This window comes from Cottoperca gobio, chromosome 21 (genome assembly GCF_900634415.1).
Source record: "Cottoperca gobio chromosome 21, fCotGob3.1, whole genome shotgun sequence".
Classification (NCBI taxonomy): domain Eukaryota; kingdom Metazoa; phylum Chordata; class Actinopteri; order Perciformes; family Bovichtidae; genus Cottoperca; species Cottoperca gobio.
This window is the reverse complement of record NC_041375.1, coordinates 6,996,951-7,057,898: the sequence shown is the minus strand read 5'-3', so window position 1 is coordinate 7,057,898 and position 60,948 is coordinate 6,996,951. Positions and strand designations below refer to the sequence as shown.

General features: G+C 40.4%; 1 protein-coding gene across 1 annotated transcript; it reads right to left on the bottom strand.

Annotated features, from left to right (window-relative positions):
- Window positions 1–651: 651 nt before the first annotated feature.
- slc39a10 (solute carrier family 39 member 10) lies at window positions 652–28,212 on the bottom strand. Its single transcript, XM_029459838.1, has 10 exons — window positions 28,187–28,212; window positions 14,786–16,061; window positions 13,627–13,804; window positions 5,819–5,994; window positions 4,560–4,724; window positions 4,314–4,422; window positions 3,497–3,805; window positions 3,093–3,173; window positions 954–1,144; window positions 652–812 (listed from the first exon to the last, which is right to left on the bottom strand). Coding segments are annotated over exons 1-10 (2,640 nt in total). The 5' UTR covers window positions 28,189–28,212; the 3' UTR covers window positions 652–659.
- Window positions 28,213–60,948: the final 32,736 nt, after the last annotated feature.

Sequence of the window (60,948 nt, the reverse complement as noted above, 5' to 3'; positions counted from 1 at the left end):
GATGTAGTAGCCAGTTAAACTCTGTCACTGTGACGCCGTGTGGAGCTGCTGCTCCAGTGGCCAGGGCTTGAGAGACAGAATGTTTGACACACAGCGTGATGACATCAGAAGCTGATGATGGATGGCGGGGTGGAACACACGCCACAGATGTACGAGGCATGGATGATGGGAGACAGCACAGGGTGGATAAGACACAACAACCCACTAACAACAGGTGATGATGCATAGGCGATGAGCTGCTGGGCTGTGACAGCTGCCTCTCTGCGGGAACGCACTTTTCCTGCGCCAGCTCTATTTTAGATGGAGGTTACTGGTTCGGAGCAGAAGAGGCGTTCTCCGGTCGCGCTTCTTTCATTGGGCCTTTTTTTTTTTTTTGCTTCATAGGGAGCAGACAGATTGGAGCCGACAGAGGAGAGGTAATGGAGGAGCAGAGTGTAAACATCACTGGCAGAGTCATGAGATATGCATAAGCTACCGCTGCATGTTTGGAATGGAGGCACTGGCCGTGAACGAGACCCACACTGCATGCAAGACAGGGCCGTCATGTCGCAAACAAAGCATGTTAAGGCCAAGAAGAACAATATTGATACATCCAGCTCTCCCCTCCTTCACTTCCCATCACCCCCCGCCCCCCCCCCCACCCCACGCTCCTAAAAAGACTAAAAGCCAAAATTGAAAACGATGCGGTCCTCGAAGATAGCGATGAGCAGCATGATGCCGAACCCGGTCAGCAAGCCCAGGTTCTGCAGGATAAAGTGTCCCAGCTGGCAGCGCTTGTGGTCCTCGCTGTCCCCGTGCAGCATTTCTGGCAGCTGTGAAAGAGACAAAGTTGGTGTCAGAAAGTGACATTCTGGGATTAGCATTGCAGATCAGAGAAGAGCGCTGACTGCCCGTGCGGGGGAGTGGAGACGGTGAAAGTTAAACCGGACAATTATCACTCTGGGGCAACTTACCATATCCACCAGCGCCACGTACAGGAACATGCCAGCCGTGATGGCGAAGATCCAGCTGGTTACACTGTGTGTGTACTGGCCCACAGCCGTGCCAATCACCATGCCAACGTAGGCCATGAGGGCAGACAGCAGATTGTAGAAGATGGCCTGCTTCACCGACATCCCCGCTTTCAGCAGCACCGCAAAGTCGCCTGTCAGCCAGGAGAGACGCACCCATTTAAACAACATTAAAGCAATTCCCACGCATCCGTATCCCAACATGCATCACTTTGACTTCTGATTCAGTTCGTTCAAGTTGTTTATGAAAGTAACAGAAAGTGTAATGCTGCAGCAGTGACTCCAATGTTTTGTTTACGCTCTGCAGAGTGACGTGCACTTTGATGCGCGTGAACCCCTCTGTGGATAGCTCGGCATTCGTCACGCTGCAATTCACTTTACTCGCTCCATCCTCCTTCAGTGATGAGGTGAACTCGCTAAAAGCAAACTCCCTCCGTACATCTGCCTCCGCTATCCGTCTTCCAGCAGGTGGAAAACAAACCAGGAGCTGCTCTTTCCACAAAATATGTCTTTAACTCCCTTCTGATACACTTATGATTACACATGCACGCCGTAGCCTCTCTACCCTCTTCAATCATTGCCGGGCCGAATGTAGGAAGAGGCCCAAGTCTCAGCGGAAACGCCCTGGATTTCGGGGAGAGAGATGAATACTGAGAAGGGGGTGGCCTACATTTCCTGCGCCGTGTAACAAGCGGCCTCTTTTCCTTGCTAATTATCCTCAATGAATATATTACCACTGTGCACTCAGCCATCAATCAAACCCAGAGGAAAAAAGGGGGAGAAGTTAAAGAGAGACATACACCTCACTTCAATGGCCCTTTTTTTTGTACTCGTTTCCTGCCTCCCCGGTTCCAATCTGTCCGACAGTCAGACACGCCCGCCGCCACCTCATCTTCCGCAATTAACACACCCATCACTGCCAATTAGCTTCACTCCGGGTGGTTAAAGAACTCTCATAATCATCATCTTTGCCATCCAGCTGCCTGGCGGGGGACGGCTTTTGTGTTCAGGAGGAGCCGAGAAGTGCACTTGTCAAACCACTGGTTTGTCTGACAAGTGGCCCTACGGGGCGGAGGCTTCAGGCGAGACGTGTGCGGCACTCGACCATCTGGAAACTTCAGTATGACGGAGTCAAAATAGAGACAAAAATGTTGGGCCGGAAGCTCAAGCTCTTCTGTACTGAAGCCTCAGACACAGCCAGAGACTGCACTGATACACATTACCCTATGCACCTGCAGCGTTAGTTAAAGCCAAATGTGTCTCACCCCCCCTTTTCTCAACAGAGATGCTTTCAACAGAGGCGAGGTTTTCCTCTAATTTGCCCATAAACACAACAACACCAGTCGGACAGGATGCTGCTAGTCAACACAAGGAGGAGCAGGCAGACAAACGCAGGCTATTATTCACTGGCTCACACTCGTAATTGACACGGCTCTATTCATCAAGCACACAAACGAGGCATGGCGACTGCACCGCCATGAGACACGTCATTAGTACTGATCAGCTGTGGATGGTCCCTATTTTCAGGGTTTTTTTCACCCCGCTCTCGCTGCTGTAAAACAAACAGGCAGAGGGGAGGTATAAAAATAAATAAAAAACACCACTCGGAACAAAAATGTTCACTGTTGCTGAGTCAAAGTAAATCAAATGTAGCCTCGGGAAAACAGATCTGAATGCAAATGAAGGCACCGGCAGCTGTACCGTCTTTGAGGCTGACTGTATTGAACAATGTGTGCCAGGCACGGTACATCATCTTCACTGACAGACAGTGACAAGCCATTTCACTGCTGTCAGACAAAAGACATTCATCGGGAAAAGGTACATTTTTCTGGAGTAAGGGGAAGAGTGATGATATTTGACACCACTTGTGTTTTTTTAACAAGTTCCAGGGGAGCGAGGGGCGTGACGTTTCAGTCCAAGAAAGAAAAAAAGAGGCGTTTTGCATGGTGCAGTGATTTAGACACTGGATGTCATTATGTGAGCTAACTGAACACCAAAGTGTGCAGTTTCTGGCGTGTAATGGGAAAATTAATTGTTTCGTTGAGTTTTTTTTGACACTTTCTCTTTTTGCACGCTACTTACCGAGTTCATGAGGTAATTCGTGGCAGAAAACAGCCACTGACGTACTGATGCCTCCTGTCAGGTTTGCACTGAATGCTGCGCCTGTGGAGACAAAAAGGTCAGGAAATGTTAGGAGGGGAAATACACGTGTTCGCTTTTGTGCTGAGAGTTGAGAAGATTGGAACCACTCACTGTACACTAAATGTGATGATGAGTCAATTAGCTTAGCATAACGACTGGGAACAGGTGGACACAGCTAGCCTTGCCCCACCAAAAATAACATACCACCCCATAACACCACAACGCTTCGGAATAATTCCAGTAAATGAAATAAATAAAACAAAATACAGTTTTGTCAAACATCTGCTAGTGGAGTAACACAGGAGTGGACCCTGCAGATAAAACACAGAAGCAGATCCTCTTACCTATAGCCAGGCCGTCACTGAAGTTATGCATGCCGTCGCCCATGATGACCATCCACGCGATGCTGGCTATCCCAGCGTCCTTCATCTCCTGGTCAGAGTGGCAGTTCCCGCCATGGGAGTGGCCGTGGCCGTGCGAGTGACCCTGCTGCTTGGCCTTGCCTCCGTTCTCCTTGGTGGGTGACTGGTGGTCTGGTTGGGGGTTTGTCGGTGCCAGTGGCGTCTTGTTGGTGGGGGAGTCGGGCGTCTGGAGCTCTGTGAGCTGCGTGTCGTTGTGACCGTTGTCACAGGAGATGGCGGTGCCGTCAGGGTCTGAGGAGAGGAGATGTTACACAAAGTGCTGTGGGCCAGAGTCCTGCATCGGATCGCGTACCCCAAAAATATATACATGTATAAATGAACGTGTGTGTGTGTCCGAGTGAAGAGGAAATAAATGCAGACCGGCAGCTAGTGAGAACACAAATAAGTTTGTTTGTTTGAGAGAAATCACAAATCAAAATTATTGTCCCGCAGTTGAACATCTAAATCCGCTCATGTTATCAAGCAGAAGCAGCCTCCGGGGCTTTTTCATTTGTGAAAGCACGGCACGTAATGTGCTCACATCCCGGCATCCAGCGCAGACAGTGAAAGAGACTTTTCCTCAGCTGGATTTGTGATTGAAGAACGTTAATAAAAAGCTAAATAAAACACTTTGCAGCGTGTACCTCGGGTAGGGGGACTTATAGTGACGGGTCGGCTCTGGGTTTGACTCGGTTTCAGAACTGGACCTGTGCAGGACTCTGCCGTTAGCGGTTGAACAGCATGACTGAACACTGCTTACCTTCACTGAGAGGCTTCAGGTGCAGCCACTCTGCATCCGAGCGCCGATTTAATTTGTGATCTGACAACTTCCTGCCAATCTTGCCCTCCTCAATTGCCTTCTTCATGCGCTGTGAGCAGAGACACACTTTTATAATTATCCACGGAAATTCAACACGAGACCAAACTGAAGGCAAATAGCAGACAGACGCTGCTTGTGAGTGTTCAGCCGAGTCCATCGTCTGCAGCCGGGTCATGTTTATCTTACCCTGTGGTCTTTGTAGTGCTTAAACATGCCGATGCAGTGTTCAATGATGAAGAGGAGATAGATGCCGGCCAGCGCCGTGAGACCTTTCCACACTCCATCAAATTTTGTTACCAGGTCAGTGTCGTCGCTCGTCGCCGGCTCGCCGTGGTCATGCTGCCCTTGAGACTGTAGACGGGAAGAGGAACAGAGGACGACTGAGAGAAGGAGGGTCACACATTCATCACTACGTAGATTTCATTTCCAAGAGTCACACACATCTAATCCCCGACGCCTCTTACTGTTGAGAGGAAGGAGGCTGGACAAAAACGTTGCTCTTGTTCTTACATCTAAGAACAAATGTCATACATAAATGTTAAAGCTTGGTCTCAGCTCCAAAAGCAAGTTGCACCGGTCAGTTAGGAGTGACCAGCAGCTATGATAAGCAGGAAAACAATTACAAGTTTGCACATTGCGTGAATTCAGGAGAGTTTAAAGACAATGAAACTAAACTAAATACAAAAACCTGCCAGAAACCTTTTGAAGGAAATCTTTTAGTTTTAGGTTTCCCCTGTTTGATTGACAGGACAGAGAAGTAAACATTCTTTATTTAACCAGGTAAAGGTCTCATGGAGTTTAACATCTCCTTTTCAAGTGTGACCTGGCTAAGAGCCCATCTTAAAGTCATTACATGTGTATGAATAATATATCAAACAGCAAATCTGATATTGTAATCATGACATGCATGAAGCTGTGATGAGCCCCGACAGGTCGCCTCTGCTGGCCGGCTATTGGCCGTTAGAGTGCATGAGAAGGCATTTTGGATTCAATTGCAGTCTTTAATTTACGAGTTGGCACTGATGAACCTTAAGACTTTAGCTTCTTTATTCAAAGTCTTACTTTTTATTTAAAAACAACTGTTTTGACTTATAATTTAAGTTTCGGGCCATTTTAAGTGTGAAGTTGTTTAGTCAACGTGTACATGTGAGTATAAATGCATGAGTCCATGTGTGTATGTAGATAAATGTATACATTTTATATTTTTATGTACAATCATGTACAGATACATTTAAAACAAATAATTCTTCATGTAAATTCTTCTTCTATTCTGTTAACTGTGAGCATGATACTACTAAACTCAAACTAGTTATCCTAAATGTATTGATACCATCCATCCTCATGGGTACAGGAGCATTTCATGGTGTAAAAGACTCTGCTGCTCTGCACAAAGGCCGTTACTCCCTGTACACACGCTGCGTTCTGGCCGTGTGCGGCGTACTCACGTGGGGCAGCAGATGAAGGAGAGCGTCGCCGCTGAGCGTGCCCACTGCCAGCGCCACCAGGAAGGTGAGCAGGAACTTGAAGCAGGATTGTTTGAGGATGGGTACGAGCACCACGCCCAGCAGAGACAGCAGGCTGATGATGGTGATGGACACAAAACCCCACAGCCACACCCACACTGGAGGAAGAGACAGACGGGGAGACGGATGTAAGACAATGTATCAGGAGCCCAGAGGTTCCAATGTGTTGTACTTTGACTCTTTAATTGGGAAAACGCATTTAAAAAAGTGACGAACAGCCTCAGCTTCACCATCATTTAACTGCTGGCTTAAGATATGTTTACCCATCGTGTTCCCATGTGAAGGAAACCCTCCTCCAGTGTCCTTGTGATGACACATGATGCCGAAAGCAAGAAATGTGAAGTGACATTTCAGCAGAATTCTACTCTCCCCATTCTTTATTCAAGGCCACAGACGTGAAGCAGAAGAGAAAAGAGTCAGGAAGGTACACTATCATTTAAACTGTCAGTCCGCCTGCCAGCCCAGGACAACGTTTCAAAACATGAGCGAGTGCGAAATACTTCACGACTCTTTTGTCACAGAGGACAAAATGTTTAATGTCGTATGAAATTCAATGCCACACCAAAGCCGGTGGTGTGTTTGCTAAAGTGGCGCTGAGTCCCTCATTGCTGACATTCAGCTACAGGACTATTGACTAGAACAGCGTGTGCATGTAATGCACATCTTACAGACGATTGACTTCAGTGAGGCCTTTCAGGAGATTCTGTAGATCTAGTGTTGAAGGTTAGGCTGGACCAAATACAGTTGTTACATTCAAAGCTTCTATTAAAGGTTTTTCAATTAAGCTTCGAATGTCTGTCGTCATATTTAGTGACAGGGGTCGGGAACCTTTTTGGCATGGAGAGCCATAAAAGCCAAATATTTTTAAATGTATTTCCTTGAGAGCCATATATTTAATAAAATTGAGTTTTAAGTATATCACGTCTCCGAGTACTAAAAGCGGCATCAGTGTTTCCCCTACCATCGTCTGTAGCGACAACGAGCAGACTGATTTTTGACCGCAGTGGAAATTTTACTTTTGAAAGATTAAATGCCAAAAAATCCTACGCAGCCGCCACTGGATGCTACAGATGCAGAACACTAATAATATTAGTGTAGCTTAATCTTTACCTGCTACTTTGCAGAAACACTGGCTTTAAAACACAATGAGTAGAATTCAAAAAGAAAACAACAGAAAGTTGATTTAGAATTCAAATATTTAGTTTATTACGGTCGTAACTTATACAACTCAAAAGAAACATATAAAAAATATGAAATAAACGATAATAAGTCTTTACTTTTGAAATGGTGACGAACCAAAGCAAGTTTATACTCACCGAAGAAGGTGTTGCTGAAGCCTTAGCTTATTACACCCAAACTTTCAATTGTATTTTTTGTGCAATTCTCATTAAATGTATAGACTGTAAATGTAATCACAAGTAAACAATATGTATATTATACATTACAAAATAACAGCCAATATATTTTGTCCCAGCTGGTCAGCATATTCCAAACTATTGGACACTGATGGAGCTTAATTAATCCAAACGAATCAACGCTGCCATCCAGCCAGAGGGAGGAAGTGACAGCAGAAACATCACGCTGGCAGACGCACTTCCTCTCCTCAACTAAATCGGCCCCAGGTGGTGTCGCTTGTGAAGAGATGATCTGAAACATGTCTTACGCCTGACAGAGCGGTCTTTAGAGAGACTTAATCAAGCTGTTACTGTCCCCATTACCCAGCTGTAGGATTCAAAAATATTACAAAAAAAACATCCGAACAGGAGGCTGGAGTTCCTCCTGGGGGAAATATCTCATCTGAAGAGGACGGCCCTGATGCTGATTACAGCCACTTGTCATTAGCTTTGGGGAAGCTTGCTACTCAAACCCCGACGCTCAACGTAGGTTTACTTGTAAAAAATACGGGAGGCATTTGGTGTTTTGATGAGGGTGTGCATCGCTCCAAAAATCTCCCATAACTGTGAAGGCCATAGCTTACTGTCCGACTCGTATAATGTCCATATTCATAAAACCATTCAGGGAGCCCCGTGTCCTGTATGGAAGCATCCACATTAGTTTGGTTTCTCCACTCATTTATTCAGGATGTTCCCGTCACTTGTATCTATGTTGCATTTAGTTTCTGGTGAAGGAGTCTGGGGCCACGACAGACCCTGACTATGCATCAAGTGACAGCTTTTTAAGAGCAACATTCAAGCACTTTCAAGGTACCTAAACAAGAATGTCCAAACTCTCAAAGCCTTTATCATCACATCTAAATTGTTACTATAAATGCAATTGCAAAAAAATAAGTTTACAGAATTCCTTTATATCCACAGCAATCAATGTATGCTGTCACTTTGTTGTTTTACCAGCTGTTCATATTTACTTTGATTGTTTTGATCAGGATTATTTCATGCTTAGCTAGCTCTGGTCCGCTCCGCGTCTGGTGAGAGACGCCAGCAGTGTTTGTGTAGATGAAACACCAGATTATGTTGAAAATCCCATTCATTCAAATTCAAGTTCATTCTTTACCGTAAAAACGTAACGGTAAGCATTTTCAAAACTTTCAAGACTTTGTACAAACCCCGTCTGTGTTACGGACGCCCACTGAGAACCACTCACTCGGGACTCTTTCAGCGGTTTCAATTTAAAGCATGAACTATAATATTTCAACACGACCGACCGCTTTCTCAAGCTCCATTTATGTGTACCTGCAGAACCGGGCAAGCATGCACACATGCACAAAACACTCAAATTACATATCCATGCTGAGTATTCATGTAGATTATATTTGCAGTATTGTCTGACATTTATTAAGGTTGGATATATACATTCGTAAACACTGAGTAACAGGTGGCTCACAGTGTGTAGTGTTAGAGAGCCGGTTAATAGAACGGTTAAATGTTGGAGACCACATCTTGATAACAATAATGTCACAGCATTTTTGCTATTACATGTCCTTTTTTTCCCTTCCCTCATTTGCTGAAAGCCTTGTTTTCTTTCCTTCATGAGTTCATGAGTAGAGCGGTGGACCACACCCACCAGTGTAACGTGTGCAGCAGCAGTTAACCACGGTACGTATTGTGGAGAGAACCTCATCATTAGTAAGGACACACTGGACACGCTGAAGTCGTTTCCTCGTCATACTGTATATGAAAATGTCTTTAACAACCTTCACTTTCTTCTTCTATTCCCGCCGACTTCAATGTGCCTTACAACAGTAAAAGTTGCCGTGGTTGACTGCTTTCTTATTTGTGGCATCGAGCGGAACTGCGTGTAACCCTGAGAGGCGACTGTACATCACCTTCACACTTGCACAGCTCATCTACTTCTCTATCTCATTACCCTTATGCAGCGGTGGTTTTGTGTGTAGACGTGAAGGTGTGCGGGGGGGAGGGGGGTTGCGACAGGGCGGTGATAAGGGAACAGAAGAGAGGAGAAGGAGACCCACTGGTCTTTGTCTTCTCTCCAATTACGCATCTCCTGTGAGCCATGGCTGAGAATAATGGCCCAGGGTGTCGCTTAGGTTCTCCTAATTGGCACAGTGCAAAAAAACAGAGGGGAGTGGGGAACGGAGAGGAACCAACTGCAAATTTTCCGAGCTCCCCCATGGATGCCGACAGGAGGTAAACGAGAGGCAGCTCCGCAGCGCGTGGCGATGCCTATGGTTGACTCTTCGAGCACAATAGCAGACAATCTAGCGGCTCTAGTTTTCCACTAATGAGGAGCCAGTCCTGGCCTTTTGACTTGTTCGTGCTGCGTGCCTCGTCGTCATTACCATTGTTATGACTCTTTTCAGCACATGTGATACAGGTGTCTCCGGAGGGGAGCATGTGTTTAATAATTAAAGATTTAAGAGGGCGTAAAGTTTGGGAATTCGTCCAATCTCACGGTTGAACCTAAGTACCCGCTGCTTTGACAGAGTCCTGAAGGGTTCACAAAAACCTTTGCAGCTTCAATATTTTTTTTGTCATAAAAGTGCTACTTTCTACCTCTCATTAAAAAATAAATTGGGTTGTGCAAGAACATCTTGTGACCCCAGACTTGCCATGTTGTTTACAGTGACAGCTCCCAAACGTTGTGCCTGTTTTTTGCATGACGTAAATAAAAACTAAAATCCAATTATAATAAAGAACGTGAGAACAAATGTACCAGGTGTAAATGCAGTGTGGTCAGATTGATTATCATACAGTGTTCACAAAGCATTTTCATTTCCAGGTGGTCATGTATTCCTAGAGATTTAATACACAGACAGAGCCATAACACTTAAATCCTAAGAAAGAGCGGCCTCTTCTATGGTTCGGTGCAGAAACTGTGATTCCTTGTTTGACTTGAGCTTTTATGGCTTTATGACCTTTATTTCACAAACCTGTAACTTATTAACTTTAAAACACTGTGATTTTATACTTTGCATTCTCATAAACTGAGAAACAGTGAAAGGTCCCAGAGAACATGGCTTTGCACCTTCATTCTTTTAAAGCTGATCTTTCAGCCTCTTGCTCAGTCGCTGGGATTTCGAAGACAAACTGAACGACGAGAGATCAGATGTCAGATATTAAAACTATTTTTGTGTGATGTCATACATATAATAGGACACCTCGATTGCTGCCATGGCAACTATAATTATTAATAACAAGGGTCCACAAAGTGCTGCAGTCGTGGTTAGTCAATGATCCGGATTCAGAGAGTATTACATGATGAGCAGGATGTGATATGGCAAACACCACATTTGCCTATTCACTCAAAACATTAACGTGAATCTGGCCCGAGAAGCACATTCCTGGCAGACCACAGCTCCGTTAACCCTTGTGCCTCACTTCGATCATTTTGCTTGTGTTAATGCATATGGCATACATTTTTGGCAAGGAGTGGGGGGTTTGTTTCTCTTCAAAATTTTGGAAGTGTAAACTCGTAAAATAAACTGTGTGTCCAAAATACAGACACTCAAAATGTCCCCATTGAAATCATCATTTTTGATTCCACTGCCATCGAAGCATACAATCATGCTCTCTTTTTTAACAGGCTTTGGATAGAGAGCAATATATACTTTAAGATGTTCCACCAGAATCAGCTATTCTTTCTCTTGTTTGCCCAGTGGGCCAAAATATTTCCAGGTTTCCTCCACAAAAATAAAAATGCATCAAAATCAATGTTGTTGCTAAATCACTGACAAATGTCCCGAGTATTTAGTCTTTAGTATTCAAAAATATAATTACATTTGTCTTTTCTTTCATAAAAAATATGAATTAAAAAAACGGAATATTAGAAGATTGAACTTAGTGAAAGTAGGAAATAATATTAATATATATAATAACTTTATTGCAGATCTTTTGACACGGACATTTTTGTAATCTAAAGGACATCAGAGTTGTTTTACAGTGAGGCACGAGGGTTTAATATATTCACTCCTGCTGATGGCCATTAGTCATGCATGTGCTCACTGGGACTTGTGATTGACCGAAAGAATTAATCAAGTCATGATTATGCTAAATACTTGCTGCATCCACAACCACATCTTAAAAATAGCCAACATAGTTTCCCTGCTCGTGATATGGTTGATACAGTAACTAGCACAATCACTCTAATAAAAGTGGCGGCTATAAAAGGGTTAAGGGGTGATTCACAGTCCAGAGTCGTGCTGGTGTTTTTCCATGATACATCCAACTGCAACTCTCAGAAGTGTGCAGATATGATTAAGAAGCAGACAAACTGAGGGTTTTGAGAAACTTTTCCGAGAACAAATAAACGTTAAACAATTGGTGATTGTGCCGAGTCTGTGGTGGTGTCGTTTCATACTTGGCAAAGTGTTATCAAGACCAAAGAGCACGGTTAACAACAAACATGAAAAACACCTCTTTTATTACGAGGTTTAGTGCGACTGTAAAACTCAAAAGCTAATTCTCTAACCAACATTTCCCTTCTGCCTGCTGCCTTACATCAAAGCCGTTAGACATTATGCTTTCTTTATCTGCTTAAAGTTAATTAAGTCAGTGTTGTAGAAATACAAGAGGCTTGAGATGTGTCAGCAACAACCTACTCATCGAGTCTGTGAGCTCTGAAAGAAGGAAAAATTCAATATCCTGTGTGTTAAAAAAAGAAAACTAATGTCAGTGTTCAATGTACGCTGTGGTGAGCGTTCACTGCTGCTCTGGATGGCAGAAAATGAGAGAAGAAACTGCCCGATCAAAGTACTGAAAATGAGAAAGGATTGGGCAAACAATAGCTGGGATACTCAGGGGATTCCTGGTTCACTTCAAATATTATCATAAAATATGTCTCGGTTATTTCAATAAACATTTCTATTATGCAGGTCTGCCACTCCTCCCCTCGAGAGGAGCTCCAGGTTATTTATCCTGATAGCATCACATTATGAACCTAATGGTTTACAGTGATGTCCCCGTGGTTTCCTGCTAAACAGCTGATCAGATTTACAGCAGACTTCTTTTTCACTCTCATAGACACAATTCTTAACACATGCTAATCTAACATTAAATGTTTTGTAAACTAATCCATTATTTCATTCCACCTTCAGGCTTGTTTTTTCTTTTTGAGGCAAAGTCACAGTTTGGGGCTCGCTCAGTCAGGATGATGTCACTGTATTATCGGGTTCTGACTAAAATATCGGGGAGAAGATCGCATGATTTTCTAAGGCTGTACCAAATAGTTCAAAACTTCATTCATAACATTGACATTCAAATTCAAATTCAACATTTGAATGCTGTGCGGTCTTTTACACGTCTATTCATTCTGTTTAAACCAGGGGTGGGGAACCTCCGGCCATTTGATCCGGCCCTCGAGGTAATTCATAAACTAGAAAAACAAATAAGAAAATCTAGACCGTTCAAGACTGTTTTTTCTGGCCACGGTCAGGGTCCTTGAACACAACACAAGCAGAACATGTCATCACGTGGTCACGTCATGTCAAAAAACTTAAATATTAAACGAGACTGTCGTTTTGTCTATTTTGACTGTCTATTTAATTATTGTGTACTGCCTTTTTACTTCATATGTTCTTTTGTTGTGACAAGATACATTTCCCCGTTGTGGGACTAATAAAGGATTGCTGATAAAACAGAAAGTTGCTTTTTTACATTTAGCATAAAAGAAAGGTGAAATGAATGGGCGGTCTCTTAAAACCTTTGCAGAGGTTATGAGATCAATAATTAGTACGGCCCTCCAAGGATGACCCAGTATTTCTGCACAGTTGCTGATAAAGATGACGCTACACTAATATCAATAGTATTATACTATTACGAGAATTAGTGTGGAGGATTGTACGGTTTTTCATAAAATATGACATCCAGAGCTTCGTTCGAAAACCTCGAAAGAAGCTTCAAATGTGAAAAAGTGAGATTCGGTACAGCCCGTATCATTTTAAAGACTGAACACCAACAATATTTAATCATTACATGTGTGTTGCTTTGAAATCTCCCATACCTCAGGATGTTGTTCAGCAATAACAGAGCTTTCAAATCTAAACTAATGGCAGCCCGGCTACACAATTGTTGCTTTTACAGTGAAAGAATAACTACATTGGGCTTTAAACATCACAGGAAAACGGTGTTGCTGAGGAAACGTGGACTGATGTTTGAAGGCTGTTAATGCAATTTATTTGTAGTTTTATGCAGAACCGTGTCAGGGATCCTATCAGTGTTGAGGTCGACACATGCTGAAATGATTGTTTCTTTCTTTCTACATCACTGTGTTTTTCAGTTACATTGGACTGGATCAATAAGATACTCGGCTCTTACCAGAACTGACGGGCTCCAAGGCTTCCTGCTCCACATCCATATGGTGGTAATGGCGGATGCAGACACGTCTATCTATCTGGTAGAGCAGGGCGGGACACAGGTAGGTGAACTGGCTGGGGGAGATGAGCGATTCAGGATTCAGGCCGTAGTAGGTGAGGAGCTGAGTCAGGTTCAAACACTGGGAGCAGAATGAGATAGTAAAGAAACAAGTAACAACTGAAATAATTCAACACAATTTGTCAACACTGATATAAAAACCAATAAGCTCCAGGCAAAATGTAGCCTTTGACTATGAAATACTCACTTCTGTCAACTTGAAAGGTGGCTGTAAAAGCAAAGTATTTGAGCTAATGCATGGCTGTGGGCTGACAACCTTTAGTGTTAATTCCATTACAACAGCCTTTAAAAAGCTATTTTCTATTAAACCCAATACATTAAACAAAAACATTTTTAAAGTCAGTAGTAGAAACAAGAAATAATCAATATTTCTATTTCACAATTCTGTGTAAAAACAAAAGCGCACTGACAAAAAAAGACAAACCCCAGTACCTGTGGCAGTACCTGTGGCTGTCCCAGGACTGTACAAAGTTCTTTCAATCATTTTATCGGGCCGAATGAAATGATTGGCCTACCTGCGCACATTCTTCCTGTGCACTTATTAAGCGTCACCGGAGTCTTCCACAAGCTGCTAGCTTGACAGCTGCTGTATAAATGTAATAGTTCACCATTTTGAGAAGTATACCTATTCTCTTTCTGAGGGTTTTAAAATGCATTTCAAATATTAAGACTATGTACAAAATATACGCGCAGACGGTAGAGAAATGGCGGCCACCGGTGAAAATATTTCCGGTAACGCATCAACTTGAGTGAAAACAGCATCGATCGGTGGCCACAAAAGTTAATTCACCACACTGGACGTGTTGTTGCGTTCTTCACACCTTTTGGATTTCAATGTGTCAGAGACAAAGGCAGCACCACTGGCTGTGCTCTGCTCAGGTCATCAACAGGACACCACACATCTAAAACACATTTCAGATGTTTCTCCTATATCAGATAATCATTTCTATGAATCTATTTCATATTTGACACACAAGCTCTTGAAGTGGAGTTTCTGTTGTGTCAAAGCTAACATCAGTCAGTGAGTTCAAACAAGTCCTACCTCCTCGTGCTGGTGAGACAATCCTTCTGGGTGGCCAGACATTCCAGGGACTGGCAAAGCGGAGGTGGCAGGCCCTCCTGGTGCTTCTCTCTTGTCTTTATGAGAATGGCTGTGACTGTGATCGTGATCATGTTGATGGTCATGGTCATGGTCATGGTCATCAGACTGCGGCGTGAGAGAAGGGGTTTTGTTTCGCCCTCGCTGTCCTCTGACCCTGGCTGGCTTTCTCTGCTTCTTGGTCGAACTTTCTGTGTAGGCGGGAGAGGTCTGTGGCACCTGAGGAGCTGGAGACGGCTCCGGCTGGGCAGAGGGCAGCTGCTCCTGGCTGAGGGGAGGAACGCCTGTGCCCGTCTGCACTTTGGGGACATGGTTGTGATCGTGGTTGTGATTGGCGTGGTCATGATCGGCGTGGTCACGATCGGCGTGGCCTTGATTGCTGTGCTCGCCATGGTCGTGATCTCTGTGCTCATGATCCCCGTGTTCATGATCCCCGTGTGGTTGGGAAGACGCGTCCTTGTGGCTAGAGTGCACCTGTACCTGCTCATGTTTGTGCTCATTGTCATGTGCGGGATCATGGTTGTGGACACGGCCATGTGTGTCCTTCACATGTCCATCAGAATGTTTATGGTCACTATCCTCTGTGATGGTGTGATCATGAGTATGTTCTGCATCATGATTGTGGTCATGTCCTGTAGGTGCACCAGCAGCTGGACTGGCAGCAGTGGTCTGAGTGCACTTTGTGGGATTCTTTTCCGTGGGTGGATGGTGGGGGCTGGGCTTGTGGTGTGGATGACCGTGCCCGTGACCCTGGCCTTCATTGGTGGATACATGCGAGTGATGCCCCTCCATCATATCCACCAGGTCGAGGTGAGCCACGTGGTCATGGCCTAGCTCCTCGTGATCCGTGTCTACCACCTTTACTTCACCCAGACCCAAGCTGAAAAGCAAACTCTGAAATCCCTGGAAATCGAGCCGGTCTTTCTGGCCGTAGTGCCTGAACAGCTGCTGGATGTAGAAGCGCTGCTCCTCCTCTAGAGTGGGCACTTGAGGACTCTTGGACACCGGAGACAAAGTGGCTCCTCTCACGTACGGCGCTTCGGAAATCTGCAGGTCGCTGTGGACGTGGTCGTGGTCGGCGTGGGGATGTCCACCGCGCTGATGGTTGTGCCCTTCTCCATGGCAAGTGGTTACACTGATGGAAGAGGAAGGTGAGCACACACAGGAAACAGAACTTGGTGTGCACGTGGACTCGCATTGTCCCCGTACTTCTGGTCCCCTGCCAAAACAGAAAAGTAACAGTATCAGAATTGTAATCAGTAAAAACAGCTTAAAATAATTCCAAAATGACCTTTTGTACATCAATTACTCGCACCGCGTTACCTTGAATTCTTGAAGTAAACATTGTTTTTCCTCACATGCCTCCACGGTGACCGAAGAATTCTTAAATACGTGAATGGGGCCACATCTAACAACAGCAAAGCTATATCAAAACATCCGTTTATAAACTCTCACACAACTCCTGCAGTATAATCAAAGTCTGTACCAATCATATGCTCACTACTTCATAAAACACATGCATTGTTCAATTCATCAAGAATTTTCTCCGTTTTGGATTCTTTGTTCACTGTGGAGGCATGTGAGAAAAACACATTTTTCTTCAAGAACTCAAGGTAACACGGGGTGAGTAATTGATATACAAAAGGTCATTTTGTAGGTGAAGTATTGCTTTAAGCTACCAAGTCATTCAGACTGTGTGACTGGTGAGTTTATGTTCCTGACTAGTGCTAAATGAGAATCTCAAAAATTGTGTTTTGGGGCCTAAAAAAGATTTACGTGTCACAGTCACATTCTGAGCAGCTGCATCCTGCTTTGTATCTCATAACCTAGTTTTAAGTCGCAAACAGACCATTGTGATCTGTAGCTTTGTATCCCGTTTGTCATTTGTATCAGGTGTGTAAGAAAAGTGAAATGTCTATTTTGTCATTAGATTGCTCAAGGAAGAAAAAAAGTCTTTGTGTTTATTATTTTCTTAGAATTACTTACAACATAATAAAATCACCTCAAAGAGATTTCACTTTCACAACAATAATGGTGAATTACGTACTGACCCCTACACCGTAAAAAAAAGTAGTAGCTTTGTATGGAAACACTGTAAAAGAACAATGATTGTTGGGAACAGGAAGGACTGATATCAGATGAATAAATCCTGATGTCTTTAAATCAGTGATCAATAAAAAGCCTGATAGGAGCTTCCCTTCTAATGATGCACTGACACTCAACAGGATCAACAAACAAATAGAATCATTAAAAAGTACATACAAAAATGAAGTATAATAAGCCTGCAGACCATACATTAATACTACACTCAAACAGCCTAAGCTGCTACCTTTATCTTAGAATAACAGATCTAATAAGTGAATCAGGCAGCCTTCTGGAGCACAGTAAACTCTCTACTGAGGATTGTGTAACAAATTGCTTGTTTTCCACCTCTCTAAAAAGCCTCAAGCAGCGATATCATTCCAGTCAAATGATCCTCATAAGGTCTGTGTGAAGCCAGACCACCCACGGGTGGCTGATGCTTGAGGGGTGAGGGTGGTGGAGGAGTAGTAAAGAGATGGTCACATGAGGAATACCACTGGATATCACAACACACACACACACACACGCACACCTCTGGCAGCCAGCTTGTTAGTAAAGTTTACTGAATTTAGAGCATGCTCATCTTGAGGGAATGGATGTGTGTTGTTCAGACTACAGATACTGGGCTAAATGTAAAAAAAAATAAAGAGGACGATAGATCCTCCTCACAGTTGTGAAGGCTAGTAACAAAATGCACTCTGTAGGCGTGTGGGAGCGACACTAAAACAAAAATCACAATACATCTACATTGATTTCATTCTGGATACCCACAGGAAGTCAAAGATCACTTAAATAATGTTACACAAGAGCGTCATTTTAAAACACAGCATATTGGAGATAGACTTACAGTGGGGCTTAGTTTCTTGGTAAAGTGTGAAAAAAGCAACAATCTAAAATGATTCATACAACAAAAATATTTTAATAAAGTATTTGTCACACTTAAATCTTTTACAGAGAATACAATTCAAAACGATTTGGCTTGGCTAATGACAAAGCCATTGTTTATTCTTCAAAGCCTTGATCATCGAGCAGACGACATCAAGAGCTTATCAGCTAATGACTATTAGCCCGATATGGACTTCCTTCTCCCCATATAACAAGATCAAGAACTTGTGTAAAAGCAGTGGTTATTATTAACATTTTTCTTTTTTGATTAATCCTGTAACTGAAATTTCTGCACAAACTCCTGTTATAAAACACCCAAATTACAACTTTTGCGCTTCTGATGTTTGACTCATCCAGGTGATAAACTGCGTGGTGCAATTAGATCATAAACATATCAAGCCCTTTTTAAAACCACAGCAAATAAAATGACTCATTCCTTTAAAGTTACCTTTTAGAATTGTGGAAGTGCGGCTACTTACCACTGAGTGATCTTGAATTGGGTGGAGTGTGAAATTAAGTTTGGCTGAGGAGTGAATGATGCCGCTCTGACTCAGGGCTGCAGACGTTAAGTGTGGTTACAAGCCTACTTCACGGCTGTCAACGAGACAGTGTTTATAAACATGAGGCAGCAGTGACCTATGAACCTCGCAGCGGATAGGTTGGGGCTAAAAGCAGGACCTATTTCTAAGAGCACACCCTCTTAAGCAGTAACAGAGGCTGCTTGTGTTTTCCTGATTAGACTCTTTGTTGTGCTTGGCCTTTAGGGGAAAACAAGAGCAAGTCTATTTAATATGAGATTGTAATCAAGTGTTACAGAACCCACAATCTATAACGTTAGCATTACAAATAACAAAGGGTAAACAGAAAATGTTTTCTCTGAATTGAGAAACTTTTTTCCTTAAAATAAATGTTTTAATTTCCCATTAAAGAGATCTTAATGCAGGAAACAGCTTATTACATAACTGATTCGCTGAGCTGTTGGTGATGTAATCAATATTTGTTGAAGCACAACAGGACAAGTGAATAATCCTATCATTGTAACTGTGACAGTCAGCCGAATACGTTTCCTCTTGCTTGGCCCCCAGTTCTGATGCTGCTCTTTAAAATATTAAAGAGGATAGACTATTGTTACTTCAAGTATATTCTACATATACTGTAAGACAAAAAGTTCTCGGACGCTAGGGCTGCAACGATTAGTTGAATTATGGATTGGCAGATAGATAGAAAAAAAATTGCCAACTATTTTGATAATTGATTAATTGTTTAAGTAATTTTTAATACAAACATTTATTTTGCTTTTCTGCTTTATATGATATTAAACTGAACATGTTTGGGGTTTGGACGGACAAAACAAGACATTTAAAGACATCGCCTTGAACATTTTTCACTATTTTCTCACATTTTATAGGCCAAGGACCTGTGGCTCATGTGATTCAGTTATTTCCTGCCACTACCACATCCTCCTCCTGCACATTCTCATGGAGGGTTCACCATATAAAAAGCTCACTGTTTATGTAAAAAAAAAAAAAAACACCACCTGATTGACAAGTTGCTACAACGCCGACCTGTCAATCTGGATAGAGGCGTAGCCATGCATATCCCTCCAGCTCCACCCTCTCGTACAAATCACTTCTGGTTCCAAAAAAACCATATGGCGACAGCCAAAAGGCCAAACTCAGGGCTTCAAAGCGTGACATTGATTACGTCCACTTCTTATATACAGTTAGCAGGCCCCATGAAGGAAGCCTTAATATACCTTTGATTGAACACGTTTTGACATATCACAGTAGAAGAATTCCAGGTGTAAATATAAACATGGATGATGGCTAAATTCTGTTTAGTTGCTTCAGTGAATCACTTTCACACTGTTCTTTTCAAGTGTCCCAGTAAAAAAAAAAGACAGATTCCTCACTAACGTTATCAGTAACACCTGTGTTTTTCCCACTATGACAAGTCAAAATGTCTGTTGTGAAAAAGTCTGTTGGAAACCACAAAGTGCAAACATGACAATATGCAGACAAACGGGTGCATTCAATAACCAATTAAGGAAACAGTGCAAATGGCTTCTCCTTTATTCTCTCTATCCCTTCCTTCCTTCCTCCCTCTCCTCTCTCCCTCCATCTCCCCTCCATCTCCCCTCTCTCTCTCCTCAACTTTAGCCCTTAAGCCGTTTCATATGATTCTCACGTGAAATGCCATCATATGGCAAATAGTTCCAGTCAGTCTGCATATTGTGAAGACAGGGAACAACTTGCAATGCGTGAGAATCAAGAATCAATTCAAATTCATTCGAGTTTAGTTTACGAAGTGTGTTTGCTAGTCTTAGTAGTTTCAGTCTTTCAGAAAGGTTTAGTTTTAGTTTGTTTTTGTTAGGGCCTGGTATAATGTCTCAGAAGTATGTAGCTACATATACATACAGAATACATGGTTGTAGAACTACAGTGGTCCCCAACCACAGAAAGATTGAATAAAAATATATTTTATTTTGAAAAATCACCAGATACATCCATCTGTGCGTCTGTGTCTCTTGACACATGTCAAGACCATAGGTCAAGACGCTCATCTCAATCATGTGATACTTTACTTAAAACATTAAGCCCACAAGCAACAATGAGTGGAAAACAAACATCTTTCAAGAACTTTTTTGGAAAAGGGAAAAGACCCAATGAGGAGACATTTAAAAGACAACATCAGGAGTCCTACTTAAAATACGTGTTTATCGCTACAGGTGATTCTGATGCGCCGCTCTGCATAATACACAGGCTCGCACATGAGGCAACGAAGCCTTCAGAACTGCTTCGCCGGCACCCAGAATTATAAGACAAGCCCTTGGAGTTTTTTTGAAAGAAAAAAACATAAACAAGAAGGACAGAAGCAATTACTGATGGTCACCACATCAACACATGCAAGTTCACTGAGCGTGTCATACTTAGTGACTAACTGTGTCGCTAAGAGAAGAAACCTTTTACTATTGGTGAAGAATTGATACCCCTATATTGGACCGGCTCATTGCAGAGACACAAGCTCAGGGCTCCCACTACTTCAGCGTAATGGCGAGTTTTTTATGCACTTTATATTTGTTTTTATGCCGGTTGTATAATTTTATTCCGTCATATTTATCTCCTCCGTCATATTTATCAAGAGTGCATTTTAGCCGTTCTCCAGCATCAGCATGACGTGAACCAGATGGCACTTTTCCAGCTCCGTTGTCCAGACGCTCTGATACGTTTTGTATAAGTGATACGCTATCAATAGGTTTGACATACGTATAATAATTTGTTATGTATTCATTATGCATACGTCAGCTACAACACCTCTGTGGAAAAGGTGGACGTATTTGGACTTTGAGCTACTTTTCATATACGGCAGCATGTTTCTGCCCTATGGAACTGTGTGACAGGGCCGCATGTCTTTCTTTATCCTTCTTTCTAAATGTATTCTCGAGTTAGAGGACAAATATATACAAACATGTCATGTGAAGGGTTTCAAGGCCCGAGGTGCGCAGATGTTAGCTGCCACATGGACCCAACACCCAGCAGATGGTCTGTGGGAATCTTAAGAGGACCACGGTCTGCTTTTGTATGTTTCATGAAAATCAGGAAAGACACAGATGAGAGATGAGATGAGTTTCCAACAGTAGTGAGGCTCAGTGACACGTTACCAACGTTGGCAGACAGAAAGTGAAATCATTTCTTAGCTCAACTGTCCACAACAAGCGCAACAAGCAAGTATACACCTCATATTTAAGTGATTTTGTAATTACATGGTCAACCAACCACTGCTGCTGCTGCTGCATAACACTTACAGAAAAGAAAACAGCGATCAAGGTAATTTTGACACGTCAAGCCACCAATCCTCTGATCAAGGACAGCTATTATGTGGAGTATCAAGTACCAGGCAAATGCAGAAAGCCAACCTGATAACAGCACTCATGAATGCGAAGTAGGGCTGCAGCTTTCGATTATTTAGTAATTCAGTATTCTACCGATTATTCCATCGATTAATTGGGGGAAAAAAGACTTTTGATTTGATTTATAAAAGAGCAAAAGTCAATAAGTTTCCTTTTTAGAAAACCTACATTTTTATAGCTTAAATTGCGTACAAAAAGAATAAACTAAACCCATTTAGTGCATTTAAGTACCATATTACATTCTGGGTTTCAAGGCTGAGAAAAAAAAAAAATGCAGAAACCTTTTACAGAAAATGTTATCCTCTTACTTTGTTAATGTCGTCTATCGTGGTTGTTTATTCAAGTTTCTCAACAGAAAATACAAGTTTACAGTTGAACACATTGTGATAATGTTATAATTTATCTAAATTGAAAAACTTTCAGCCCTAATACGAAGATAAGACAAGCCCAACCTTTCCAAGTCAAACAAACCTCCAGTTTATCCAAAGCCTTAAAGAAAACAAAGATGACACACCCTGCGAATACTTAGCATCCCACTGTGGGATGAAAACAGGCCTGTTCAAATAAAAGCAATGTCAACAAGCCACAACTTCTCTGAACATCTTACTGAGTCAAACAGCGACGACAAATTCCCCAAAAATATTTAGGTTTTATATGCTGCAGAGATGAATCGATGAATTTAGTGGTCAACTATTTAAATATTCATAAACCATTTTGTTAAAAGATCAGTTAATATTAATCTTCAAGAAAGAAAAAGTAAAAATTCTGAGTCCAGTTTATTAAACATGAATACTTTCTGGTTTCTCTACTCCTCTGTGACAGTAAACTGAATATCTTTGAGTTGGGGACAAAACAAGACACTTGAGGACGTCATTGTGGGCTTTGGGACACCGCTATCGATATTTTTTTACTATTTTCTGACATTTTATAGACCAAATACATATCCGATTAATCGTTAAAATAATCCAGTTTAATCGAGAATGAAAACATTCTTTAGCCATACTGTATACAGTCCTGAATTCCTAGGGTGGAATCAAGGAGCGGCAACGCAAAACAGCCCGGGCTGAGGCTCTTTCGCCTAGAAGCATGTTCTTCATAGTGTACAAAAGTCTAAAAGACTGCAAGGCTAGACTACACACAGACAAGTAAACAGAACAATCAGCTGAGGAGTCACACATGTCAAAGAAATAAAACCTGGGCAAAACACGGAGCGATGCCTACCTCTGGTCACAAACAAGCCAAAAAAGAACAGGAGCTCACGCCACACCAATACAAATCGTTCACGCCAGCACTAACATAAGTAACAGGTTGAATGATTTGAGGCTTTTGAGTGCAGTGACTTAACTAATTTGTACAGGGAGGAGGGGAGGCACAGGGAGGGAATGTGTGTGTGTGTGTGTGTGTGTGTGTGTGTGTGTGTGTGTGTGTGTGTGTGTGTGTTAGCAGTCAGGGAGCTGTGTCAGGGATCAACCCCATGATCAGCTACTCATGGTGTATGTGTACGTGTGTGTGTATAAGTGTACTATTGGTACGACAGTCTGCCCATTTCCCTATTTTGCCTTGATGTAAATCAGCAATTCTACATTTGTAAAGACATATCAAAATGCCTGACCACCTTGTTTATTGGGACAGTGGATGTAAAACCATCCTTGCTACGTTTGCAGAAAGATTTTAAAAGGACAGTTCTACCCAGAATCAAAAATACACATTTTCACTCTTACCTGCAGTGCTATTTATCAATCTAGATTGATAGATATACACCCACCAACCGTATCACCGCGCAGCAGGAAGTGTTCAACTACTCATGGACGAGAGGCTTGTGCTCACTTGTTGGTTGGTAGAAAGAAAATAGTTCCTACATGAAACTGCTCACAACAAGGTCTGTGGATTATCTTGAGTAATAAAGACAAAGACATTGATTTTGAGCTTTTCAAATGTGTTTTTGTCTCTTTGAGCACCACAAGCCGAGCCATCTAGATCCATTACATTTGAGAGAGGGCAGACATCTCTACGCCCGAGATATCCAACACTCGGCAACTCACACAAAAACAATCTAGATTGGTAAATATCACTACAGGTAAGAGGAAAAGTATGTATTTTTGATTTTGGGGTGAACTGTCTCTTTAAATTAATCCCACTTTATGACAGCACTGATTTGGTCTGACCCATGCATCATCCTATAGGCTTAGCCTGACATACAGAACAGGTTATGGCTTTAACAATGGTGGGAACAATATATTTGTACACTAAACTGAAGCCTAATAAACAGCAGACTGTGCTAAAGCTGAAAGTTGCTGGCTGAGGTTAGAACGGCATTGGTTAACAAAGGTTAGCTAGCATGACTCAAAACTGCCCTGTCTGCATAAAATAGTTTATCCTTAACAGCAGGAGTGTGGGAGTGATGTTACATGTGCAGCATATTGTAAACACTGTGAGCTCAACTAAAACAAGGCCAGGCCCATGTTTACTCAATTTATTATAAGAACCCTGCACCTGGCAGCAACAGTGACTTTCATCGAGGGTTTGTACTGTGAGGCAACAAGGTAAGGTTGAATAAAAATACATCCAAAAGTTTAACAACCTCCCGTGCTTATAAATGTGTTTGGCTTTTAAGGGTAGATACAACTTATCTCTAATCCAGAACTGATTTAAAATGGCCCTTTTATCTGTAAACCCCTGTGGACAGTGGCATGGAACCATGAGACAAATGTATGCAAAGAAACGATTTAGCTCAACAAAAGATGTAGTTAATGACCATGTTGAATGAGACCCGTACACTCTCAGGCTTTCAGGGTGTTGCGCTTCTTTCTACACATTTTCCATCACAATTGTCCCTATTTTTTAATCACAGTAACTATGTATTTTGAGGCTAGGTTTGTAGTGCACGCCTGATATGGTGTTATCTTGTGACAATCTGAGTATAATGACACAGAAACAAAACTCAACTGACAACATGAGGATCAGGCGATAGATGGTAATATCAGCAGACATATTGCCAAAGGCATGTACGAAAAGAATCATCCAATTTTAGGATGATTTTGTGTTTGTTTAATAACATTAACATTTAAATTAGGAGGTCATTGGGAGTTGAATTTAGCATCACTATAGCTCAGTATAAAGCCTTTCTATGGAGGCTTTGACCTCAGTGGACCTGAAGCAACAGACAACTCAAGGAACCTTGGACTGCATACTATCCCGTTTTAACAACAACTCTATGCCAGGGCATCACCGGTGCAATCCCGAGTTCACTGTGTCTGCTTTCTTTGTATCTCAGACACGATAATCCAAAAAATAAGCAGCAAGCTATGAACCAAGCCATGGTTTTCTGTCCACATACAGTAAGCCTACTTTAGATATTTAGTAGGCAGCGCCAAGACCAAAAACACAATTTCAGCAACAGCTGTGACAGTTATATGATGTGAAGAGACATAAAGTTGGTTGCATTGTAATAAACTCATGAGGTCCCGCCTGTAAGGGTTAGCCGAGCCTCAACTCTCTTTTCCATCTGAACTGCAGGCCTACTTGTTGGGATGTAAACCTAACAAACTTTGGATGCTGTTCACTACCTTACAAAGGTAACAGTTATTCATATACCACTGTAAGAGTTTTAAAATACACAATGACACACTAGGAACGCTCTACACAATATCCTAAAGCTATACTTTCAAGCCGTATTCTGCAATCATAAAGCGGTACTGGTATGTTGTAAATAAGATTCGGTAACACAGCTCAACATTTAAAGGCCAATTTACTAGTCATGTTTACTACTGCTCAGCCTGTGGAAACAGTTGTATAATGTCTTCTGTGGCTCTGGAGGAGCTCTGTCAAGTCTGAAAAATAACCCTGATGATGGCCCCTGGACCCACATCATGCGTGTTTACAGAGAAGTCAAAACATAAAAAGGTGTTCAACATTATTTGTGACCTGCATTATTCATCCACTTGGCACATATGGAGTCACAGATAACATACAATGCACAAATCAATTTAAATTGCTATAGAGAATTCACATGTCAACATTGAAGCTTAACGCGTTTTATCAGACCAAACCTTCTCTAATCCTGAGGGCACAACATTTCTTTGTCCCCTTTATTTGACTGGGGCTAACCAGAGTTAACACCATGCTGTACCACACTGAAACTGTACAGTTGCGCCAACAACAAATACAAAGCTGCTCTCCTTGCTTTATTAAATCATTTAGGTTAATTGTACTTTTTAACCAGTGCAGCTGTTATTTGGAGTTATGCTAGTTGTCTAATGTTTTGATTACCTCTTCCATTATAACTGATAGGATAAGATGCACATTGACATTATACCATAATAGATACAGCTTGTAAACTGAAGTAAGCAATCCATTACTTTAGCTAGGCCAGGCCAGAAACAAAACTATTGAATTTTTTGAATAGTCTATAGTTTTACATTCAAAAAAGGTTATACTCCAGTAACAGGAGCTCACTGTGTACGCCACTATCTGTATACTGGAGACAACTTGTTGCACATGTCTGCATATCATTTCTCCAAATTTTACAGTTCATATAAATCATTAATTAAGGATGATATGAGGACATTTTAGAGCATTAAAAAATCCCTTAAAAACAAGGAAACATAGTATCTCTGATCACATCCTTAACAAATCTGTCAAATGTCAACATATACATGTAATATTGCAGTGTAGTGTAATGGACTAGTTTAGGCTTTAGCGTGTACGGGTCAAGGCCGCAAATTTGGACTTTTTCTTCTGAATCTTGCCTTTGCAGAGGACTCCAGAGAGTCAAAATACTTTTCAAGAAGTCGGAGTTGTATTGTTGTTCGCTTTAGACGCCATTGTTGATTTGTTTTTCATCCAAAATGGCGTTGCACCTATAGGTAGTGTGCAAACACGTGACAAAACTGTGTGACGTATGCGTGCGACGCCATGTTGGTTGGAAAACAAGTCAACAATGGCGTCTAAAGCGAACAACTACAAGCAATACAACGCCGACTTCTTCAAAGTATTGTGACTCTCTGGAGTCCTCTGCAAAGGCAAGATTCAGAGAAAAAGTCCAAATTTGCGGCCGTGACCCGTACACGCTAAAGCCGTCAGATTATATTGAGGATTTAGATTCATTACCGCCGATTGAATATCCGGATATTGTGAACTACCTTGTGCTACAAACGTTGTGGGCAACCAACGCACAAATGGCATACAAGAGCTTAGATGCTTATAATTTCTTTGTTTCTGGCTGGGTTGGTAGTCTTCTTACCAAACCAGTGAAAGATGACAGGGTGCTCGTCCATGCCCGTGTAAATCAATCTCAAAGAGCTTGAGATACACCGCTCAAGCCGTGGTTTGTGAGTGAGAAGAGCGGCGAATGTTACATCATAAAGCTTTGCCGCTTCTCCCAGTGACGAGAAGTAAGGTCTTACAGTGTTTGGGTACATCATAAGCACAAATGTTTAACGTAAACATTGAAAACATATCTTTAGCATGAGCTCTTACCAGATATAAAGTGGACGCCACACACACGGGTGAATTGTGCTTTTTTTTCTGTTAAATCCTTACAATTTATGTTGCTAAACCACAGCTTACGGCATTCGGTAGCCGCAGTCTTGGTTGTGTATTCCAACCAACATGGCTGACTTCCGGGTTGGGACGTAAGCGTGACATCACATGCACACGATCTATATCAGGAATTTATTGGCTACATTTGTAATGTATTTATGGCCAATACATGTGCTTAAAACCTGTTATGTTGCATGCCCAATGCTCTCACATCATCGCTATAGTGTCACTCAGCAAATATTTAATCATCCAGACTTTAAGCACTTAAACTTTGTTTATACTGATAAATACTGCCACGATATATGCATTGAATGTTTGTGAGGAGGGACAGGAAGCCTTAAATGTAAAATTAATACATAACCAACAGCATTCACAAGACACAGGGTGTGTCCGCCCAATAAGGTATGTGGAAAAGCACTTTAACGCAATTCCTAAAGCAACTCAGTCACATAAGTTTGCCCTGCTTTAAGACCATAGCAGCCACGCTTTAATGAAGCACAGCAGCGATACCGCCCATCAGTTATCAGTCTGGTCAACGGTGGGGGCTTGAACGCTGCACGTGGTGCGCATAATGCAACACCGAGCACCACACTTCCTCGTCATTGAAACGTGCCTACTGAAAAAGCAGCGTTTAAACTGACCAAATGATTAAATCCCCAGCACACAATTAGTCGCTAATATACAAAAGCGACCCCCCGGAAGCTGTCCGATGTATGGAAGTTCAAAGCCAGCCCGTTGGTTTTGTGAGTCGCCCCTTTTGGACAGGCTAACGCTAACGCTAGCCCCGGGAGGAAGGCAACACTTCAACCAGCTAACGTTAGCTAGCAAGACGACTCACTGGAAATGAGCTCACAGCATACAAAGAGCAACGATAACACATGCTGCCTGACACTCCGTAATACATGTTCACAATAGTGTTTCATTACATCGACACGTTGTGGCAAACGCTGCCCGGGTCCATGTTGTGGGAGTGAATGACAACAAATGGGTTTTTTATATAGTTACCTCACTCGAGTGCCGTGTGCATCTCCTCTCCGCTCGGTACCAAAAAAAAAGAGTCTGGTGTACGTCAACGCACTAAAGGCCGGGCATTCACCAACGTCTCTTACGGACTTCCCGTAGAGTCTGGGCAGGGGCGGACCAGCCGTCTGCGCTATCTGCGTAGTGCATTGAAGAAAGCACTGACGCTTCTTTCCGCCATATTTGTGTGGGCTATATGACTGGCTGAGGAAAGTATGTTCAGACAGGGATGAGTAAATGCCACAGTCCCGTCATCAGACAAATACAGCCTCTGCCCTCTAACTGGTGTTTTACATTACAGCTCAACTAACCCTAACAGTGGGATGAGGTCATATTGCTCTGACACTAAACTTTGTTTTATTTGGTTATAGGGCTCCATGCTGTCAAAAAGTACACAACAAAGTTTCTACAAGTAAAGAAAATAAGTATTTATTACATTTTATAATTATAATATATTAAAATCATAGTTTAGTCTGGTCTTCATTTACCACAAAGAAATGTTAATTGCTTATTTAAAGTCTTGACAAAAAGTTACAATAGGTCTTATAGCCTAATAATAATGAACATTTTCAAAACAAAGTTTAACGTAGTTGAAACAAGATCAAACAATTAAATCAGACAATTACAACAATAGAAATGGAAAAATACAATACCCCAAAGTAATTTCAATATTAGAAAGATATGACATTAATAAGATAGAAAGCAATAACTGTATTAAAACTACTGGAAAGTTCAAATCAAACTAACTGTGGGAAAAAAGAAGACAATTCATCAGATGAGGAACTGAGAGAGGAACTAAATATATGGGTTGAAACTAGAGGAAACTGACATTTTTGGTGTTTAAGTTCCTCATTCACTTTTATCAAACACAGCTATACTATACAGCTTGTTTTGTAGCCCATGAACATTGCCTTTTACACATAGACCCACAGTGTTTACAAGAATACAATCTATTTAGAACATGATTGAATGGTTTGACGTTTTTTGTTTGAATGTTTCCCTAATCTTGAGAAAGTTTGTCAAGATCTAGTCACGTACCCAATCTATTACTATGAATGCAGTTTTATCATGCTTGGAAATAAGCCATGTCTGTGTAAGTTATGGCTTTCCAGCCGTATGCTGCAATTGTAGAGCGGTACGGGTATGTTGTAAATAAGATTTTGTAACACAGCGCAACACTTAAAAGCCAATTTACTAGTCATGGCCACTACTGTTCAGCCTGTGGTAACAGTTGTATAATGTCTTCTGTGGCTCTGGATGAGCTCTGTCAAGTCTGAAAAATCTCAAAACAAGTCGTGGATTACCACTGTGGCATGCAGGGTCACATGACTGGGCCGGGTGGAAGCTGCCACTGATGACACGGAGAGAAGCCAGTATAGAGCCTGGGAATGTGGACGTTTTGATCACCGTGGGACATTTCTAATTACATCTAGTGGGTTTTTAGGTGGATTCTGGTACTTTTACACTCAGCATTGACTGTTTTTAGGCAAAACACAACTTATTAATTTTTAGTTGAATACAATAGATGGATTTATTGGCTTTTAAACAGCCTTTAAACCATCAGCTACATTAACTGTAATGTAATCATGCTGGAAGATAAAATATAATTGGTCAGTTGAAATAATAAATAAATGTGACAAAATAAAGATACAAATATTTGTAGAGACTTTCTTTTGGTAACAAGACAAAGGTTTCTTAGGGGAGTAGAGTTGCATTGTTTATATTAGTACTCATGACTTTGGTATTTTCATAATCATGGCCATACAACTCTGGACCTGGGGAAGGTAAAGATTCATGATTGCATTTATATTGATCTAAAAGTTGAAAGTATAAAATATTGCTGTGAATTTTCTTTGCCTGTGTTTTTCAATGTTTTCATGCTGACATGACTTTAAAAATAGACATTTTTTAAATCAAACTTTAAATGAATGTGTATTCCTGTTCTGTGTCATATAATTATTACAGAATTGTGATGCTCGACGACATTCCTGGCATCCATAATGAAAAACCTGAGGCAGTAAAGAATTAATCACCCCGGCTGAAGACATTTCACAGGTATCTGTTGTATATAATAAAAACATGTGGTTTGTAACTGTGGGTTTGTATGTGAGAGCAACAGAAGAGACACATATGCAAGAATGAAAACATGCAGGACCGTTGCAGACTTAAAGCAAGACTATAATGTTTGCAGAACAGCGATCCATGTGGCCACGAGGGAAATTACATCTTAACGACACATTGAATTTAACTTTATTTCCAAATGATATCTGAAGGCAGAGGCCGGGACTTTTATGGCTACAGTTTTGAGTTTTGATAGAATATTGATTATCGTGTTTTTCATTAATATTTTTTATTGGGACAATAAAAAACAAATTCAGTAGTATAAAATCACAAGGCTTTTCCATTTTTGTTGTGAAATTAATATCCCAGGGGCCTCAAAGAGGGACCCAAGCCACCTGACTACAAGAACAACAAAACATTGTTTCTGTATAGAAAATAAGAATTGCTACTAATAATTGTAGCGTGTATGAATATTAAAAATACATAAAAAAACAACTAATTATGCATGCATGGACACAAATTGAAAAATGTAATTAAAAACAAAACAATACTTATATACAATACAATGTAAAATAAATAAATAGAAAATGCATTCTTGACCTTGTTTTTTTTAGCTGTTAACCTGCACAGAAAGATATGTAGTTAAAAGCTATACTTTGTTTCAAAAACATTCAAATGTATATCTGATGGTGTGTGTTACAGGTGTAAAATGATGCAAGTCAAATGCTATAAGATGCAAACAGTGTGTGTTTACTTAAAAGTTGCACAAGTACAGAAAGTCAGTCAAAATGACTCAGTAACATCATTTTTGTAACCTCAATTTGGAAACGTGACCAGCACCTGTTATCTGTTCAAAAACATCCTATTATGGCTGTTTGATGATCAGTATATGTGTGTAACACTCATGGCTTCACAATCTTTCTGCTGACTTCTTTGACCTTTCTGCTTGGCCTCATATTTCCGCTAGACTTTTTATACAATATTTCCAAGCAATCAATAATTTAATATGCAGTGCTCCAAGAAATCCATCAGGCTTTGAAATTTCATGACTTACCATATTATGTGGTTTGGTGGAGAATGGGCTGTGGACCATTGACCTTCACTGTCTGTGTCTAAGTGTGTGAGTGTGTGTGTGTGTGTGTGTGTGTGTGTGTGTGTGTGTGTGTGTGTGTGTGTGTGTGTGTGCGCGCGTGTGTGTGTGTGCAGGTGAGTGTGAGGCACTTGGACGCTCTGAGCAGACCCACAGCTAATTTCTGTCGGGTCTCGCACCAGCTGGGTCCACTTCCCAGCTCCTCCCCACGCCAGGTTACCCTTCTCACGTCGGCTGTCTCTCCTGATCACAGAAAGATTAATATCAAGTGATTGGCAGCCACTCTCACTTAGCACTCCAGTCATGGTGCCCCGGGGCCTCTGCCAGTCGTAAAGCAAAGGTGGAAGTGCCATTGTGGCTTCCACTGTCATTTAGCCAGTACCCAGCCCCAGCAGACAGAGGATGAAAAGTGCCAACAACGGCATTGAATTATGAGCTCGACTCAGCCCCGGCCATATATACACCCCGGCACAGGGAGCTATTTCCTGCTGAAATGCCTCTTGCTGCAGATTACTAAGGTAATATTTCCTGCACTTCAACTAGAGTGGTTATGGTCCGCAGGCAATTTACCTGACGCAGCTTTTGCACACGAAGTGAGGACTGGCACGAAAGGCGAGGTATTGACTTCTGATGGAATTGCACTTTTTATCACACGGTGGTTAAAAGGGCGAGGTTATTCTTAATGAGGACAACAAGTGTGACTTTTCACACCTGCCTGAAGCCATAAGGGCTTCAACGGCTATCATCACAGACACAAGGGAAATAATTCATTTTAGTCATTCACCCTCTTATAAACCTGTCTTACCAGAGTCAAATTAAGGGTGTCCATCTGAAATGGGTCCTTCCACATAGTGGAAATAGGCATTAGGGACATGCAGTCTGCATCTTGTGTGTGTGTGTGTGTGTGTGTGTGTGTGTGTTTTTTCCTGGCTGACATTTTGCTGATACAGAGCAATATTGGCACCCCAGTGGACCCTCTGGTGCTCTATCCTGGAAGGCAGCCAAAGAGAGAGAGAGACTGGGAGAGAAGAGAGAGGGAGAGTCGGCAAGTGACAAGTTTTAAATATCAGCTCATTAGCCACCTGTAAACCCATCTAATAAGCATTCATGGATTTCTCATTCCCCTTAATTGGGTAGAGGTTGGAGAAACGCGAGTGCACTTGCTTGTTTCCCCACAGGTTTGTTGTACATGCCAAATCTATAGTATCGCACAAACATGCTACTCCAATTGGCAACCAACACCCAATCTTTCCCACTCACACATCCGGGATCGATGTAAGCAAGGAAGGAGAGCACCCAGCGATCTCCATTAGGCTTGCTGTTGGTTCGTATGAATATTCACTGATAAGGCAGATCGACTTCTTGACAGTATTAACATTCAACATGCACAGAAATGATCTTCTGGCTGTCATTTTCTTTTTGAAAAGACAGCATTGTCATGTTTTCTAAGAAACTCATCCTATAGTATACATATTCATAAATGTGACTCTGAACATGTCTTCCATTTAATGTATGCATCCCACTGAAAAGTGCTTTTAAAGGTCACTGATCAATGTAGATCCGAAAGTCAGAACATGTTTTCAATGTTACATGAATGTTTTATAGGAGACAGAGAAGGGAATTTAATATCCCAAGTTCAGTGCGATCCTTCTAAATATGCCTTTTGTTATTGTATTTTCGAAATAAATTGAATTTCTTTTCACCTGCGGTTGTAATGTTTCAGGACTATGGTGGCCCTGAGAGCTCAATACACTGCAAATTACGAAAATATCCACACTAATTAGACAACACATGCACAGCATATAGACATTTAGATATACGCTCCAGGTAGCACAACAACCGCAACAGTTTCCAGAACACACTAAAAAAAGTGATGCATACGGCTGGGACACACTTTTGCAATGTTGCAATGTTGCAATGTTTTATGGCTTGAAGTTATCATCCAGCGCATGTGTTGTGAAATTTGTGAAGATGTTTTTTCTTTTCTTTTTTGTGTTTTGTCTATTAGCAAGTGCTCTATTGATTTGCAGTGCATTGAGATCTCAGGGCCACCGTACAGGACTTACAAAACTGACTTTTGATTCATTTGTGCTAAAGATAAACAGATAAGGCACTACTGTCCTTTATGGCACACGTATTCACCCTAACAAGTAGAATTAAAAATAATGAAGTGTTTGATGCTATGCTCGGTGCACTTATCCTCTTTTCTCCTACATCCTACAAAAACAACTAGGACTTTGCATTAGTTAGAGGGGAGAGAACTCCCACCCAATGTCCTACTTGCGATATAATTTATCAAGAATGTTTTTTTTTAAATTTCTTTAGATAATTGCTTTGCCTTTTTGCCTTTTATTAGATTTATTGGATAGTCAGGATAAAGAAATACATTTATTTTTTCTTAGCGCTGCTCTACCAGGTGAGCTAATGGGGCACCTCATCAAGAAAACAATATGTATTTATTTGTTTAGCATATCAGGTATATAATTATGGTCAAAGGATTGAAAGATTGATTTATTTGTTTGGCCACTTGGGGGCGGGTCTGACATATTATGGCCTTATAAAGCTGTTATGTGCAGCATGTTAGAAAATCCAGCAACATTAGGATTTGTTTGCATTAGTGTTTATGGTCATATTTGTTAATCCCTTACAGACTTGGATGTGTCTCGAGTACAGCAAAAAAGAGTACAAATCTATAATTAATTACTTCTGATGCATATCTCAACCCGAGCTTAAATCCACTCATGCGTACACATTTTATCACCCGTAAATACTCACCAGTGAAAAAAAAGAAGAGAAAACTCTTGACACGCTGTCTTTTTTGATAACCATAAACTACATGAACAGGTTCTGAAGGTATAGTATGTGGAGTATTATTCGCTGCTCCTTCACACGGAGTGAGAGCTGATTACTGTGCAAGATCAAGTATTCACAATAAAAGAATATTACTCTTTCAAGCCAAATCCTGTCTTTTTCCACTCACAGAGGAGTATGTGTTTGATTCCTGACAGCCCTGACATTTTCTTAAATTCAGCTGCAGCTTCTCCTGTCAATAGCAGCTTTGTTGCTATTTCTCCCACTCCGAGATCTTACAGGAAAGGGATCGGGCATGTTCAAAGGCTCCCTGCAGAGCAACATCATTTTAAAGGTGCTAAAAATCTAATATGAGGGCCGATCAAAGTAAAATATATTTCCTTTGCTTCCAATGACGTGACAAAGATGAAGGGAAGCATTTGATGACACTGTACCCCGTTTCATGCCCTGCAAGAGAATGTTCTCTGCCACTGCCTTTTGTACTTGTTGTATAATGTTACACTTTTTTCACTGATATTATAAGTCAATGGAACATTTTAATGGTCTGCTGCTGTGCGATCATTAATTTTCAAGCCCTTAATATTATTTCCGCATAGTGAAATCCCTCATGCAGTAAACCATCATGTTCCACAGTGCACTGGAGCCTTAGCTAGCAGCAAAGATGTATATCTAGTGCGGAACTGATGAAATCAACCAACCTCATGCAGTTTTGGTCCGCCGTTGTCAGAACTACAAATGAATTTAAAGAATATAAATACAGTTACGCCGGATATATCCAACACTCGGCAACCTACACAAAAACAATCTAGATTGATAAAAAGCCCCACAGGTTAGAGGAAAAGTATGTATTTTGGGGTGAACTGTCCCTTCAACAAAGTAGTCATTTTAACCCTAGCCAAGTCGTTTTGTGGCTAAACCTACCTAAACTTTGACCATAGCGCTGTCAGATCATTTTTAAATGGCTATTTTGCCTTCTGGAAGGGAAGGATCAACAAAGGGGGCGCAGTTAACCCGCATAAAGAGTTCCTACACTCTACCTCCCCACACCCTCTACCTCTTGCCATCTCTGCCCCTTCTTTTTTTGACACCTGCCTAGACCTGATTTCTCAGGAGATCACATAGAACAAGTATGAGACCTGTCACTCAGCTGAAGCATTCGTTCTGGGTGTCATTCTTTATCCCCTATTCATTTGCTATCTTCCTTTTGTTCTTCCTTTTTTGCTTCACTCTTTCTTAGTTTTTCTTTTTTCTTCATCTGCAACATGCCCATAGACAAAAGACACACAAGCACACACAATGATTGCATGCAATGTACACACATTTTGATTTCTCATGTCACATGTGATCAAACTATGGAGTCAGATCAGTCTCAATATCAAATACTGTAACTTTGTATTATTGCTGCCACAATAAGAATGTTATATGTGACGTTATATAACATAGAAACCTTTCCCTTCGTCTTTCATATCTTACAGGACGGGCATTTATCACAAGGAGTTAGGATTGAACCATGACAAAAAGAATAGCTGACATTTGCATTTCCCCCACACGGGAACTTTTAATTTTTATCATTTCTTTTCTTCTTTTCTACATTCAGTGCTGCTAATGCACAATTCCTAGATTTCCACAGTCTTCTATAGTTACCGATAGCCCGCAGCGCAGCATAGCAATACAAAAGGTGATTTGATATATACAGATTTTATTACACTACCCAATCATTATCATAATTCTACGAGTTTTCGGTCACATTTGTTATGGAAACTGTTCGTCTGATGGCCGTAGCGAGCCTCTACCCTGACATCCCAAATCTGTTTTGCCACGTGCTGTCACGATCCATCAGTTTAATTTGAAAGATCACAAGCGTACTTAGCCACAAGCGTCGATGCTGTTATTCAATAAACAGACCATGTTTCATTCTTCATCTGTCGTAGAACCAGCGAGAAAAGTGCAAGAGCATTGCATTCTCCCTCTCATCCTGAACACAGGCCGCTAACTCATGAGACCTTCCACTCAGAGATCTGTGGATGTGAGGTCACGGGAATGCCAATGATCTTTTTAAAGGTCAAAGGTCAACGTCATGAATCTCAGAACACTTTAAAGAATGTGAAATGAGAAGGAAATGTAACTGAGGTGGATGGAAAATGATTGGCACCCTATAAATCCAGGAAATATTGCAGAATACTTAAACACACATCTTTACACAGCTTCACTTATTCAGATTATATCAACTAATTTAATACCTTTCTCATCTTCTTGTTCTTTCCGCTTATATTTTTTTTAATGAATGACCTCTCCATTCATAAGAATATAAAAGAAATAACCAGATTATTTAACCTGATTATTTCTAATGCTCTGGACATACTATATTGTCATATTTATGTTATGTCAATCAAACACATTAAATGTTTGGCATTTTTGTAAATACAATTACTCGCTTTCTTACCAAAAGTTTGATGAGAAGATTGATACCACTATCATGCCTTAAATATAAAGCCACCAGTTAGCTTAGCTTAGCATAAAGACGGAAAACTTTGTATTTAGCACACAGATGTATCAACATTCTCATCTTAAATTTCATCAAGAGAGCAACTACCAGTAAGCGTATTTGCCAAAATGTTGAACTATTGCCTCAAAGCTTCCCTGTGGAGTCTTTGACCTCTAGCAGTGCTGCATTATCCCTTTTTCTAGGAATGTTTTCAGGAGAGGTCGTGGGGGTTTCTTTGTATATCTTGGAAAGTGATTTGAGTAAAGGGACATTCAGCTGTGGACAGTGATGCTCACTGATCTTTGTAGACTAAATATTATATTTGTCTACATCGACCTTGCAGCCATTTTTTTTATTTCAATTTAATTTAAGCCTTTAGTCCTGGAGTTATTCTAACTTTTCTTCAGGAAATCACTAAAGTTGATTTCAGACTATGCTAAACCCAGGTCTATTCTTAACCATGTCTGAGAAAGGCAATGTATGTTAATCTGGTTTTAAAGACCACTTTATTTTAGTGCTAGACCTAATCCCTGTCCTGGATATTGGCCCAAAAATGAAGCCAACAAGACTTCACATTGTAATTTGCATGCTGGCTCTGAGCAGCAGCTTATTGGCTTATGCCTCAGGCAGCCTGTGCTAGAGTATCCTCCGCAGAACAGTCTGCTTCATCACAGTTGGGAAAGACAAACATTTAATTAAATAAAAACTTGTTTTAAAAGTCCTTAAGCACGGTATGGAGTTTCCCCAGTGTTTCATGATGTCCGATGACATTTAGAGAAGAGGCAAAGGGCTTTCTTTGAATTTTTGATTTTGGGTTCATTACGAGAAGTCTGCAACACACAGTGAACACAGATAACTTGGAGTTATTCCCCTAAAGGTCAAGTGGTTCTCATGCAATTACTGAGTGACGGCCAAATCTAGAATGTGCCGGAATTCATTGAACAAAAGAAGATACCCCGCGTACTTATATCAACCATATTTCTTATCGATTAGCTGGTTGAAAGGCTTCTCAGTTGTTCATACTGAAGCTGCTTCTGTGTTATAGTCACAACTTCATTCTGCATCTTTAAATGATTCGTTTTTGTCAGTCTTTGTTATATGTGCTGAGTCTCTCACCGGTTTCTCTATGACCTCTCTGCCTTTTTTCTGCAGACACGGCTGAGTGTGTTGTGTCACCTATGTGATTATTCTGTTGCGTTGTTTGCAAGAGACATCATGAAGGAAACTAGAGTGATTTGTTATTTAGCTGTCTCAACAAGTGAACACCTAATTTATAATCTGTGTCTATTTATGGGTAACCTTTTTGTAATCCTTCACTTTAATCTTGTTGAAAATATAGTATCTGAATCTCTCACAGTGAAGCCTGTCTCGGTCTCTGTCTGGCTCTTTTTCTTTCTCCCTCTCATTATCTGCCATCCGCCAAGAACGCTGTGGCATCAGAACAATGACTTTTACCAGTCATCTCACACCATGGGACTCTATGTTATGTTGAAAACTGTGACACCTCCGGCATAGTTGTGACAATGAGACAGCAAGTCAGTGGTCCTGACATTAAAGCAGTGCTGTTAATACGTGAATGTGTCATTGTTTAATAGGGAACAGTTCTCTATGACCTTCTTGGTAAGAAGGGTGTTTGATATCTGCCCATGAAAACATACATTTTCTTTTGATCATTTGATGCAACAAAAGCCACTCTCTATAATGTCAAGGTTGTGAATTAGGATATATCACTGGATAGAGTTTTAGAAGTTTTCTAACAGCAGGACGGTAATGAACTGTCGTCACCAACACTGTTACTGGTATGTCGCGTCAAATTCTCCTTGTAGTAGCTTGTTGCGAGCTAGCGCTAGTCTTCTGGCAGGAATTTGCAGGTTGCCCTCCAAGGCACAAGGAATGATGAGTATGTCATTAGTTTTGAAAGTTTGGTCATAAACCAAAGTGTTGGACAAAAACAAATTTCATCCAACAGAGATATTTAAGTCTGGACCAAAGTGGTGGATCAACCATAGACTGTATATAAGAGGTGGACATAGTCACTGTGACGTCAACCACATGGGTTTGTGGACTACGGTTTTGAAGCCTCCAAGGCGGAGCTAAGTACAACCAAACGCTGAACAGGAAACAGTGTTAAACTGTTAAAGGGTTAACGTTCTAGGATGAAAACACAGACAACAGCCAGACCAACACCATGACAGCAATCTGTCAATAGCAAGGTAGCCACGTGCTAAAGCATACGCTGCTTTATTATTTGCTTTACTCTAAATGGCACCATCATTTACAAAAGGAACATTATACTGTATTGAAGAAGACTTTAAACTAGCGATTGAGAACATAAACTTATACAGATTTTTTTAATGAGGCAATAAATCATGTGAGTAGTAAAGTCATTTTCTCATCGACTTCTTTACAACCAGACTTGTTTTTGCAGTCAGTAGAGTCGCCCCCTGCTGGCTGATTGAATACAAGTTTAAGGCACTCCTGCATCGCTTCACTTTTTAGAGTCGGATCTCTATATTTATGTGGCAGAACATGAAACAAGCAGCTCGTGCCTGATAAATTCTAACTCCTGACAGAGATATACTCTATTTATTATGTATAAACACAGCTTGGCAAAGAATAGCTCCAGCATGTCTCTGGTGAATAGATCAAGTCAGAAAGAGAAGGCTTTTCTAACCCACAATATGTTTCGGCCCTTTGGGAGGTAACTGTCTTCTGTGCAGATTGTAAGTCATTGAACCATTTTGGGCCAGAATGAATAAGTAATGGAACCTAGAGTAAAGCAAGAACAAGCTGGCTAAATATTTCATCCCTCCAGCCCTGTGCTGTGACCTAAAATGTGGACCATCACAACTGACTAGTGGGGACAATTTTATTCATTTTACTTTTATTTTAGAATTGCCAGGAGAGTGGAAATTGTTCCCACTATTGTGCGGTGGGGTTGGAGGCTGTGAGGAACATTTGTAATGTAGTAACACTTAAAACGGTCACTTTGAATATGAAGCAAATCATATTTAAAATCATATCCTATATGTTTAATGGCTGCTTGGGGATCTGTTTCTTCAATGCAATCAGCAGCAGGTGCATGCACACTGTGGAGCAAAGACGCAGAACTAGATTTAAAAAATGCAGTATCTTTAAGAAATAGTGTGATTTACTTTGGGTTTTTTAACTGCACCCATATAAACATCAGACCTAAATATAGATGATCTACATTAGCATTCAGGTTCACTAAATCTTGAACACAATTCAAGGCCCTTATTTAGCTAGATATATTCAGTCGTCTGTCATAAGAGGAATGTCTTCTTTTAGCTCTTCCCTGCTGTACAAAACAGAAAAAGCTCAGGAGTCTTTCTTTGACGCACTTTGCAGCAATCCCACATGCCTTGTTGTCTATAATTGATGCTTCAAAATCCGGTTTTTCACAGAACTGCCATCGATAACCTCCTCTGGTACACCCACAGGGTCTCCAGCATCATATGCATCCTGTTTACATGAATCAGTGTTGTGCTGTATGACACCCATGGTATGGTTCCACTGAAACCTATCCAAGTCTGAAAGTGACAGAAGAGTTTGTGGACATTTGTTCTGTTACTTTTGATGTCAATTTGTTGTTACGGCACATTTAATCATTGTATTAGCAGAAGCTGCCATGTTAATGAAGTTTAATAGATGAGTTGACTGACACTGACGGACTGATTGATAGATTTAGACCTGCATTATTCAGGCTGTGAGGAATGGCGAGGAAGACGAGGAAATGGAAGGTTGAGTGATGAGACGAACATGAGACAAGATACGCTGAACAAGCTGAGCAGAGTAAAACTGTAAAACTGAATCTGTACTGTGGGAATATTAAATTGTGTTGCTCCAAAAAAGATTTAGAAAGACTTGCAAACAAGAAAAAGCGCTCAAACAGTTGTTTTCAGATCTAGGTGCAGAATCTGAGACGTGTTTCATGTGCAGAGCAGAGGACGGAGCTCTACGTGTTTGAGTCAACAAACTGACAGCTGAGTCTTCAAACAGGACTGTGACTAGAAAATGATGACAGAGGAAAGAAGATTCTCAGCAGTTTGAGTTTTGGTATGAGTCAAATCAGAGTAAGTAAGGGATCACAGTCTTGTCATTGTGGAGGGAATGGGGTTTTGTTGAGCAGTAACTTATTCAGACGAAACATAAAAGAGAGAAAGAGAGCAAAACAGAAACCATAATGAAACTCACTAATTGGTGAGCAAAGTGTGACTGCTTCTTTGAAAATAATCAGATTTATATAGAAATCAGGGATAATCCATTTTTTGAGAACAACCAGATCAGCGACAAATATGTGGGCTTCTGAAATCTCTTAAAAAGATATTTAGAAAGCTAAAGTTACGACATCTCTTCCTGTCTAGCCTCTGTTCCACAAGCTTCTTAAACTCAACACAATCTCTCATTCAGCATTTCTTTCATCAGTGTTTTAGAAAAACAATGTTTTTTTGTATTACGATTAAACTGAAGTATTCAGCTTTCTTCAAGAGGCCAAATATTTTAGTTGGAGGGCCAGTTTCAGGTCGGTCTCCTCAGCCTGCTCCCCTAAAGATTACGTTCCATCACAATGAAACTGCATTGTCAACTACGTTTCGAGGGAAACTTGTTTTCTCCTGGATTACGTTTTTGACGTGTTTTTGACGTATCACAAATATAAATTCACGAAAGTTCACATAGGAAGGAGGAAGGGGGGCTGGGTGAGGAGGCTGCTGTATGTGTCCCGTACGAAACCTAAAGTCTACGTTGACTTTTTATAATGTAGGTCCAAGATTTAAATAGCGTAACAAACATAATATTTTTTCATCAAACCATGATCTTTTTTTTCTAAACATAACCAAGTAGTTTTGGTGCATTTTGATTTGTCTTGTTTCAATTTACGTGAAACTACGACCTCGTAATTGAGATGGCAGTTTTGTTGTATGGGAACGTAATTTCAAAGGAGACACGGGGCACTGTTTTATTTGCACTGGTCTGCGGCTTAAAAGCAGACATATGAAATAAACAGCAGCAAACGTTGGTAAATAGAGTGAGATCGCGTCATTTGAGTTACTACACATGTCAGTGTAAAGTTTTTTTTATAACTTCTATAAAGTCTATAAACTTTGATAGGTCGTAAGTCATTTAGGCCTCATGTGAGCTGCTCGCATTATCAATCTTTTCAAGCACCTGCTCCTCATAAAGATTCTGTCTGTGTTTTGCTCAATTAACATAAAGTACATGAAATGTAATTCTTTAATAACCTCCAAATCATTAATTCCCCCATTGTTATCATTCGAGGTTAGAGGTTATTTATTAAAGATGAGCTTCTCTTAATTACTCTGACAAAGGAGAAGAGCTCCAGTGACGGTGTGTGATAGTGACGGGAGAGTTTTTGTTTTCAGCGACATAGACCAGCGTGATGTTTATTCATACCTCCTGCAGCGCCACTATTGTGTGCAGGTCGCCCCTCGGTCTAATACGAAATACGAGATGCCTCAAAAACTGGCAGTGCATAGGGAAGCACTGGATGCACAAACCCTCATTAATAGTCGAAAGCAGTGGCACCATCTAATTATGAAGCTCATCAATCAGCTGTAACAAGGGCTGTCATCGATATTTAGTTGAGCATAAAATCCAGCATGCTCTGCTTTATATGCTCAGCGAGACGCCACAAAGAATTTGCAAGTTCCCAATCTTGACACTAATGGTTTTCCGTAATTTGATGAATGATGTATTAAACCGAGGTGCGAACTTTGGGAGAACTGGAGGAACGAGCTGGGACATGCAAACAAAAGTCACTCCCCGTAATTTACTCGAGAAACTCTTGACCTGTGCGAGGGAAGGAGGGAGGGAAGGGGGCGGCACATTGTCACCTCGCCACCTCCGGTTGAGCCGAGCAGGGACTCGGGTGTTAGCGTGTTTTTCTGTAGCGAGCTGTCATTGGAATGCAAAGGCCAGCTCTCTCTCTTGCTAATTAACACCTCTTAATTATAATGAGTTGACTGATCAGCCATGCATATTAGTAGGAAGAGAGGCGCGAATGGATAGCAGTTGATGTTATCAGTTATTGCTCTTTGAACCACAACACAACAGTTATACTGCTGTATCTATAATGAGCATTGTGACCAAATACCCTGACACCGTTTTCTCCGCAGATTGTAATAAACCTAATAATAATGATCATGAATTTTTTACACAACGAAAAGGAGGATGAATCATTCTGAACGATGGGATTAATCCTCTCCATAAAACCTGGACCATTATTTGAAGCGGACTGCCTTCTAACATTGTTTACAGCTACATGAGCAGTCGTTATTAACAGAAACTAAGATTTGTGTTTGTTACTGTGAGTTTTTGTTCTCCTGGGTGGTGAGATAATATGCACCACCAACACATGCTCATTGAAATTCTTCCTTACAGGGCTGTAATTTTTCCCTCTAATGAAGCCATTATTTTTGCCTGTATCAAATCTGGTAGTTTGAGGTTAATGGCTTCATTAGGCAACAAACCGCCATCCAGGGCCTGTGTAACACACTTTGCCTGTCCTGTCCCGGCTATATTTCATCGTTTGCTATCTATGAAAGTATTAAATTACAGGGAAACAGATTAGTCCAGGCTAACAACATGGAATGTTTTTATTGCAGACTGCCGTTCAGTGCGACAATTTATGTTGCGGCAACTGGGTCTGTGCTGATGATTTATCACCCTATGGGCAGGGTGCCAGTGCGGATATGTGTCTGACGCCTGAGAGAAAAAACACTTCTCTGGTAAAAAAAAAAAGAACTTGTGGTTTTTAGCTGATTATTAAACCGGCACTGATACACTCTCATGAACATTGTAGAAAGTTTCTTGTGGAAGAATAAGTTTATAACATCAATAAGGTCTATTCTTGACCTTATATAACTACAGCAATTAAAACAAGGCTGGAGACAACTGCTCAGCACATCACCAGGACGGAGCTGCCATCCATGGAGGACCTCTACACGGTGCAGGAAGACGGCACATAGGATAATTAAAGACCCCCATCACCCCAGCAACAAACTGGCAGACGGTTCCGCAGCATCCGGGTCAGACAACCAGACACCAGACAATCATTACAGTATAAAGTACTTAATTCCACTGCACAGTATTAAAACATGTACATTCTGTTTTATCTTGTTCTGTTTTCTATGTATATGTTTTTGTTACTTATTTTACGTGCACCATTATTTCTTTTGCACTATCTCTATCCGTATTTCTTTTTACATCTTAAGTATACTGTATGTTGCATTGTTAGAGGAGCCTGGGAATTAAGATGTTCATTGCCAAAGCTACAGTGTAGCTGTGCATGTGACAATACAGCCTTTGAATCCTTCAATCCAATTAAGAATATGAACTTCTTTATTGAAGAAACTTTGACATAATTAAAGCAGAAATATCGTGATAAATAATAATCTTTGTTGTCCACTTGAACAAGCACAACATTAGTATACTGTATTATAACTTTTCAAAAAGTCAGTCAGCAGTTAGCAGTGGCCTATTTACACATCCAGGAGATATAAAATATGTGTTGATACTCAAAACAAAATTCCCACAAGGGTTGAATATACAAAACATGCCCTATTCATTAAATATATTGGCACATTGAATTCCCCAGTCCCAGTATGACACCACCCAACCATAGGATTACAGGTTACAACATCCAATAACGTGAAGGAGGGAAACATAATTAAAAAACCTATTAATAACTCAAACAGAAGAAAGAAGAGGAAATAAAACAGGGAGGGGGAGGGGAGGGGGCTCACTACTGTAATAGGACATTTATCAAGGGCCTCCATATCTTAACAAAGGATGGAGAGGACCCTTGGAGTGTGCAATTAAAAATGTTCTAGCTTTAAGAAATACTTAACATCTTATTAACATACATTTTGTTTGAACATTTGTTGCTGTACTTGATAAGGTCCAGTATTCACTGCACCAACTCATCTCGGCTCTTTAGCTGCTCAATCTCCACTATGTTCCCCAGCTCGTCTCTGTCTGTGCACGTATAATGCAGAATCCTGTCATTCAGTCATATGTTAAATAATTGTGTCTTTATCACCGAGCTTTGATGCGTAAGCAGCCTTTAAAGGTCAAAGGTCAAGGCTTGGTCAAAGTGGAGCAACCTTTTTGTTATTTTATAAACTGTTGGATACTGTAATCTAAAACAAGGCAATATATTTTATAAGATAACATGGATAAAAAAAAGTACAATATTTCCCTCTGAAAAGTTTGAAGTAGCAGAAAATGTCAAGTTAAATCAATTTTATTTATGTAGCACAATCACAAATTTGCCTCAGGGGACTTTACAATCTGCACAGTATACGACATCCTCCCTCCTTTTCATCCCTCACTTCGGATACAAAGCTAAACATACTAATACTAACACTGATGAAAACTGTATAGAATAGTACTGAAGTGTAAATGTAGTGACTCTCTGCCACTGCTTGCCACAGGGATTGTAGTGTTTGCATGTGAACATATTTCTTGAAGTCTCTGCACATTCATCACGGAGGGTGTCAGCTGAGAGCAGTGTGCCATCATTTCACAGTGTTTGAAAAACACTTATGATGCACTCTTTAAAATATGGACATGAAAACGTGATATGTCTCTCTGTAAATACGGGCAGCCGTTCACTGAAAATAAAGGGTTTAGCAGGCGCTGCCTCCCAGCGAACTCAGTGTGCAGCCGTGATGTTTAATTCATGCCCCTGCCTGTTTGACTGATTCCATTCCAGGTGAGTCCGTGACAATCACAGCCACTATAATGGAGTTGGAGGGGGGTTCTGTGGCAATAAAAATGATAATCAAATGACAGACAGAGGCCACATTGAGCGAATAAACTGGTGGGGTGAGACGAGTGGCAGATTCTGCCTTAAGGGTGGAGCTTTCTTGAAGTTGTGATCTTATCTTAACTGAAAGGGTGCGATAAACTCAGGGAATCACACAAAATAAATGATTGTTAAAACCCTCTTGAATCGAGCCGTGCTCTGCAGTGAACTGAGCAGCTCCAGGCAATGTTGGCTGTGATTCTGTCATCAAAAAACATTATCTATTAGTCACATCTATTAGATTATGTAACAGTGTCACCACTAACTAGTACATTGATACTGGAGGACATGTAACAAATTGCTATTGTCTGTATGTGTCTTCCTGCAACACTCATTTCCATTTTTATAAGTGTTTCTTGTGTTACTCATTTTCCATCAAGGGGCAAGTAAGGTAAGACACTACAGGTGAATAGATTAAATGTTTTAACTAATATAAATCACAATGAAACTTCCCCTGTTGATTTCTTACATTAAAACTATTATTTATTGTATTACAAGTTTCAGAAATAGGCATTAAAAGAGGCATTATTTTATTAAATATGTGCTCATTTGCATACATTTACAGAACATAAATCTAAAAATTGGATTAGGCAAGGTTCAGAATTTAAGTTAAAGGTTTTTACAGAGAGAATATTAGATATCTCTTTGTATCGCTTCAAAAATAAAAATAACAGCCAGAAAAGAAAACCTACACTACAGGTGAATAGGGTAAACATTTTAACTAATACATATCCCCATGACATCAGTTGATTATTAAGACAATTATGTTTTGTTTTATCAAATTCTTTGTTTAAATATGCAAATGAGGCATAATCTAAAGCTAACTGTTGGTGCATTCAGGAGAAATCTACAGACACAAATAGATAAAGTTAGTAAAATAAACTCCTGACTATGTATTTTCAGATGTTTTCTTTTCAGTTGTCTGAAAGATGACATGCTATGGAAGAAAATTAGCCCAAACTCTCAAAATTGCCCACTTTAAAACTTTAATTTAAAAGGCATCTATGCAATAGAATGTAATGTTATATTTATCATGATAAAATATCCAGAGAGAAGCATTTTGTACCAGCCTATTTTTAGTAACTGGAACGCAAACAGTGACAGATGTGGAACTAATATTGAAATTTCCCCAAAGTGCCTGAACATCATGATTACACAGAAGTGCAGAAGAAACTCCAGTACCTACATTAACCGGCTTTAGTCACACACACAATCCCCTTCTTACCTTTTGGATAATGTTTCACTTAAAATTAGATTAATCTTCTGTGTATTTGACGGATAATTTCATTACATGTAATTAGAGATTTGAGACATCCAAGCGCAGCTGTAGTCTGAATGAGCGTAAATGAGTGTATTAAAAGGTTTGGAAGCAACTCAAAACCCAAACAGGGTTTTTCTGCGTGTGTATTTGTTTGTACTGAGTTGAACATTTCATGCTCTAATTCAGTACTTCCCAGGGGTGGGGGGCCTCACATGTCCCGGGGTAAAAATGTGGATTGAAAGTTGAATGAATCTTATTCATTGAGGAACAAAAACCAAACAAGAGAGTTCTGATGTTGGAAAGGCTATCACTATTCAGGTTAACCGAATGTAATCAGACAGAAAAACATCATGTGAAATACAAGATGGACAGACTTTTGATGTTGAGGAAAAGAACAAGTGAAGTGACGCGCATCAAAAAGCATACATGTTTTAAGCTATTTATTTTGTAATGATTGAGTATAGCAAAAGGTATTTTTGGGAGCACATGTATGTGCTGAAGCCACTTTCCCACTGGAACACGCCCCCCTCAGTCGGACTGCCATCCTGCAACATGGCTGCCATTAGAAGGGGAAACTGCGAAAATGGGAGTAAAACAAACGATTATCTTCTCAAATTAAAGGCAGTTGGACTCGACAGCGATCCTTACAACCTCCTAAAGAACCAGTTGACATTGACAGCTGCAGCAGTTTTAGCTGCTCTGTTTCAACATTGTTCAGTCTAGAAAAATGTGCATGCAGGCTGAAAGTCCACCACACTCTTCTGTCAGGGAAATGTAGCTTCTCAAACCATCTAGCAGTGAGTACAACAATTGTGTAAATAATCATTTATTAAGCTGGAAGGAAAGGATGTCTGCTTTCTGCAAGGTAAAGTGCCACAGGCTTATGCTAATAACGTTTGCATGTTGTACATGTGGTGAAAACTTGACTAGCAAACAACAATTGTTTTGTCTGTGAACTTTGTAAACATTTGTTAGATGTTGATGCTGTTAAGCAAAGTTTTACATGTGTTCAAATCAATCAATTCAAATGAACTTAAATGCCATTTATGAGTAGAGAAATGGCAAACACAAATCCACGTTTGCTGCCTGGATTCCAGTAGTTTTTTTCAAATTGGAGCGACCATTTGCCTCTTTTCATTAGCTTCTCAACAGGCTCCAAGTTATTGTTGAATCTATTTGTACAGTCTTTGCTCAACAGCTCTTTCTCATTTTAGATTTTCGCATACGTTTTTCGAACGCTAGCGCTGCCTCAGCTTACAGCCTGCGTGTAACAATCTACTTGTTCTTTGGTGTCCTGTTTTATGTTGAAGTGTTCACTCCCCTTGTTATATGTCTAGTGATACTTCCTGTCTGTGTCTTTACCCTTCCCTTCTGATTGTTAATGTGTTCCTCCTGTGTCCATTTACTCTGCCCTTGTGTTTCTGCCTTTCTCCCCAGCTGTGTCTTGTTCCCTCACTTGGTGTCTGTGTATTTATCCCTGTCTGCCCCAGTGTGTGGTGTGTGGTGTGGGATTGTCATTCATGTTACCGTGTCCTGCGTGTCCTGCGCGTGTCCTGCGCGGTTTGTATATTTGTACTTTGTTAGCTTTGGCTTTTGTTTTCAATAAAGCTCGTTTTTGGTTAACATCATCGTCCAGTGAACTGCATTTGGGTCCTCACCTTCACCACACCGTGACACTGCGGTGATGTCACGTGCATAGCCTACCCTCTAAAGTTGAATAAATCTGAGTTAACAAAACCACTCTGATAGTGGACAGACCATCAAGATACGGGTTAACAAGATCTATACATACAGCAACACAATGTGATGGAGTATATGTCAATGTGTGTCTGCACATTCTTTTGCCAACAATATCCCTAATTTTCATAGACATCAGTAACTTTTTCAGCCACGTGTTGATCGTTCAACAGATGGCATCAAATTCCTGATTGCATCACTGTTCAGTATTATTACATAAGGCTCATTTACATAGAGGTGTACAAGTAAATGATTAATGAGCACCTCAATTAGCTTTTTGAGCTAATGTTGTCACACTCAGCCCTCTCCTTAATCAAAGTTGTTACACTTTGCTCTCATGATCCGTGTCCCTGCCTCATAACGATCTCCTTTGAGGCCATGATATGACTGGAGACGAGAGATTACGGAGAAAAAGCTCAAATCGATGGATAATGAATACCAATCAATCACTGGCAGAGACAGTGGGAGCATGTGGCAACAGGGAGAGCTCTCTTGGTCTCTGGCATCTGTTTGATTAATGCCTTGTCTTGAAGTGCATGGTGACCGGGACTCCCATAATGCATTGCAAACCATTGTCTGGAGACTTAATTTTCTTCCTCTTCAATCCCCCAAACCCTTTCCATCCTCTCGTAGCTTTGCGTGATGAGGCCTCCCAGCTGACCGAGGTAGTAATGCGACCATTAATAGTGTTGCCACGGTTATTAATCACAAACCCCCGACCAAGTGAATGCTGCTTGTGCAGTCTGAAACAATAGATTTTTTGGGGGGCAAAATGGAAAACATTACATTCTTTGCCCTTGGTGTGACTCTCACTTGCAGGTGGTATAACTGTGCAAAGCCACAATTAAAACAATCATTCAAATCAATAAATCCAGTTTATTTCAGACGATATAAACCTACAAGCATCAGGTTTAGAGAAGCCCCCCAGTCTGCTGTATTCTGGTTGCATGTTGCATGTCTCAGAGTGTAGCTGCTGTAGGTGACACACAGGGTTTAACAAATGAGATGAGGTGTGAAACTACAGATAAGAAGACATTTAATTAGATTCCTGTGGGGAATTAGAATGCTGCCACAGTAACACTAATGGGATTCAGCAGGGAAGAATACAAAGATAATAAAACACACGACTAAATGAAATAATTAAATAAACATTCATGAAACAATAAATACATTTAATTAATGCATTTGGTTCTAAATATGTATACTTGTGTCTGATTAAATATTACAGGGATGAAGATATGAGGAGGGGTAAGAAGTTTTTTTTACATATAGTTCAAGTGGTTCTGGTCTTTGTACATAATGTTTTGCTAATGAAAATAACTTCCAATCATTTAAGAAGTTTTATATTTGGTTACCTTTAGTCTAAAGCTGAAATGAGCTTGTCCACTAAACTATTAGTCAATTGACAGAAAATTAATTCCCAATAATTTTGACAATCTTTCATTCAAATTTCAAAATTTTCTTTTAAGATATCACCTTCGGTTATAGACCAAAAAAGTCATCAGTTAATTAAGAAAATAATTTATAGATTATTCAATAATGACAATAATTGGTAATATCATCCCCAATTTTGTTTAAATTTAAGACAAAGAGGTAAATTTCCTCCACCAAAGAAGTTAAGTTCTCGGTTCTGTTTGTTTGTCTGACCGTCAGCAGGATTACGGGAAGACGTTTGGTGGAAATGTGTATTGGGTGGAAGTGTGTAACGAAGGAAAGATTACATTTTGGAAGCTGATCCGAATCACAGGGCGGTTACACACATTATTTTTTCACTTATGGAAACAGCCTTGGCAGAGTGCCCTATTTCATAAATGTTATTGCCATTTGTATTTGTGACTTCACTTTAGCATCCACAATTTTAAAATCGTGAAGAAAACACACCTCAAGCTTTGGGAGTTTGGTCGACACAACCTCAATTCAGATAAGAGCATTTCAGAAATGCCAGCTTTTACACTTCACCCCGGACAAACGTGATCAATAAAGGCAGCACTTACAGTCAGAACAAGCTCCTAGACTCATTTTAAGGGTCGAGGGAAATTTGTTACAGTATCTATAGAGAAAAATTAAGTTTTAGCCTTGAGCACTTAAAATGGCTGAATATAAAATTATTGAAATTGCAAGCATAGATCTTTGTGAGTGGTCTTTATTGCCTTCCCTCCGCTTTTCAGAGGCCACAACAAGTGCACACAAGCAAAGCCTGGATTAACGGGTAATGGCTGGCATCAATATGACTGTAATGTCATTTTGTGATGCATCCCGGTCATTACTGGTTCGGCAAAGAGCGGTCCCCAGCTCTCTGTAACGACTGGGATGTCAGGGAAACAAATGTTATTACGCAGCAGTATTAAATATAGCTGTTATTTCTGAGACAGAAGTGGGAGAAGAGAGCAGTCAGCTGATTCCTAATGTGTTTCCCCCTCTCCCCTCAGCCAGATGAAAGCACACTGCTTACTGTGTCTTCAGAATCAGCGGCATAGAAATATTTCACTTATGCAAAGAAACCGTTGCTTTCTTTGGATTTTGTTGAAGTTGAATTAATTCATTTTTCTTGCTGTCACAAAAATGTAGCTGAATATGATATTGTTCTTAGATTTTTTTAGTATTTCAATCCTTGTGCATGCAAATCTATAAACTAAAGCGACAGGTCATTATTAGCTAGAGCTGTGGGGGTAGTGCCTCTTTGTTAGGAGCAACTGTGGGAGATAAGGTTGAAATAAATGGCAGATCTCACTGCATGCACTCACTACTCTGAAACTGAACATATGACAAGATTCATTTTAATTACTGCAGCAAAAAGAGAGTCAGACTGTATTTGTATTTAGTAGCCTAGTGGGTGTTATGTTTTCTAACTCTTCTTTTTGCTGTTTTTGTGACTAATAATGTTATTTGTATTGAATAAATGAAGTCTGGATAAAAAAAATAGAAGGCATGTTCTGAAATTGTTAATAAGATGGGTTTCATTATTAGAACATAAGACAGAGAAATAGAATGCATCCTGTAATAACATAACATATAACATATCATTTGTTTATTTATTTTTTATCTTGCGGGGGAGAAAATACACTTTTCCATCACACGACACCGAGGAAGAAACAAATGAATAGAGAGCTGGAATCTAAAAAACAGGGATTGTTTACAATCAGTACAAATTAGCTGAAGGAAGAATGTAACATTTCATAGACATTTATTGACACAGTTTCAGTGTATAGGGACGCATAGCACTGCAGCAGAACAGGGCATCACCTAATGAGAATGGAAGAAGAAGGAAAATGGCAGCTGCATTCAAAGAAAATAATGAGACAGCTAGGGATTGTCCAATGATGTCAGAGGACCACTGTGGTCTGCATCTCGCCATTATTTCATCATATGCAGCAAAGACATGGGTGTATTGTTATTAATGCTCGCTTGTAATGCATGGATTTCATCTTTTGGTAAGAACTGATGATACATCATTAATATATTCACCTCAACTTTTGTGGTAGAAAAAAGAACAAAGATCAGAGGTTAAGGATCACATGATGAGGCAACGATCCTCGGTATCCTATGAAAAGTTATTCATAGGAATGTCCGGCGACATGTGTCCATTTCCACTTATTACATGCATACAGTCTTTTCAATATAAACTTCTGTATTCACAGGAAACAACTTGGTTTGGTTTGGGAAAAGATTGTGGTTTGGCTTTAAATACCTATGAATGGGGCAAAGTTACGTGACAAATAAGTCATAGTTTGGGTTAAATAAACTACGGAAGTGTCAGGAGAAAAATCCCACTCTGGGTCAGATGTAGAGTCAGGACCTCCTCGCCAACACCGTAACTTTGGTACAATTAAATAGCTACTGGAGTGAATGTAGATTTATAAGTATAACAGGAACAACGTTTGATGCAAAAGAGTTTATTCTTTAAAAGACGGAGATAAATACGAGGATGTTACTAGCAACACACTAACGACAAACGGGCTGTGCTCGTCTTTCAGTCACAACATGTTCTGCCCTCATGGATGGGGAGCGGGGCTAAACAAGCAGTTTATTCAGCATCTTTATATTGGTGCCTTGTTTTAGAAGACCCCACCCCCTCTGGTCAGGCTTAGTCAAACTTTGTTCTGACACCAATATCTTTGGGGTCGATAAAGTTTACATGTATTTGTAGCATTTGAGGGACCCATAGTAAAAACATGTGCTCACTCATGACTTCATTGAGCCTGGGACTTTTAAAAACATGTGTTACAATCCTGGCACATGTACTGCAGGCCTGGCTGTAGGCACACTGTTTTCCTTTAACACAAAATAGATATTAAATACATTGATTATCCACTTTTATATGGTATTACATTATTTATGTGTTAAAGCAGACTAATTGCTAAACAAAATGTAATACAAAAAGAAACAATTCTAGTTCCACGTGGAACACAACAGCGGCCTCCTGGGTGAACGTCCAGTGTTTTAGGATCCATCCATCCATTAACCCAGAACTCCACCCTACGTGGACTTTGTCGCTGTCAAAACCTCCCGGTTCAGAATCTGTAGGTATAGCTACCACAGTGTATGAGAACAGCCTGTACGAGCATATATTCTGTCTTTAGCTGAGATCAAGGGTTTTCCATTTTGTTCTCTGTATTGCCAAACTAATGATGCTTTTATTTGTCCCTCAGAAGCCTTCAGAAGGTCACCATACACTGCTCCCCACCCACCACTGTCATTCTTTATGTGTGCTGCTTTTACTGCCTTTTGAGAATTGTCTCACAACTTGTTATTAAAATGGACATCATCTCTCTGAGAGCACCGGAGGATTTAGGGGTAATGAGGGAAATTGGCCGGCAGTGTCCCTGAGCTCAACTCATCCTCCATCAGTGCTGCTCGAGAGTCTGGCTCTCTGTGTAATGAGAAATTTAGCAGTGAAGCGACAGCAACGTCTCAATCTGCCCTTTCTCTGCACTGCACGTCCACATTACTGTTGACACAGGTGGAGGAACATGTCTTTTCCCATGTTCCATGTGTTATAAATATATATGTGCTGCAGTCCAGATGCTTGGTAAACAACGCTGGAGGCTTAATATCATTTGAAATATGATTAAAACAGGCACGATTAAAGAAATGCTATAATTTACACCTTATCGCAGGTGTTGTTGTAGCAGAGAGAAGTGTTATTGTCACACATGGCATTTCTCTGGTGGATACACTAACCAGCTGGATGTTGGATGACTTCCTCACTTGTCTCTATGTGTTGATGATGCACAACAGGAACTGTAAAAACATGATGCTTTCCTTCACACGTCTGATTTAAAATGACTGAAAAAAGAACAGAAATGAAACTTTCTATTTCAAAACTATCAAAAATATGTTGCTGCCAGAACAAAAGACTGTGTCATAAACAGTATATCTATGGCCAGTGTTTTCCAAACAGATTATTTCAAGGTATTATTGTACCTGTGTTGAGTAACGAGGTTGATCAGTGGAAGAGGACAGGCAGCGAGACCGTGTTTAAAGACCCTATCCTAAATAAACAAACACAGCTTTGATTCTCATGACTTGTACTTTCCATTGCCATCCATGTGTTAATCAATAACTTACTTTGCAGACGTCTGTGAACCAGTTATTAGTCACTCATTATAAGCTGCATCAGCTAAAAGGATAGTGCCTACATGTTGAATATGCCGTGTTATAGTTGCATTAACAGTTAGACAAACTAGTGCAGCGATGACCAAACGTTGTTCAACTGGTGCTACATAAGAGCCTTTTCCGAATCATATAAGTATTTTAAGAAAAACATTTTCGTGGACGTGACATCTGACAAGTAATGTTAGCATTGATTGACATGATTTCCAGTCAAGTCAAAGTTTATTATAGCCCAATATCACAAATCATGGCTCAAAGGGCTGTACTTATAATAAAAACACAATTCAGAGCTTTAGGGCAGATTTAGAGAGGTTGAAGGCTGCTGGGAAAACATTGTGAATTTGGGTCGGGAGACGATTCCAAACAAGGTGGGCTTGTTTAGTGAAGGCCCTCCCACCTGCTGAGGTTTTATTTATTTTTTAACAGTCCGGTAACCGGCATCTTGGTAACGTAAAGTGACTACATGTCCATGTAATATTTCAATTTAAAAGTAGGATCTTGAAGTCTGATCTAGAATGTATAGGATGTACAATTTAATGAAATGAGAACAGGGGCTCAGCATCTTCTAGTTTTGTTTAATATCATAGCAGCAGTCATTTGTACGAGTTATAGTTGGCATACAATGGGTTTACTGTAAACCAGAGAAAAGTGTGTCGCAGTAATGGAGAGGAGACCGATGCATGAACAAAGGTTTGAACATCAGCAATGCAAAGATTGAGGCGAATCTTGGAAATGTCAACTAGTCTTAACTTTGAACAACTAACCTGCACAATCCATTTTAATTCTATTTACTGAGATATTTTTGGCCGCAATTATATCGTAGCAGGCAAGTATGATATCAGCACTTCCCTAGGCTACTTTAGACATGCTCCCTTGATTTCCTCTTTTCCCTTACAGATAAGAGAGTGGTATCAATCTTCTCATCTAACTCCCAGCAAGAAAGTGAATAAGCGTATTTCCTAAAATGTCATGACAAAAAATGTCAAGGACAGAGTTCAGTCCTGATTCTGCATGACTGGCATTTGAATTTGACCTGCAGTCCCAGACATTTGAGGATTCTGCTCATTTATAAAAGAAGAGTGGTGACATGAAAGCTTTAAAGACAATTTATGGAATTATGTGGTTATTTTCTATTATACTGCAATGCGATTCAAATGTTGCTATAACAAAATATTACTGAACTACATTTCTTGTATTTTGCTAAATCACTTCAAAATTAGATTTCGATGTTATGTGAAGATGTCAGAGCACCAACAAAACTATTTAGTTTTCTTACCACAAGCCTATCTTCTGTAGTTTCCTCATTAACACTCTCTGCTGGCAACACTAACTTCTGTGCTCGTCAAACACCGGGCTGAAACTAGGTTAGCTCAAATCACAGGGATGAAAACCCACGTTCCCTTTAACAAACCTCACTCCCCTTATTAATGTACCTATAATTTACATAGGGGCCAATGCTCATTAATCGTAATGAAACACAAATATTCACAATCTCTCTTAGGCAATCCATCCTCATTTGTTTTCTCCCACTTAATAAAGATACTTTGTATCAGTAGGAAGTATTTTACATGGTGACATCTTTAAATAGTTATCTTGGTTAGTGTCTGCAACGCTCCAAGGATGATTTTATTCATTTATCCAACCTTTAACTTTTGAGGTAGAAAGTCAGGGTCTGCTACAATAAGGGGATTTAAAATGGCCAGAAAAGACAGATGCATCATTGAGATTCTCTTTCTCTGACTTTGCTGCTAATTACACACAGCAAGAACTCTCTGAGGAGGAGGTGTTGCCTCATGTCAAAAACCTTGGTGGTCGTTTTTCTCTCTCCCTCTTTGTTGATGATGTGGATAATGAGCCACCTGTCTTGCACGGAGTCCTGCAATATTTCACTCAGTATTTAATTTGCTTGAGCGCCGGGAATAAAATGCTCAGTGTGGTATGAAAGAAGAAAAAGGAGTGGCAGATTCTTGGCTCAGTTGCTTAACCTGTTCAGTGCACATTTTTCTATCTTTTTTTGCAAATTGTCCTATTTCTGTAATCTTCAGACTTTCTCAGTGTGGCATTGAAGCTGGAATCCGTAATGTCTTTTCAATAATATATCATTATCAAATCCTACTTTTTGGTGGAGTTTTACCCACAATGATGATGGGATACTTGCATTTACTCTCTCCATATTCGGCTATTGAGAAATCAGGTTTTCAGGCTAGTTATGTGTTTTAATAACACTGATGTTCATGTGTTCATATTATTGGGATGAAGAGGTAAAACAACTGAGCCAGCGTGACTGAAGATGCTCCATCATTTGTTGCTGTTGCTGGAAAGCACAATTTATGTGTGAGTAAGTACTAGGCTTTTACAAGCTCGCAGTAACAGTTACTATGCATGATTAGTTTACGACTCCATGAGCCTGTACTTAGACACAGCGGTGCTTTGAGCTACATTCCGACGACATAGCATACTAACATGCTCACTTTGATAATGCTAGCATGTTGATGTTATGAGGACATAATGTTGATCGTCGTCGCCATCCTTTCAGACGTATTTAAAATATTGAAAAGAAATGATTATATCAAACAATCATTTGCCGGCCCCCCTGCAATAACTCCTGCTTGGCCCCTGTTGAAGACCCAAGCACTAGAGGAAAAGTCAGGATCATCAAAGATCCTCTGGTGATCATGAATGTCTGTCCACAATGTCATGGCAATCAATCCAATAGTTGAGTATATAATATATAATATATAATATATCACTCTGAACCACAAATGTTAACCTCACGGTGGCACTAGAGGAGTTGTCAGGGGATCACTAAAGTTATTAGGATTAATCCGCTGGTGATCATGTACAAAATGTCATGGTTGAGATATTTCAGTCTCGACCAAAGTGGTGGTCTTCTCTGTGGACCGACAGACTGTCATTCAGAGCCATGCCACTGTTTGTATGTCGAAAAGTAATATCTTATTGGATTACTCTTCATCGTTTGCAGTGTTTTTTGAAAATAAAGCTAAAAGCAGTTTTAAAATCTTGAAATCATATATGTATTATCGTTGCAGATTTCGTAATACGTAATGCATGTAGCGTTTGCAGAAAAGTTTCAAATTTCTTCTTGAAGCCGAACATCCTCCTGTGTTGTGCAAACACATTTCTCTGCCTCCCCTCCTCCCAGCAGTGGGGATGGAGGAATAAGAGCAGTGGCCCCTGCTATGCAAAATGCAAATGTGAACTTTGCAGAGGAACCAACTTTGATGCCCAGGTCTCCTTGGTTAGCTGAGAAAGAACAAAAGGACCAGTTGATGTGCCTCCATGTCTGACGAGGTGCCTATTTGTGGTTTCAGTGGGTGGTTAACAAGAGTGCTGTGCCGACTGTACCTGCAGATAACACAAAGGTAGTCGTGCTAAATCTGTGGGTCAGTGAACAGCAATTTGAATAAGGTGGTGCAGTCAGACAGACACAAATGTGGATACCTTTTTTGCTCTTTTCGGCCAAAAAGGTATGGAAACCTAGTGTACACTCCATGCTCAGCACCAAACAGCAGACAGACACTGTTTAAAACTAGCAGGGGAACATGGTTGAGCATTTAGCAGCTAAATGTAGCAAACAAAACGGAGTTGAAAGAAGACTAAATATTGGACTTCACCATAAGGACCAGAGAAATCACCTATTGCAGGTGTAATGGGACAATGATCCCTATTCTTCGTGTGCAAACACGTGACAAAACTGTGTAACGTATGCGTGCAACGCCATGTTGGATGATATACAAATCAAAAATGGCGTCTAAAACGAACAACAACAGCAATACAACTCCGACTTCTTCAAAGTATTGTGACTCTCTGGAGTCCTCTGCAAAGGCAAGATTCAGAGAAAAAGTCCAAATTTGCGGCCGTGACCCGTAAAAGCCGTCAGATTATATTGAGGATTTAGATTCATTACCGCCGATTGAATATCCGGATATTGTGAACTAGCTTGTGCTACAAACGTCGTGGGCAACCAACGCACAAATGAAGGCATACAAGAGCTTAGATGCTTATAGTTTCTTTGTTTCTGGCTGGGTTGGTAGTCTTCTTACCAGGGTGCTCGTCCATGCCCGTGTAAATCACTCTCAAAGAGCTCGAGATACACCGCTCAAGCCGTGGTTTGTGAGTGAGAAGAGCGGCGATGTTATCCTCGCACACTGTGATTGTATGGCTGGATTAAGCGAAGCATGTTCTCACATTGGTGCTTTGCTTTTCGCAAGTGAAGTAGTCTCAAGAATAAGCAAAACAAAAACATGCACAGAAGAAAAGAGCAAATGGCTGCAATCATAAAGCTTTGCCGCTTCTCCTAGTGACGAGAAGTAAGATCTTACAGTGTTCGGGTATATCATAAGCACAAATGTTTAACGTAAACATTGAAAACATAGCTTTAGCATGAGCTCTTACCAGATATACAGTGGACGCCACACACACGGGTGAATTGTGCTTTTTCTTCTGTTAAATCCTCACGAGTTATGTTGCTAAACCAGTTTACGGCATTCGGTAGACAGCAATTCATCCCTCTTTTGTGGATCGTTGTTTTTGATGATTTTAGGAAATCTAAAGAACCGTTTCTCTGGGTCACGAGTAGCGTTATTACCACAATTATACACTGCGCACAAGGATTGGCATTTTCTTTCAATTAGACGTTTAAATACAAAGAAAATTACGAAGCGTTGCAGCAACTCACACGTGAACAGTCGCCGTCTTGGTTGTATATACCATCCAACATGGCTGAATTCCAGGTTGGGAAATAAGCGAGACGTCACATGCACACGATCAATATGTGGAACGCTTTAGTGTTTGCTAGTGTCTTCATGATACTACTAGAGACACCTAATAAGGGACTTTTCAACTTGTACACATAGTGGCTTTAAATGAGGTGGGGTGGTAATGTATTATGTTCCATCACTTGTTCGTCTCACAGAACAGATTCACTTCTGTCTTATCAAATGTAACATTCCTCACAGACTCCAAGAGACGCTTAACTGACGAGCATTACTATGTGACCCCCTGAGTTCTTTTACATTTCAAGTCCATTTTCTTTCTTTTGCACGCCTAGTGAAGCGTTATCTCTGTAGGCAGCTGTTCAAATCATACAATCCTTCATCCGTCTATGTGTTGGGAACCTATATCTTTGATGACTGATCAAGGCTCCCAGTTTCACTATGAGCTTTCTGGTTTCAAGATTAGCCATTTAGATCTACGGTGGGCGGGGAAAAAATAAATGAGAAGCCAATCTGAAAACTGCTGGTGTGGATTGAATGGATGGATGCTTCACTGAAGTAGAATCTAATATCTATTCCCAGCCTTGTTTGTCAGGAGGTAACAGAGTTTAATGGAAATATCAACAGTCAGCACAATTAAAAATGTAAATTTTAATTCCCAGACTTATAAATGTATGTATTGTAAAAATGTATTGTATCACAATGCTGAATTTTGATTGACTGCTCAAATGTATTCACATTTATGCTTCAGTGTTTCTCATACAAGTATTCATCTTCTTTTGAACCTGGGGAAATGTTTGATTTAGAGCAGTGGTCTTCATTATTTTTTACCACTTTTATCGCAAAGTATGAAAAGCTACATCCAGTCATAAAAAGCACGTCTGTTTATTAATCTGTCATCACACCCAGAACATACAATATGCAATGCAGCCAACCAATGCATTCAATAAAAGCAGGATTATCTTAATACTGGGATGATGTTGTCAAACTCTGAAAACAATATTTCTGCTGAAGCCAAAAAGCAGTTTCACAATCTGAGTCTGAGAAGGTTTTTTGCCTGAGCCAAAATCCATGCGATCTCAAAAGATGCCTCAGATAATCGTTCAGCTGTATTAGTTGTCCTGTGTATGAGCCTTTGTTGTCCAGAAAGAGAAGAAGAAAGGTGCTCTATATTATTTAGTTTTTACTAATTTTACTTCCAGGTGCGTAAATTTCGTTGAATTTTGGATGCGTCGTTTATAAATGCGGCTCCAAATTGACTTCTCTTGAAACCAGAGTGGGTCTGTTTGCACATTAAGCACAAAGGGTTCGACTCGTGGAGGACACATAAAAATTCCTCTGTCCACTTTTCTTGAAATTTCCTTTGCTCGTTTTGTATGGCTCGTACCTTTCTTTTATAACGGGAGCAGCTGTTGTCTGTCTACAAACCCCATCTCCAGCATCTTCCGCTCGAAAATCTTCATTTTGCTCTTTTTTATATAAGAAATCAGTCCATTTTACGTCTGTAGAAACACACGTGAACTAGCATGACATGGAGAAACGACTCGACCGGAACCAAGCTAACGCGAGTATGAAGTGCCAGGTTGATCGTAGTATCCTCCAATTTAAATGTTCCAATTTAGCGATATAAATATTTTTTTAGCAAATGTCCATATTCGTAAGCATTCTTATGTTAACATATTTTTAATGACCGTAAGTTTATTTATTTCTATACTAGCCCACCACGTATCTACCCGTCCAAGAGCACATTCACCATTGTAGCGCCGATAGACCGCCAAAACTGGCAACTCCGCAGAGTCCGTGTTCCGCTGAGTAAGTTTAAATATCTTGTTTCTGGTCTATATTTGCATCTTTTATCAATTATTATTATCAATTATTTGTATTATTATTTGTAGGCTTATAGAGTAGACACTGTATTTTAATGGGTTATATGTAATAGCCCTGCTTGTTTTTAGTGTTTTTATGAAATATCTGTATTGACTCCATAATCATATCTATCACCCCTTTATTTAGCCCACTGCCACAC

Bases quoted from the DNA above. Each gene is read 5' to 3' on its own strand.
- slc39a10 (XM_029459838.1), bottom strand. The intron at 3,806-4,313 runs GTAAGCAGTGTT...TCCTCTCCTCAG, and splicing joins CCTGAAGCCTCTCAGTGAAG to ACCCTGACGGCACCGCCATC. The intron at 813-953 runs GTAAGTTGCCCC...TCTCTTTCACAG, and splicing joins ACGTGGCGCTGGTGGATATG to CTGCCAGAAATGCTGCACGG.